We start from the raw sequence: 72,089 nt of genomic DNA on the forward strand, positions 1-72,089 counted from the left end.
CACCAAGGCTCTAATTAGCTTGTAACAAGTGGATGGCCAGATTTCTTTGCTTAATGGCTAATCAAAACACTTGTGATGATCCTATTAACTCACCACAACTATAAATAGCCACCCAAGTTCACTCATTTCTTTGCTCATTCATCATTTCTCTCCTTCTCATCTGCTTGGAAGCTCTCTAAGCTGAATTGGGACTTTGTCTTCTTTGTAGAAAAGATAGCAAGGACCCTAAGTGAGCTTCTTTCATTCTTTTTATTGCCTTTTTCCTTATGTAGTGCAGAAAGTCAAACGTTTGGCCAACAGTTTGACTTTCGGTTTTGACCATCAATTGGTCAAGTCAAAGTTCAATTGAACTTTGAAACGTGATTGTAATCACGATAGTTATAATCCTTCGTGATTATAACTGCTGATTACCACGTTAACTAGTTGTAGTGTCGAGTCAAAGTTTCGGTCAAAATGCGTTTTAGCACGCATTTTGCCTCGGAACTACTTTAGGGTATCAAAACACTTTGTTTTGATACCAAATCAGTAGGTTAAACATGTTTTGACATGTTTAACTCGACACTATTAGTTTGTGCTTGTTTAGGGTCGTAAGGTAAGCGGACTAAACAACCGCTTATACTACCGAACCCGACCCGTTTGGTCGATCTTTAGGATCCGACCAAGCTTAGTTAGTGATCATAGTTTCATAGGGAATAACCACTGAGGTTATAACCTTATGATCACGTAGGATTGGTTAGTCATTTGCTAGGTAGCTTGTATGCCCATAGGAAATGACCAAAATGCCCTTTTAAAGCTAAAATCCGTATTTTTGCCTACGTAAACATATTTTTGACATATAATCTGATTTAGTATCATGTTTAGGGATAGTTGGGCATGTAAGACTTGGCATAGCACATAGTTAACCATCCGGACATAGTGTTACGCTAATGACGCCTTATAGTGACTTATGTTACCATAATGTGTCGAAACGGGTCAAAAGCACTTAGGTAGACTTTCTAATCAGAATGTTGGGACTATTAAATCATACCATATGAGTTCAGTTACTCATTTGATTTATAGAACCTCATTCTATCCTATCTCCCGATTTAGGGCCGTTTATTAACATAGTTACCTATACTAGGTGCCGGTTGATTCCGTGATACTTGGAGCTTAAATTGGTCTTATTCTCAAGACTAATTAGCAATCCCAAGTGAGTACATAGTTCCCCTCTTTTACCGTTTCCAAATATTTTGGGGTGATACACATGTACATACATGTTACTTTCGTGCATTTCATGCTTTTATGACATAAACATGCTACTTTCACCTAGTACATATATAGTACATGCTTTCCATTGTGTTTTGCTATGTATGTCAAGCATGCTAGCACATTGATTTGTTACACATTTGTTGCATATGTTTACTTAGCATATGGAACACATTGTTTTACATGACATTTCTGCTATGTATGTTTACTGAGCATGCTAGCACATTGTTTTACATGAACATTTCTACTGGGCATGTTTACTTAGCATACCTTGTACATGGTTTTCACATGCTACATTGTTTATGACATTTGGTATGTTCAATCGGGACAATAATACATTCATTAACATTGATCACGCCGCTCGGACTTATGTAATGGTACCATAGGAATTGACAACTCCCGTTTCCGACTTCCTGGGTTTGTTTGGAAGTTGGGGATGACAGAATCCGACTACATAACTTTAGATAAACCTTTAATTCGTTTAAGGGTTTGTCGCCACAGTCGCAAGGCTTGAATGTATGCGATTAACATTACTGCATAAATGTTTGTAATCATAAAGCATTGTTTTTCTGCAAAACATAACATTTGATTTAAACTTAGGTTTATTCAAAAACATGTTTTGTACATTTTCTATGGGGTTGAGTAACTTCTAGTTATTCACCATACATGACAATTGTTTTCACATTAGACATCATTACATAGTTAAGTAGATGATTTCCTACTTGCTATGCATTTCATTGGTTATACATGATACACATGACATTGTACACGGTTTACACATACACATTTTGACATGGAACAAGACATTTTGGTTGGTTATTGATAAGTGACTTATGTAACAAGGCTATGTGTTATATGATAAAAGCATGGTGGATACGCCGCTGGTACTTCCTATATATAAGTACTTTTATCATATTATACATCGTTGCGTTATATAAACCACTTGGACAAGACATGAAACATTTTATACAAAAACATGACATTGTCTTACAAATTACACATTTTTATACAAACTCATTTTCACTTGGTTATTTATTTAACCATGCATTGTTCATTCATTATCATTTGATTTTCATATCGATTTTCACATGATTTTACAAAGAAAAACATTTTACAAGATTCATGACATCATTTTATTTAAACACTTCTTTCAAAAACAAGTCATGAATCTGCATAAACAAAACCTATGTATCTCACAGACATTTTTATGCTGACGTACCTATTTTTACATGTGTTTCAGGTGCTAATGCATAAGGGTGTTTGTGCTTCACTTAGGCGGACTCGGGCCTTAGTGACTTAAAAGACAGTTATTATGTAGTTTTAGTTGAACTCAAAGACAATGTAACTTTAATTTTAATAATACAAAACTTTGTTTATCATGGTTGTTGAAACAATAATTCTGTCGCTACTCACCTCCCCGGCGTTTCCGCCGCGGCTTTCGTTGTTTTACCGCGGCCGGGGTGTGACAAAAACCCGATTGGTTTTGTGGTCTAAAAGATGGCGTAGCATGCATAATAGTTGAATTTGGTGCAATTGTGAAGTTAGAGGATGATTGACCCGTAGTTGGGGGGAAAGAAATGGGAAAGTGGTGGGATTGTGGTAGAAGGGTTAAAGGTAATGGTGGGTTCATCTTGGGTAGTGATTGGTTGCGTGGCATTGGTTGGTGTGACTTCGGTAGTGGTATTAGGTATGGTGGTGTTTGGTGATGGTCGTGTGACAGTAGGTGTGAAAATTGAGGTCGTTTGACCTGTTGTGGGTGGTACTTGAGATTCTTGCATTATGTTTCTTGGTGTAATGGGTGAAGTAGGTGAACCAACAATTCTGTTTTCTCGTAATAGAACTCTGTTTTGCCTCAATGTCCTTTCAATTTCCGGATCGAACGATAGTGGTGACGACTTGTGAGAGCCTCTAGTATGCATACACCTGAAAGTACCTGCATACTAAACACAACCAGCGTAAACCCGAAAATAACAAAACAAAACTACTAAATTAACACACGTTGCGCACTACTCCCCGGCAACGACGCCAAAATTTGACGTGCTGTCGTAGGTACATGCAAATTTAATCCAAATAACAACTAATAGATAGTGATAAATGGGTATCGAACTCAGGGAGTATGTGGAAAGTGTATTGATTCTATAGCGTTGCGAATTAACTATAATTAAACTAATTTGCAGAAATAAAAATTCAAGAGTTTGGTTTGTTGGTTTTAAAACTAAAATTAACTAAATAACTCAAATCAAAGGTTGGTTGTAAAGCAGATTAGGAGAAAGCGACCATCCTAAACTTCCGGTTTGCTTTTGACAATTGTGTTTAAATTCACTTGAAAGAATCACATAGACATGATTCATGTATGATTGTTTGTTCGTGATAAAAGGGAACTAAGTACTCGGATTATGAAAACGCGAGGTTGTTACCCGATAACCAATTGACTAATATCCAACCCTAATCCCTCCCGTGATATCTCGATTGTCAACAACACCAAGAACGTACGGTTTAGAATATGATCATAACATCAATCAACAATTTACAAACAAACATTCACACACCATAATAAACAAACAAACATTGCAAGTCTATTATTCTAGAAATACGAATCCAAACACAAAAGTCATAGACAAACCTTCAATTCAGGATGATCACCATAAGTTTAGCCACACACAGCTTGGTGAATCATCATAACAACTAGTTTAGTGTTTATACCAATCAAAAACATAAACCGAATGTTAGAAATTGTTTGGAACCAAGTACAATCAGCCAAAATCACCCCTCACATGCCAGAGAAACGTCCAATCATGAGATAATGTGAAAAGACACCCAAAAATGGTTTTAATGAAGGCAGTTACGCAATTCCTCGCAGCCTCCACCGTAACTTACGGTGCCACCGTAAGTTACGGTGGTCTTCAATTTGTTACGGTGAGAATGGACTGAGTTACGGTGGAATTTTACAAGTATCAGGGCCACCGTAAATTACGGTGCCACTGTAAATTACGGTGGAGCCCTGACTTGTGTGTTTTGTTTCTTTATTTCTCCCACGCATGACCCGTTCGTCTCTAAACCTTCCAAAGCTGCGTTTTGTCCCTTTTTAGCTCTTGAACCGCACCTGAAACATAAGCAACCGTAGTCATCTAATTCAAGATAATTACGTGATTAAGTGAAGGATTAATTCGTCTTTTAACATGATTAAGGGTTGTCCAACGGACCACCCGTCACTCCGCCATCAATTGCACTTGGTTTTGGTCCACCCCACCCGAAAAATACAACTTTTATTCAAGTTAACCCTAAGGCACGATGATAGATAAAAACACCTCAAAATTCTATTAAGATTTTAAGCGTTTTGAACTGACCACTCCCCCATGAAACTGACATCATCCTCATAACAAAAATTAGATAAAGATAGGTCTTGAGATGATACAATGATGCCTTTGAACAAACTGATATTGCATGTAAGGCCCTAATACGTATTTGTCAAAAGTCGCAGCGGAAATTCATACCATAAAATTTCTTTCATTACAAACGTCTTGACCTACTTGAAAGTTCGTTTTAATCTGTATCTTTTACAAAAATAAAGTATAAGTCCTGTTTGCTAAAGCACATACTCAATTATTCCCGTACAATCTATCTTGTGACTCGGTCTTCGATCTCTATTGCTCGTGATAACCGCCCGTGATTCGTACAACCTGCACTCACCACATACATTCATAACATTAGTACACAATACATAAACAAGATTCAATTTCGTACACTTCCCATTTCATTATCTTTCTAACTTTAAGCATTTCATCTGCGTATCCATATCCTGGTGAGGCTTCAATAACGTACCTGCATTACTTTTCATTCTCAAGGCACACTATTAATAACGTATTACTCGACGTATCTAAATCATGCATACATACATTCTTATATGCATACATACACATCTACATACGTACATACCTTCCTATATCTCTACATACCTGCATACACTCATACGTACCTTCATATATACCAAATACACATCTACATATGCACATACATTACTACGTCTCTACATACATACATATACACATACGTATCTTCACATATACATAAATACACATCTACATACATACATGCATTACTACGTCTCTACTTACTTGCATACACTCATACGTACCTTCATTTATACTTAAATACACATCTACATATGTACATACACTCTTACGTACACGTCCAAGATCTTACATACATGTTATATATCCATACATTAATTACATGGTACTTAGACTTAGATTTATAGCCCTTAAACGTCAAAGGAATGATCAAAATCATGTTTGGGAGGCCCGCCGTGGTCCACGGACGACAAACCGAAGCCTACTATACCCAAATCAACTTAGATAACAAATTTCAGGTTTTTGAACATGGGGAGGCCGTCGGCGACGGCCCTAGGGGCGTCGGCGACGACCCTTGCAATTGCCCGTAGCCCAAAACCTCCATAGACAGTCAAATAACCTGTCAGCCAAAAACTGAGTTTGTAGAGCCCGTCGGCGACGCCCTCTAGATATTGCATTTTTCTGCAGCTCCGTTTCGTCGTCCGTACGCACTAAAACGCGCATAACTTTTGAACCGTTTACCCGTTTAACCTCCCGTTTCTTCCTACATGCTTGTAAATTCACATTCTATCATATGAACTTGAAATTCAACATCCGGTTTAAGGAAAATATTCACTTAAAGCTCTCGTCTTTATATACCCGCTTTCACTTATTCGACCCGTTCATGTTTTCGTCAAACTATTCATTTGTTTTAACCCAAACTTACATAAACGTTATAACTATAATACTTTTACATTATCCGGGGTTCGTACTTGGGATTTATGCACCTGATACCCGGTATGCGTTAAACCTATTCATGTCATTCATTTATACGAAAGCAAACTTTATTAATACAATTTCAAATGCGAAATTGTTTGTCTATTAACCACGACTCACAACCGAGTCTTTAGACTATTAATCCGCGTCTCCGATTCTTGGTTAGCGTACTTATGTACAATTCTACCCATACCCGGTTATAGTACCGTAATCAATTACTTATACAACCCTTCCGGTATAGTAATAAAACCACATTTTTGACCCATTCGGCCTACTTAACGTAAATCATCAATTTCGTACAACCCTTCTTATTTGACTTCAATTATCATGCCTAATTAACTAGAACATAACCTTACTTAACAAACTAAGAAGTGATTCGGAAATCACTTACCTTGTGCATCCGTGTCCATATCCACTTCCTTGCCTCCTCTTGAACCGTTATCCTTTCTTGCTTGAGTCCATCTTGATATGATTCCTCTACTTTCATGCCACCAATTCACATTTTCGTTAGCATACACAATTGTACATGTTAAAGATCATATCAATTGCATATTTCACATTTGGCTTTCATTAGTCAATTATAACAAGCATAAGACATATACCCAATTTCACATCCTTTCCAACTCATACAATTTACCATGTCATTTCATATAACGCGTATGGATGTAACATGTACCATACGACTTTCTAATATCCTACATTTGCAACAACAAGTCAAATTATGCTTCCTATGCATAGTTGACTTTCAGAAGTCAACGGTTTATCATATGAACTTCCGACTTATTCACCTATATCCGTAGCATCATTTATGCTATATCAAAGACACAATATACATTCTTACTCACGATGCAAATGTGCTTACAATCACATGATCACCTAGTGATATTAAACACAACGTACAAGTCCTTTATGCATAGTCTTGACCAAGACACACATTCAACCCAAATTCTTGTATGAGTTCCATCTAAGGCACATTCTTCAAGTTAGTATACTACTAATTACATCATTACCTCATCTCATTCATATATATCAAGCCATTTCATACAATCTCACATCTTAACTTCACTTAGACATTTCATCATACACTTGGTATGTTTACACCATTTAGTGCACATTGTACAACTAATTAAAGCACATTCTTCCTAGTTCATCCATGGATTAACATAATCATTCATAAGTCGTTATCATAACCAAGCATCATATGTTTTATATCAAATTATCCATCTAACTACTTTCTATAACACTACTTTAACATCAACATTACATAATTCATCATGAATCTTCACTAAACTTCATCTTCCTACAAATTCTAAGTGGGTTTTATCCCAACTCATCAATATAATCAAAATGAAGCATATTACAACTTCCACACATTGATATTAACTAACATTCATTTCAATTTCATAATACATTCACAGATTACACATAACCCACTTCATCAAACAACAAGAAAACATAAAATTCAACTTACTTGGTGTCAAGAACACTTGAGTGATCATAAATCTTAGTTCATGCATCCATTTAACCTTCAATTCCCTTTTCAATTTGGCAGATTTTTGATGATAAGGGTTTGTTCTTCTTCTTTGTTCATCACGTCGCACACACACACAAATGTCTGATGTGTGTGTTTTGTATTTTAAGTTTATAAATTTATCTTTCAAGTTGCCTAAGTTTAACCCCTCAAGTTTACCATCTTCCCATACTTGTCACAAGCTTCTTTCCTTAAAATTTGACTCAAACTTTAACTAGGTTATTTAAAACCGGTTAACCCACTTCATGCCTTGAAATAAGAAAACATATTCATAAATTAAACATTTGGTTTTTGGGGCGTTACAAGTCTACCCCCCTTAAAGAAGGTTTCGTCCCCGAAACCTTTCTTATTCCTACTTTTGCCATCGTTACTTGTACTACATACACCTTTAAATCTCTCCTCAAAACAATTCATTTATCACTTTATTATTAACTCTCATCATGCACTACTTATTCTACCAAACAAGTATGTCGTGCAAGCGTACCGTACGAGCGTTTAACCAATTAGTCCAAATTTTTACTCAAGGCTTTTGAGATTTCCTTTTAATAACATAATTTCTTCTTATGTCGACCGTTAAAAGTCCAACATTCCATACCATACCATATTTATCCTACCGTTCATTTCCTTCATAAATGCTAATCAATCTATAAATTCTTACTTACCATTCAAGAACTAAACATTTTACTAAACTTGATTTCGTTGCATTAACCAATGATTCGCGGCCAGTATTGGCCCTCTCCTTCACATGTCCATACCACAACCGGATCAATTCCGTCCATCCATGCGATGAGCTTCCGCTCGTGAGCATCCTTTCATCAACTCATTCATTTTTATCTCCTCAAGCATTCTACCATTCTTATTTACAAAAATTAACAATTAACACATTTCATTCATATTTCTTCAAGCATGGCGTTTATCAAATCATAGTGACCATTTCATTCCTATTACCAATTCATTCATCTTGACCCGTTGACAAGGAGTCATATCATACACAATTGACCCGTTAGTAATGGGTCAATACACATCCTTTACTTTCTGATTTCTAACCATTAATTCAAAACTCAACTCATCGATTTTCCATGTTTCATACTACAACTTCCAACTAGAATTTATATAATGATACTAGCCATTTCAAGATTTTTCTAAAACATTAGTTCGTTTGACCCATCTTATAACGGGTTAATACACGACCATTCTTTAACATAATATCTTCCTTTATTCGACTCATCCATAACGGGTCAATACGTAACCATTCTTTAGCAGACCTTTAACTCATTCGTCAACTTTTGCAGTTAAACTTTTCAAGGTCAAACCGGTAATTCTTACTTATCATAGGCGTATCGAAGTACACGTTCGTACTTCTTTCTACTCATGCTTCCTTGCAAAAACTTCATTACATCATTTGAGTATCCCTTACCAAACTTACCCTTATCATCTGTACCCAAGTTATCGTCCGGGTCGTAGCCCGTCATTCATTATGATTACAAAGAGTTAATTACTAACACATTTAACACATATCTTATTCAAAACTTCTTTATTTCCGCTAACACTTAGGTTTGCATGCCAATTACGGTCACTCTTTTTATTATAATATCACCGTTTACTTTATATTTACTCATGTGACCCATTTGACTCAGTCACGGTCAAACTGTCGATACATTCTTATGTAGGTTACTTTCATCCTCTTTATATTTTAAACCCGTCCTGCGGACTCAAACGCATCGTACACGTCTTTCATCCCTTTAACGTTTCGAATCCGTCTCGCGGATTATAACATATCATTCATATCTTTCATTCCTTTCATGTTTCGAATCCGTCTCGCGGATTTTAACATATCATTCGTATCTTTCATTCCTTTCATGTTTCGAATCCGTCTCGTGGATTTTAACATATCATTCGTATCTTTCATTCCTTTCATGTTTCGAATCCGTTTCGCGGATTCTAACATATCATTCGTATCTTTCATTCCTTTCGTGTTTCGAATCCGTCTCACGGATTTTAACATATCATTCGTATCTTTCATTCCTTTCATGTTTCGAATCCGTCTCGCGGATTCTAACATATCATTCGTATCTTTCATTCCTTTCGTGTTTCGAATCCGTCTCGCGGATTCTAACATATCATTCGTATCTTCTCATGTGTATTTAGTACTTTCAAATCCCCGAAAGTACTACATTTTCCTTCATCCTCACGTACACCTAACACCTAATTCTAACGGACATACCTGTAACAATCATCACACGAACGTCATACGTTTCTTGTGTACTGGCCAGGTACGCATTCCACATACCAGTTTCGTGTCTTTGTGTAATCGTCACCTTATGTCCGAAGAATTAGGTTTCAGCACGTGTATCATTTTCATAACTTCGTTTCTATTCTATTATTATATTTCATTAAAATTTTCCTTCGCTCAATAAATTTTAGCATTACATGCACCCATATGCTAAATTTACGTACCTGGGTCATTATGTCTTATTACATGCCTTGGTGTTGGTCCTAGACCAAATCCACAGATCATCCTTTCCAAGCAATTGTGCTTACCCTTCACATAACATACTATTAGTTTCCTTTAAATACATAAATTAATACATACTTACATTCGCTTTTAACTTTAGGCCTTGATCGAGTCTTGGATTGTACGGGTTCCTTGTCACAAGAGCACACAGGTTTGAGTTCAAGTATATACCTCCTTCTACTTGATTTCTCTCAAACCAGGGCTCTGATACCAACTTGTAAGGCCCTAATGCGTATTTGACAAAAGTCGTAGCGGAAATTCATGCCATAAAATTTCTTTCATTACAAACGTCATGACCTACTTGAAAGTTCATTTAAATTTGTATCTTTTACAAAAATAAAGTATAAGTCCTGTTTGCTAAAGCACATACTCCATTATTCCCGTACAATCTATCTTGTGACTCGGTCTTCGATCTCTATTCCTCGTGATAACCGCCCTTGATTCGTACAACCTGCACTCACCACATACATTCATAACATTAGTACACAATACATAAACAAGATTTAATTTCGTACACTTCCCATTTCGTTATCTTTCTAACTTTAAGCATTTCATCTGCATATCCATATCCTGGTGAGGCTTCAATAATGTACCTACATTACTTTTCATTCTCAAGGCACACTATTAATAACGTATTACTCGACGTATCTAAATCATGCATACATACATTCTTACATGCATACATACACATCTACATACGTACATACCTTCCTATATCTCTACATACCTACATACACTCATACGTACCTTCATATATACCAAATACACATCTACATACGCACATACATTACTACGTCTCTACATACGTACATATACACATACGTATCTTCACATATACATAAATACACATCTACATACATACATGCATTACTACGTCTCTACTTACTTGCATACACTCATGCGTACCTTCATATATACTTAAATACACGTCTACATATGTACATACACTCTTACGTACACGTCCAAGATCTTACATACCTCTTATATATCCATACATTAATTACATGGTACTTAGACTTAGATTTATAGCCCTTAAACGTCAAAGGAACGATCAAAATCATGTTTAGGAGGCCCGCCGTGGTCCACGGATGACAAACCGAAGCCTACTATACCCAAATCAACTTAGATAACAAATTTCAGGTTTTTGAACATGGGGAGGCCGTCGGCGACGACCCTTGCAATTGCCCGTAGCCCAAAACCTCCGTAGACAGTCAAATAACCTGTCAGCCAAAAACTGAGTTTGTAGAGCCCGTCGGCGACGCCCTCTAGATATTGCATTTTTCTGCAGCTCCGTTTCGTCGTCCGTACGCACTAAAATGCGCATAACTTTTGAATCGTTTACCCGTTTAACCTCCCGTTTCTTCCTACATGCTTGTAAAATCACATATCATATGAACTTGAAGTCCAACATCCGGTTAAGGAAAATATTCACTTAAAGCTCTCGGCTTTATATACCCGCTTTCACTTATTCGACCCGTTCATGTTTTCGTCAAACTACTCATTTGTTTTAACCCAAACTTACATAAACGTTATAACTATAATACTTTTACATTATCCGGGGTTCGTACTTGGGATTTATGCACCTGATACCCGGTATGCGTTAAACCTATTCATGTCATTCATTTATACGAAAGCAAACTTTATTAATACAATTTCAAATGCGAAATTGTTTGTCTATTAACCATGACTCACAACCGAGTCTTTAGACTATTAATCCGCGTCTCCGATTCTTGGTTAGCGTACTTATGTACAATTCTACCCATACCCGGTTATAGTACCGTAATCAATTACTTATACAACCCTTCCGGTATAGTAATAAAACCACATTTTTGACCCATTCGGCCTACTTAACGTAAATCATCAATTTCGTACAACCCTTCTTATTTGACTTCAATTATCATGCCTAATTAACTAGAACATAACCTTACTTAACAAGCTAAGAAGTGATTCGGAAATCACTTACCTTGTGCATCCGTGTCTATATCCACTTCCTTACCTCCTCTTGACCCGTTAGCCTTTCTTGCTTGAGTCCATCTTGATATGATTCCTCTACTTTCATGCCACCAATTCACATTCTCGTTAGCATACACAATTGTACATGTTAAAGATCATATCAATTTCATATTTCACATTTGACTTTCATTAGTCAATTATAACAAGCATAAGACATATACCCAATTTCACATCCTTTCCAACTCATACAATTTACCATGTCATTTCATATAACGCGTATAGATGTAACATGTAACATGTACCATACAACTTTCTAATATCCTACCTTTGCAACAACAAGTCAAATTATGCTTCCTATGCGTAGTTGACTTTCAGAAGTCAACGGTTTATCATATGAACTTCCGACTTATTCACCTATATCTGTAACATCATTTATGTTATATCAAAGACACTATATACATTTCTTACTCACGATGCAAATGTGCTTACAATCATATGATCACCTAGTGATATTAAACACAACGTACAAGTCCTTAATGCATAGTCTTGACCAAGACACACATTCAACCCGAATTCTTGTATGAGTTCCATCTAGAGCACATTCTTCAAGTTAGTATACTACTAATTACATCATTACCTCATCTCATTCATATACATCAAGCCATTTCATACAATCTCACATCTTAACTTCTCTTAGACATTTCATCATACACTTGGTGCGCGTACCCCATTTAGTGCACATTGTACAACTAACTAAAGCACATTCTTCCTAGTTCATCCATGGATTAACATAATCATTCACAAATCGTTATCATAACCAAGCATCATATATTTTATATCAAATTATCCATCTAACTACTTTCTATAACACTACTTTAACATCAACATCACATAATTCATCATGAATCTTCACTAAACTTCATCTTCTTACAAATTCTAAGTGGGTTTTATCCCAACTCATCAATATAATCAAAATTAAGCATATTACAACTTCCCCACATTGATATTAACTACATTCATGTTCAATTTCATAATACATTCACGGATTACACATAACCCACTTCATCAAACAACACCAAAACATAAAATTCAACTTACTTGGTGTCAATAACACTTGAGTGATCATAAATCTTAGTTCATGCATCCATTTAACCTTCAATTCCCTTTTCAATTTGGCAGATTTCTGATGTATGTGTTTTGTATTTTAAGTTTATAAATTTATCTTTCAAGTTGCCTAAGTTTGACCCCTCAAGTTTACCATCTTCCCATACTTGTCACAAGATTCTTTCCTTAAAATTTGACTCAAACTTTAACTAGGTTATTTAGAACCGGTTAACCCACTTCATGCCTTGAAATAAGAAAACATATTCGTAAATTAAACATTTGGTTTTTGGGGCGTTACATTGCACATCTTTTTTATGACTCCAGTTAGTGTTTCCATTGCTAGAATAAATAAAAACAAAGATAACAGGTCCCTTGCCTCAAACTCCTATAGCATGGGAATTCTTGGGTCGGGGAACCGTTGACAAGAACCAACGCTCTCGCGGTCGAGATGATAGCCATAATCGATGTTCTCCATTTTAATGGAAAATTCAATTGCACCAAAACCACGTTTAAAACCCCCAATTTAATGATCATAAGATTTTTCAATGTCAACCTTGAAAATAAGCCCTTTTTTCCTACTCTGCCACATCCAAGGAATAATCTGGTTTAGGATTAACGACCCATCTAATATACTCCTATTAGATAAGAACCCGGTTTGTTCCTACGAGATAAGCCCATGAATGACCCTCTTCAATCTATTCACTAAGACTTTAGAAATCACCTTCTTAATACATCTAATCAAACTAATGGGCCTATAAACCCCAAGACCAGCGGGATCGCTACGCTTAGGAATCAAAGCAATGAATGACGACATGCACCCATTGCTAAAAGACCCCTTCCAATAAAATTCTTCAAAAAGTTTCAAGAAATCCCCTTGCAAACTACTCCAACATCTTTTTATAAATGTCACATCAACTCATAGGTGGAAGCGCATGGTGTGAACTTGATCGGTTTTCATTGCATACGCTATAAGTAAACAAACTATATGAATAAAAAGCACGATGTTCATCTATTCAAGCATGAAATTAAGATACAAGTCATAAGTTAGACGTACACATTTGGTCCTTCAACTTTCATTCTTTATTTATTTATAGCACCAAACACCTTTCTTGCTTTCTAAAGATAACTTAAAGGTTTTAACCAAGTTATACACACGCATACCGTGTACTAAATTTTAGAATTTTGACAACACCCTATTTATTTATTTTACTCTTAAAAATTTAATGTATCAGTAAATTATTTTTCATACTACACTACTTAACAATTTTAAATACAAGAATCATCATATATACACATTTTGGGGTGTTACACGAAGAGTATTTCTCTTCGCCATTAACTCATGCTGGAAGAGAGAAAAGAGATCGGCACTAACTCACTTATAGGACCAGTTGAAAATTATTTCAAAAATCAATTAATATCACTGGCTATTCTCTTTTGTGAAACCGCGTGTTCACGCGGGTAATAACCTAGTGTTTTTGTTATTTTAAAAGTATAAAACACTATACAGACTCTAAAAATACTACGTCTTAAATCGTAATACAGTCATTGTGTTTTAATATCTGGAATGATTGTATTGCTATAGACATATTTGAGTTAAATGTCATTTTAGTCCCTGTGGTTTGGGTCATTTTGGCAGTTTAGTCCAAAGTTTCATGTTTCGTCTGTGGGTCCAAAAAGTTTTCACCGTTACCATTTTAGTCCACTGTGTTAACTTTATCCATTTTTTCTGTTAACGATAAGGACAATTCGGTCATTTTATATGTAATTATGTTAACTAGAAGGGCAATTCGGCCATATAAAATGACCGAATTGCCATTCTCGTTAACAGAAATAATGGATGAAGTTAACCTAGTGGATTAAAATGGCAATGATGAAACCTTTTTAGACCCACAATTGAAAAATGAAACCTTTGAACTAAATTGGGAAAATGGACCAAAGGAAAGGGACTAAAATAACATTTAACTCTACATATATATCCTACGAATACGGTGATAAACGTTTTTAATATCACTTTGACCAATAATATTCCTTTACAAATATGAATTTTGTTTAATATTTACTAAAAGTATTATTTTGTTCCAAGTAAATTGTCATTTTAGTCCCTGAGTTTTTGTCCAAATTGCTATTTTAGTCCAAATACTTTTTTTTTCTCCTATGGGTCTCTGACTTTTCCTTTTCTTGCCATTTTGATCACATTACCTAACTTAGTCTAAAACTAAGTTATAATCAGGGGTATTTTTGGCATTAAATTATTATATAAATTATGTTGTAAACTACCCCTGGTTATCACTACACAACAGTTATGCTAAAAATACCCCTGGTTATAACCAGATTTTTAGACTGAGTTAGGCAATGTGATCAAAATGGCATGAAAAATGGAAAAGTCAGGGACCCAGAGGCGAAAAAAAACTGTTTAGACTAAAATGACAATTTGGACCAAACATCAGGGACTAAAATGACAATTTACTCTTTTGTTCCTAACTAGTTGATGTCTCGCCCGCGTTGCGCGACGATGACCGAATAATTCTCAATCAATTAAAAAAACACTACTATATTTGTTAGAAAAAAAAAACTAAAACGATGATAAGGCCGTATTTTTCGGCTCAAGGCAAAACTGTAATTTTTCAGGACTAATGAGCGAGTGTTATGCAGCTCCTTGACACGGAAAAAACTAAATTGAGTCAACCAATTAAAAAAAAAACTTTTATACTTTTGTAAAAAAAAAAAACACTAAAACGATGGGAAAAATCGTAATTTTGAACTGAGGGCGAAATCATAATTTTTTAGGGATAAAATCGTAAATTAAATGGACCAATTGGGGGAGTGCCAGGCAGCTGCCGGCATGACTGCAATTTTACACTAGGGGCAAAATTGTAATTTAATCAGGAAAACAAACAAAAACGATGGAGAAAATGTAAATTTAATTTGAGGGCAAAATCGTAGCTTGGCTTTGAGAAAAAAAAACTAATGGAAAAACTGTAAATTTAAACGGGGCAAAATCGTAATTTTGAACCAAGGGCAAAATCGTAATTTTGAACCAAGGGCAAAATTTAAATTTTTAGCTGGGAGCAAAAGCGTAAATTTATTTTTAAGTCGGGGTAAAAGCATAACTTTGAAGTGATGGCAAAATCCTAATTATAATGGGAAAAAACTAATGGTAAAACTGTAAGTTTAAGGGGGGCAAAGACGTAATTTTGAACCCAGGGCAAAATTAAAATTTTTAGCTGGGAGCAAAAGCGTAAATATGTTTTTAAGTGGGGGTAAAAACATAATTTTGAACTGATGGCAAAATCGTAGTTTTAAAGCAGGATATAAGCGTAAATTTGTGAGCAATAGTACTCTATTCCAAATCACGTGAGCAGACATTAGCTATTACTGAGAAATTTTGATAGATTCAATGATTCGAAGTCTTTTTTATTAGTTTTATTTTAATAGTCTTTTTTAGAAACAAAAAGAACGACATGAAAAAATAGATTTTGTAAGCTATTCATGTATCAGTCCTAGAAAATAGAAATAGAACGCTTAGAAGGGATATAAAGAAATTCTCTGATTGGTTCTTCCCAGGGCAAGAACTATTCCCGCTGACACTCTTCTTTGTAGTTGTTGATGTTAATTGATAAACATGTACCAAAGAAAAGTGGCTAGTGATGTGCACAAAATGCAACATATAAATTACATCAATTGTGGCATAAAACTAACCCTTTTTTAGTACTAATGTTGGAAAAAGTGTGCTTTTGTCTTCTTTTGTATTTTCAGGATTAAATGAGCTCAAATAAACAAAAGAAGCAAAAAGACAGCTAAATCTAACATAAATACAAGAAAAGGAACAAAAGTGGCATGCCCGACCTCCCGACAGCATCTTCCCAAGCAAAACAAAGAAGACAGAAGACTGAACACGCCCCATGCTCACTGAGCACGGGGCTGTGCCCAAGTGTCAACAGAAAAGACAAAGTCATAGAAGCTTCTGTTGCCCACCACGGGGCCGTGCCCAGCGGACATGGGGGCGTGGTCAACTGTCTGCAGACGCATTTATTGAAATTGCGAATTGCAATTAATGAAGAGAGAGAGAGAGTCAGATGGACGCGGGGCCGTGCCCAGCGGACACGGGGCCGTGCCCGAGCTTCTGTTCAGCCTATAAATAGGAGTGTTTGGAGCTCTTGCAACTCATCCCTTGGCACACCACCTCTCTCACACTTCACGCACCACCCACCACCATCACAACACCATCATCCACCACCATCATCCATTGTCCATCATAGAGTGTGTGAGTTGTCTCGGGATCCAAGATTAATCGTATGAGTTCTTGACAATCAAAGGCTGTTGGTGCATCCGTCTGTCGACTGCGTCTTGTGTCGAGTCTTGCGTCGTATAGGATAGTTTAGGGCACAAAATACTAGATTTTGTCATAGGAAGTGATTTCGCCCCAAATGACTTGTGGTCATTTGGAGTGAAACCCTTTATTCCTGATTTCGCCTGAATGAGTCAAAGAACTGATTTTGCCCAAGATTGTAACTTGTGATTTCGCTCATAGTGACAGTGTATGTAGGAGCGAAATCATATCACCTATAAATAGGTGTGTCTAGGAGCGAAATTAGTAACTAGTGTGTGTGTTGTCATTCCGGTTGCCACGAAGTGCTGCCGAAGTGTTGTCAGAGCTTGTAATTGCATCAGTGATCAATAAAACAACAGTTTAAAGTGAATACGGCTGAAATTGCACCAAGACATTAGTTTCCGCCTCTTGTTTTGGACATGAATTCTTCTGATCGACTCATTCAGGGCCGAGAACGATCCTACAAGTGGTATCAGAGCTCATGAGGAAGAGTTCTTGCCATTTTAGCTGCATATTCTGTTTTTCTATACCTTCTTTCTAAATTTTGAAAATTTTTCTTGGTAAAATCAGCTCAATTTCACACACAGCACTCGTAATCATGCATTAATAAACCCTTGAAAGTTTCAAAGCTAAAATCAATCTAAAAACTTGTATTTTTGAGATTTCCCTCATAGTTGTTCGATAAAATGATGACATCAGCAGCTTTGTGGACTTGATTTCGCTCGAAATCATATTAATGTTTTGATTTCGCTCCAGTAATCTCGGCTGATTTCGCTCCTGTTAGCAATTTGTGTTTAATTTCGCTCCAAGCTGACATTATATCTGATTTCGCTTAAAAGGGGATTTCACTCCAAAATTCAAAAGTGTGATTTCGCTCTAACTGAACTTAGTTGATTTCGCTCCAGCAACAATTTGGGATTTTGCTCGAACTGAACTTGGTTGATTTCGTTCCAAACCCAAATTTTGCCTAAACTTGGAAATTTGTGAATTCTTGGACAATAGAACAATGGACAACGAATTCTATAATGCCTTTGCTAGCCCGATTACAATCACACAGAATGCTTTACTTGAAAATGAAACCGGGACATCTCAGAAACCGCCTAAGCTCATGGATATTGATGATTACAATGCATGGTCTGAATGGTTTGGAAATTGGGTTGAGGCATATCATTTGGATGCGTGGGAACACACTGAGGAACCATATGTTAGACCCACAACAAATGGTGTGCAGCAAACAATTAGAGAAATGAGTACTGAAGAGAAAAAGAAATATAGAGATGAGAAATTGATGGTGAGTCTGCTTCAGCAAGCAATCAAGGAGGACATTTTGATATTGCTTCAACATGACGGAATTGCTTATTCGATCTGGACAGAATTGGAAGCAAAGTTTGTAGGAAGTGATGATATGCTTAAAAACAAAATGTCGCTCATGAAGAAAGAATTTGATTTATTCCGTGGTTTAAAATCTGAAAACACTAAGCAAATAATTGAAAGATATTGTAACTTGGTGAGAAATATGTCAAAACTTGGAATTAAAAAGGATACTGATGAATTAATTGAAAAACTTGCAGATGCGCTACCACATGAAGTCTGGGGAACTTTTCTGATGATGCTGAGATCTAACAGAAAAGATTATAAAATGATGACACTGGGAGATTTCATCAAACATCTGGAAGCTCAAGAGATGGAGCAGAGGAAGATCGCCAGAATGAAGAATTATGATGGAGAACAGGACATCAGCTTGTATTACAAGAGTGGTGTTACTGGAACGACAAATCTTTCTCCAAAAGTTGAAACTGCTTTCAGTGCGAAAGACTCTTCTGAAAAGAAATCCCAGGGATCAAGCAGCACAAGATTTTCATTATTCGATCCAAACATTTCTACAACAAAGAACGGAAGAAAACTTCAATGCAATATTGTATTAAATCTTGAGAGTGATCAAGATTATTCTGAGGAAGTTGCTAAAAATCAAATGTCTTTGTTGGGAATGGTGTTGGAATCTTATAGTAGTTTTGTGGCCGGAAAGATCAGAAATCCAATGCTCACGAAAGAAGATTACGATCAAATCGATGCCGAAGAAATGGAACTTATGGATATTAAATGGTGCATGGCCAGTGTGTTGAGACGGGCTGAAAAGTTCAAACAAATTACAGGCAGAGATGATTTTCGTGAGGCTCATGTGTCAACTTTAGGTTTTGATAAGTCTAAAGTTACGTGTTTTCGTTGCAGGGAAAAGGGGCATTTCAAGAGGGAGTGCACAAATCGAGAAGCGAGTGGAGCTCAGAACCCTTTTGGAAACAACGATTATCACAAAAAGGCGATTTATCATCAAATCACACCACAAGCATCGCATCAGGCAGAAACTGCACACGGGAGAGGTGTGATTGAAGATTCAAAAAGAGCGTGTCTAGTTAATCAGGGAAAATATGATAAGTTTAGCTGGGATAAATATCTTCCAACAAACAGCAAAGTGTGTTTGGCAGAACAAGATGATGAAAAATTGGCTGAAGGTTTCTGTTGGGATAATTTTTGTCCAGATCAAGAATATATGGTCAAAGAGATGTCCAAAGACACTTCAAATGTTAAAGCTTTCATTGCAAATGCCTACGATCTGAAATGGGCAGAAAAGTGCAGAAAAGTCATGGAAGCTGCAGAGGAAAAACGGAGAAAGTTTGAAGAAGAGGAAGAAGAAGAGGAAAGGTTAAAAGCTGAAGCTGAAGCCGAAAGAAAGAGAAGAAATGAGTTTTTCAATCAAACAGAACAGTCAAAGTTGTTTCTGAATTTGAAGTCAAAGTTGATGCAGAACCTGTCAAAGTGTCTGAAAAGTGCATGAACTGTGATTCTTTAATCAAGCAGAACAATGAGTTGTTGCACAACATAAACAGATTGAAAGAATCATATGATACAATGAACAGAGAGATCAACAAGTACACTGATTCAAAGTGTGAACAAGCTGTAGCTATGAATACACTCAAAGGAGCATATATCAGACAGCTTGATAATGTCAACTTTCACATAAAGAAGTGTGCTGAGCTGGAATTAATGCTAGAAACACAAAGAATTGAAACCGAAAGAGTTAACAAGTTATTAGAAAGTTACTCATGCTCTACTTTTGTTGTTGACAAGATCTATCCAATTGTTGAGGAATTAAAGACTTTTGAAGAAGTAAAGACTTCAGAAGAAAAGAAATATGTGACAAAAGACGAAGATGAAGTGAAAATTTCTGGTAAGAAACCAAGTGTGGTCTACAATAAATGCCCGCCTCCGGTCGAAAATGGATATTCACCTCGAAATCCAAATTCCGAAAGAGTCAAAAAGGCAATAAACTTACAATGGGAGTCTGGGCCGTCGGATAATTTGCCAGAAAATATTGATGTCACGTACACGTCATTCGACACTGATCATGAGTCAAAGTTGATAAAAAGTGTGGTCGATCAGGTGTTAGATAAAGATGAATGTGAAGAGTCAAAACCGGAGTCCAAATCCCAGTCAAAGTCTGAGTCCAATGCGTCAAAGTCAACAATCAAAAAGGACAAACGGGTTTATGATAAAGAGTTTTTGCTATCAAAATCTAATTTGAATGATGAATCATTCAAAGTGGCATATACTTTGAAAGATTCTAACAAATTATATTCTGATGAAGCTTTTCCAATAAGAAGTATCAGATTTGAAATGATTCAAAAGGTTTTCAAAATTACAGAAATTAATATTTCTGAAATAAAAGATTTAAATCTTATCGGAAAACCTAAACAATACACTTCAAGAGAACAACAAAGAATTAACAAGAAAATGGGTTACAATTGTGGTTATAATTTCCAAAAGAAACCAAACCATAATCGTAATTTCAAAAAGAAAGGTCTTGGTTTTAATCAAACAAAAAATTATAAAAATGAAAAAGTTTATAAACCAAAAACTGTGTTTGTTTCAGGAAAAACATCAGAGGCTGAGAAAGAACAAGCATTCAGAAAGCAGACAAATCAAGAATTCCTTGCCAAGAAGCAAGAAGAGTTGAAGAAAAATGTTGTTCAGAAGAAGATTGATAAGAGAACCTGTTTTCAGTGTAAAATTGTTGGTCATGTTGCTAGGAATTGTCCGAAGACATTCAAACCAAAACAGGAAGTCTCTGGTAAACTGAAAGAGAAAGTTGTCGAGAAAACTGAACTTTCAACTCGAAAATTTACAGGCTTTGAAAATTCAACCTTTGAGGTGGGAGAATGTTCAAAGAATGTTTTAAAGAGAAAAGAAAATTTGAAAAATCAAAAATGGGTTGTGAAAGGTTCAGGTAACATTTCTGGTGATGATTCTGATTCCACAAAATCAGAGGAGCCACGTGTTGAGAAAAAGGTTGAAAGATCAGTTCCAACTATAAATGATGAAAATTTTCCACTGCTGCGTGCTGAAAATTTTATGAAGAAAGTTGGAAAAGTAGAAATTTCAAATCAATTTTATTCTGACAAGAAGAAATTTGATGTTGAAAAGACTTTCAATGGAAATGTGAAACACATTTTTGGACAAATGGTCAATGGTAAGGCCAAAAGTGTCAAAGATTTTTATGCTTCTAAACGACGTGTTCACAAGTCTGTTGAAAGAAAAGATGATGAGATTGTTACACCCAAGGAAGGTCAGGCTTGGGTGGATATATTTTTCAAAGAATAGAAACCTGACTTGCCGGAGCTCCCAAGTTGGTAATCGCGGAGCATGAATCGACATCATTCTTTATAATGTTGGTAAAATTTTGTTTTGAAAAGCAGGAATTGCCAGAACTCCCAGGTTTGTAAGCGTGGAGTAGGAATCGGCACCTTGAAAATTCAACCAACAGATGGTAATTTGGTTGAAAAACAGGTTTGAAATGCTTAGTTGTTAATCCTACAAGTGGTCCAATCATTGTTTTTACATGTGGTTAATCAAGGTCATTAAATTGAACTTGATTTAACTATTATTCATAAGATTGGTAAGCAATGTGATGAAATGACCCCAAAACCTACTAATGGTTAATAAACGAACTTATTTCCGGAAAAACCATTCTGATTAAAACAAACATAAGTGTTTTGAAATCTTAATGGGAAAATAGTTTGTTGAAAGGGGGAGTTCTGATTGTTTACGCCAAGCGAATGGAGAAATGAGGCAATTCGATATCAGTTGTCATGTTCTGTACAATTTGTTTTCAATTTTCTTTAGATGTTTTTGAATTTTAGGGGGAGTAAGAAACTTTTCATAAAATCCAAAAACATTAGATAATTCGAAAAAATCAAAAACATGATAAAACTGAAAAATGAGTTTTGTTGCATAATAGAGGAAATGATAGTACATCAGTGGACTATCACAACACGCTAAAGAAACGTAAAGTTAAAATGTGATAAACAATCTCGTTGTGGATGTGTCAGTAGGTTTTTACACATTTAGTAAACTGTAACGAGATATAAACCTAAATTCAAACTAGCTTATTCTGTGGGTAACAACTTCTTGGATATATAGGTAACCCCTGAAATCTTGTTTGAAAGGTCCCTTATTCTGAGATACTAGGTCTTTATGCTCAGTGATATCTAGGGTATTATACCGCGACTTCTGCTATATGGAAGTACTGACCTAGTCCCTGTATAATACTTTCTGCAAATGCTTGAAACATAGCATCGCCCTCAGCAAGTTGATAAAACGATAAAATCGATAGTCACTGCTGTTGTAATAAAAAGATCCTCTAAAGGGGACACACCGAAAGTCGAAGCCGTAATCTCTTTGCGTATACGGAAGTATCGACCTGAGCTCTCACGGCCCTCGCAGTTTAACCCCTTTACAGATATCATCTGTGGTATACTCACCTGTAAGACTGAATATTTGGATCTGGATACGGGAGTATATTCAAGTGGTGGGACACACGAATAAGTTTAAGTAATTAATACACTAATTGCATATCTCGAAACAGTTGAACTTTGTGTGAAAATTTAAGTGGACAAACATACTGACAATCTAGGTGAATTGTTTAGAACTTAAAATGAAATCTAGCTTAATGGTGTTGGTGATATGTTTCAAAAACTGATATGATCCTCTTGCACGAACTCACCAAAATATTGTTTGTAAATATTTCGTTTCTGCATTTACTTTCTTTCAGAAAATCCAAAAAGATTTTAGTGTGTTTTAGCATAAATTTTATAAAAATCAAAAAGATTTTCGACAGCTGGTGTTGAAAAGCTGATTTTCGAAATTTCAAGCGCTAAACATGAAGAACAGGTTTGGGAGATAGTGAATGAAAGTGTTGTATTTACAAGTGGTGTGTAAAGAACAAATCATTATTCTCTGACACAATTTCTAAATTTTAAAAGTTTTAATTTTTAAGAAACTTATGTGTTGGGTAGAGATTGTGCAGGTGTAAATTTGAGTCAGGCGACGATCCTGAACCAGATGAGAGCCTGGTAATGATCTTGCAAGGAATCTTGAAGTTGTGAATTCCAGACTACGATCCCAGCAGATTGAGAGGGGGAGTCTGAAGACAATGTTGATAAAGAAGTAAGAGCCAGTATTGATCCTGGAACTGCATTAGAGAGAGAGAGAGAGAGAGAGAGAAAATGAGGATTCTTGCAATGACAAATACTTCAGAGGAAGATCAAAGACTGATAAAGACTGAAGGTTGACAACCGAAGACTCGACACTGAAGACTCCGTCAACGTCCGAGGGGGAGTTTGTTGGTGCATCCGTCTGTCGACTGCTTCTTATATCGAGTCTTGCGTTGTATAGGATAGTTTAGGGCACAAAATACTAGATTTTGTCATAGGAAGTGATTTCGCCCCAAATGACTTGCGGTCATTTGGAGCGAAACCCTTTATTCCTGATTTCGCCCGAATGAGTCAAAGAACTGATTTCGCCCAAGATTGTAACTTGTGATTTCGCTCATAGTGACAGTGTATGTAGGAGCGAAATCATATCACCTATAAATAGGTGTGTCTAGGAGCGAAATTAGTAACTAGTGTGTGTGTTGTCATTCCGGTTGCCACGAAGTGCTGCCGAAGTGTTGTCAGAACTTGTAATTGCATCAGTGATCAATAAAACAACAGTTTAAAGTGAATACGGCTGAAATTGCACCAAGACATTAGTTTCCGCCTCTTGTTTTGGACACGAATTCTTCTGATCGACTCATTCAGGGCCGAGAACGATCCTACAAAGGCCATGTTTGCCTAAGTCTCTTACATCACTTGGTGAAGACAAGTGTTTAGTGTAATACTTTTTATTTTTAATCTTTTGCACTTTTTAATTGGTTTTGTATTAATGATTTTAATTACTAGTTTCTTATGTTGAAGGTGATTCTTCCTTATCGTTTGTCCGTGGTGTCTTGGCATTATTTTACTGTCTATATAAAATAAAAGATTTTCACCATTCATATCTCCACGGTCTATATGGAGGTATGTTGGCTACCTGGTCGGGGGTTAAGGGAACGGTTTGGTAAGAGTCTTGCCATTGTTCAGTGTATAGATCCTGCAAAGGACCTGGGTCAAATTTAGTAGGACCTCCTTCAATACCCAAAGGTATTGCATGGCGGGTGTCCAAACTCTTTGTTCCCCTCATAAGTTAAACTACTATTAAAACTTTAACCCGACTACTTAGGACTGTATCCCTGCTGACTCAGACTACTTAGTCGAGTGTAACGTCGCCTTCAAAAGAGGGGCCTACCACATTATGCATTAATAACTTAATTAATTATCTTTCAATAATCCGACCCTTTAGGATTGTATCCTTGCTGACTCAAACTACTGGGTTGAGGGTAACGTCACCTTCAAAAGAGGGGCCCTACTACAATAACTAAAATAATATCTTAAACAAGTGCAGAAGTGCAAAATAATCAAAGGTTACACTACACACGAGTCGGATCCAAGTGATTCATCTTGTCTATCTGTTTTTATTTTTATTTTATTTTTCAGCATTTTAGTTAGTTTTATTTTCTTAGTTTAAAAACCTTTTTTCTAACATTTTGATTTGATTAGACGTTGAGGATAAACCGGTACTAAAAGCTCTTGTGTCCTTGGACGACCTCGGTATCTTACCAACACTATACTACGTCCACGATGGGTGCACTTGCCCATATGTGTGTTTAGTGTTAGTAAATATCGTGTTTTATAAATTTAAAACTTGGCTAAAAAGTGTAAAAAGGGTTTAAAATATATACCTAATAAATATAACACTTCACACGCATCACTAGGGTTTTATTATAATGAAAGGTGCATACATAAACAAAGAAAAGTAACACTATAAATAGAGAAACAATCTAGGGTTACTTGCAAAATGGGCTAGACAATAAACCTAATATAATACAAGCCCACTAACTTTATTATGCTAACATCCCCCCTCAAACGCACAATGCAATAGCAATAAGCATTGAGAGTTTGTCACACAAGAAACGAAACCGCGACACCGATAGAGCCTTCGTAAAAATATCAGCAATCTGCAAGGTTAATGGAACATATGGAAGCGAGATGGTCCCGAGCTGAAGATGATGATGCGTGAAGTGGCAATCAATCTCAATATGTTTTTTTCGATCATGAAAAACAGAGTTCTTAGCAATCTGCATAGCACTTTTGTTGTCACAATGTAATGGAGTAGGCTGAGAGATGGTAACCCCCATATCGGCAAGAATCCATCGTAACCAAACAATCTCACATGTAGTCACAGCTATAGTACGATACTCAGCCTCAGTAGAAGATCTTGAAACAACATCTTGTTTCTTACTTCTCCAAGAGATTAATGAATCTCCAAGAAAAACACAAAAACCAGTTGTGGACTTGCGATCATTACGATCACTATCCCAATCAGCATCACTGTAGGCACGTAACTCCAAAGAAGATGTAGAGGGAAACAGAAGATTCTGAAACGGAGTGCCACGAAGATATCTTAATATACGAATAACAGCTCCCCAATTAATAGACGTAGGGGCAGTAATAAACTGGCTAACCACATGAACTGCATGAGCAATATCCGGGCGAGTAACTGTAAGATAAACCAAGCTGCCTACAATAGTACGATACAAACTTGGATCAGCCAAGGGAACACCATCACTGGGAGAATATCGCACATTGGTTTCAAGAGGAGTATCAACAGTTCTATTATCAGAAAGTCTTGCCCGCTGAAACAGATTAGATATATATTTTGTTTGAGAAAGAAGATGTCCTTTGTGAGACTGAGCCACCTCAATACCCAAAAAATACCGGAGCAAACCCAAATCCTTCATAGCAAAACGATGAGCCAAATCACGATGAGCCAAATCACGCTTCAAGAACTTCTCAAACCAAGCACGAGGGGCCTATTTGAGACCACATAGAGCTTTCCGAAGTCGACAGACTTCACCAGGCTGATGAGCAATTCCTGGGGGAGGAATCATGTAAACCTCCTCATGGAGATCACCATTCAGAAATGCATTCTTGACATCCATTTGACAAACCTTCCACTTACGAACATATACGACAGCTATTAGAGTACGAACTGTAGTCATTTTTGCCACCGGGTGTAAATGTCTCCTCATAATCCATTCCATACTTTTGTGAATAACCCTTTTGCTACAAGTCTAGCCTTATATCGCTCAACAGACCCATCAGACTTTGTTTTAATCTTATATACCCAACGACAACCAATTGTATGTTTACCAGATGGTAATGGAACCAAATCCCATGTCCGTGTCTGATGAAGAGCAGTGAGCTCTTCAGCCATAGCATTCTGCCAAAGAGGATTAGAGACAACCTCTCTATATGATTCAGGTTCAGACAGATGATGTATTTTTGAGATGGAGGAGGCAAACGAAGTCGAGTAAGTATAGTAGGCAAAATCTGGTAATTTAGTGGACTTACATTCACGAGAAGACCTCCGCAGAGGTGGAACTGTCTCAACAGGTGAATGAGTTGTCTCGGGCATAGCCGAACCTGAAGTTGTGTCTTGCGATGTATGGGTATCTTGAACTGACCCCCCAGATGCTATCGGCCCATCAGATTCTACTGGCCCATCAGAATCAGTAGATGTAGCAGGAACATTGGACGATGTTGATGCATCAATGTCATAATTGAAGGGGTCAATGTTTAGGAGATCTGACTTTGTTACATTGTGTGATCCGAATGGAATCGAATAGAAAGGAATATGCTCGAGGAAGATAACATGCCTTGACACATACAACTTCTTACTAACAGGATCATAACAACAATATCCTTTCTTTGAAGTGCCATAACCTTTCGGACCACTGGCATAACCCAAAAACACACATAATGATGACTTATTTGACAATTTGTCTCGTTCAACATGAGGACGAAGAACAAAGCATGTACAACCAAAAACCCTTAATTCATCGTAATCTGGGAGTTCGCCATACAGTTTCACAAAAGGAGACATCCTAGAGTTATGAGAAGTAGGGATCCGATTAATTACATGTTGGGCAGTTAGGAGTGCTTCTCCCCATAAAATACTCGGGACATCGGCGGATAAAAGAAACGAGCGAGCAGTTTCCATAAGATGACGATGTTTCCTTTCAGCTACACCATTCTGCTAAGGTGTATCGGTACAAGATATCTGGTTTATTGTACCATCTGATGTAAGTAACTGGGTAAAGTCATTGGAGGTATATTCACCCCCTTGGTCACAACGAAAGCACTTTATCACAGCCGAAAATTGGGTCTTAACATAGGCTTTAAAGTCTTTGTAAATACCAAAGAACTCAGATCTACGTTTCATAAGATACACCCAAGTATAACGAGTATAGTCATCTATAAAAGATACATAATAAATCGACTCACCCTTAGTGGATACAGGTGACGGACCCCACACATCAGAATGCACAATATCAAAAGGAGCCAAAGAACGAGAGGTACTTTGTGCAAAAGGCAGGGCGGAAAACTTTGCAAGTTTGCAACCACTACAATCAGAATATCACAAGTGTTCAACTTACCCAAATCACTTGTAGAAACCAAAAACCTTAAATGAGACGCGGACACATGTCCCAATCGAGAATGCCACCGATAAAAGTCAGGAGATGAATGACTCAAGCGAAAGGACGACAAGTGTGACATCTGTGTAATTTTAACCCTTGTACTGTTCCGAACAACTTAGTATTTAATAAAATATGGTGTTTTAATTTCAATATTTGTTTAATTATTTGTGACATTAGTACGTTTTCAATCATTGTTCAATTCTGAACTCTCAAACCTGTTCTAGAAGTGAAATCATAAACCGTTGCGTAAACATAAATTAGTTTAACGCGACGTACACTCCGGAACTATGACATAAGCCAAACATGCCCTAAATACCCTTTACATAACTTAGAAATAAGTTTCGAAGGATTCAGTATGGCAAAAACATGTTTATTCAAACTAAAGAACTATTTACGACAAAACTGCAAAACGAACGTTGGTGACCGCCCGGATAATATTTAAATCCCAAAAATATTCTGTTATGATTAAAATTTTATTTTTAATCAGGTTCGTGTTGAAAATAAATCAAAACGCTTAAAAACATTATTTTTCAAGTTTAAACGCGTACCGCATGTTTCTGCGCAACACAGTGCTTATACTGCAAAACGCAGACAACGCAGCCAGTCTCGGCAACTGAAATTTATTTCAGTAATATTTTGGCGAATTTATTTTTATAGAATAATAAAAATAATTTAGAATGCCATAAACCGGGATTTAAACGCTAGATAAAATACCCGGTATCCAGTTAAACACCTGTTTTAACTAATTTACCATCAAAATTACACACGGACCCCCTCCCCCTTCTAATTTTTGGTCATATATTGGGTGGCCCCACCAAAATATTTTCCTAGGTATTGCAAATATTCCATTTTATCTTGATTGGCCAAGTGATGATGCATGCATCTTTCCATATCTCTACATATATCTTTCAAGATCACACTCCACTCATCAAGACCACTCAACATCTCTCTCTCTCCTCTCTCCATAACCGTCCACTCTCTCTCTCTCTCTCTCTCTCTCTCTCTCTCTCCATCTTCAAACCTTCAATCTTGTTCTAGTGAATCAAGCTCCATTTCTAGCACTTCAAGTTGGTGTGAAGATCCTAAGGTGTTTCCAAGGTGCATTCAAGTGATTTCAAGCTTCCTATCATCAAAATCCCATCCAACAACTTACTTGGATCTTGGAATTTTCACAAACTTGAAATCTAAAATAAAATGGGTCTTGATACAAATAAAAATGGTATTGATATACATGTGTATATAACCGTACATATATACATGTGTGTATGAGTTTTTGAAGTTTGATTTCTTGATAAACACTTGTTTAGGATATTTGCTTGCATGTTTTAGTAACATTTAAGCTATAAAAAAACATGCTGAGTAACATTTTCAGCCAACTTCAACTGGCTGTAAACGGATCGTTATAAATCGAAAAACTGATTTTCTGAAGTCTAAATTATGTACCTTCAAAAAACGAATCAAATGACACTGGAATCATATTTTTTCGAGGTCGTTTACTATTTTTAAAGGTCCATTTTTGTACAACAGCGCAAGCTGCGTTTTTACTGCTGAAAAGGTGTGTTATGTTTTTCGTCATAACTTGAAATCTGTGTAGAATTAGCTCATGAAATTTATACTGTAGATGACCACTGATGTCGTTGTGATCCTCCAACTGGAATTTCATCAATCGGACTTACGATGAATATTAAATGAATTATTCTGTAGACTAAAGTCAGAAAGTAATGAATCTGATTGCAGTCCGGTAAATGATTTTTTATAAAATATTGTTAATAAATTGGACCCTGATATTTTTACACAATAATATTTAGTTTGCACAAAACATTCTGTAAAAATTTGGGAATTTTTAGAGTAAGTTAACTATTTTATTAAAATTCCCAAAAACAGCCCAATTTTGATATGATAGTGTGCTTTAGCCACTTGTACATAAGAATACATGTTGATTTAAAACTCAAGAAACGATAAAAAGTGATTGTATGACAAAAATGTTTTAGATCAGATTATAAACACTAGAAATAACATTATTTTGTATATTATAATGGCATGAAACTTTGTCATAGGTTTGATGGCTTTGCATGTTGTACATATAGCTTAGAAAGTGGTAAAATATGTGAAATTTGCATAATTTATATACTTTATGTGAGACCTGCACTATCATGAGTATAACCACTATTTTATTCAGTAAATAACATGGGTTATGTTAAAATATAAAGTCGTTCCGATTTGGGATGGTTAGGGTAATGTTTGATGCAAAACTATGCGGTAAAACGGTTAAAAATCGGCTTTTCGGATGATTTTTATAAAACTGTTTTAGATCAGTAACCAACCTGATATTTTTGATACAAAAATAAGTATTTTAACTTATATTAAGTTTACTTGGCATTTGGTTAGTCATACGTGACTTCCGACGCCCGAAAATGTTACCGAATCGCTAAAATAAGTATTTTCGACATACACTAGAATGGGTTGTTCATGGGTAAATTTTATGTGTCACAATGTGCTATGTGTTTTACAATATGTGTATGTTGACATGATAATACTTGACAAGATTATGTGTATTACGCTTTGGTACATGTATACAAATACACCAAAATAATCAAGAATAATAACTTCTCGAGAAATCTCAAAGTTATGTGGAAATTCTAAGTATCGGAGAAACTTATGTATTTTGTGGGTTTTTGATTATTAAATCATTCTTATTTAATTTAGGACAAATAAACAATTTGAGGGATTGTGTTAACATATAAAAACGCACCCAAAGGTGAGTACATAGTTCCCATATTTTACGTTTTCAAATGCTTTGGGGTGAAGCATAGTGCATAAACTTTACTTTCCGTTTTCATGACATTATACATTTTTGTTACATATTACATATAATACATTATTTCCAAGACATTTTATGGTATATTGACTTAGTATACCTAACATTTGGTTTCAAAGACATTTTATTGGCATATTGACTTAGTATGCCTATTACATGGTTTTACAAAGACATTTTCATGACATGCTTACATTAAAAGACATTTGGTATGACAAAGTAGTACATTCATTAACATTGATCACGCCGCTCGGTAGTACGTAATAGCGCTATAGGACTTGACAACTCCCGTTCCCGCTTTCTAGGTATTTCGTTAGGGGAATGACAGAATCCGAATACATTTTTGATAAATTCCTGATCCTGATAAGGGTTTATCCGACAGTCTCAAGGCTTGAGTGTATACGATAGACAAACCATATAAATGTTTATATCAATAAAAGCAATGGTTTTCAAAAGATAACTTTTGTTTTAAACTTTGGTTTATTCAAAGACTTTGTTTTGTACATGACATTTGATTACATAAGACATTTGTTTATACACGACATTGTGCATTTGGCTTGGGTAAATACTATTTATTCGCCATACAAGACATGGTTTATGCTGGACATTTGACATTTAACATTTGACATTGACATTTATACAAGACATTATTTTCATTTGGTTATTTACTTAACCATACATCATTCTTTTATATCATTTGATTTTCATATGATTTTATAAAAGAAAATATTTCATAAGGCTGACTATTTTTCGTTAAACATTTCTTTTAACTTTCAAAGTCATGAATCTTTAACACTAAACCTATGTTACTCACAGGCATTTTTATGCTGACGTATTTACTTTCACATATGTTTCAGGAGCGATTGTTTGATGTGAGCAAGCTTCACTTAGTGCGACTTGGAATCTAAAATCAAGAAAGTTATCATCTTTTATGTTATGTGTTTCGTTTGAACTAAGACAATGTAATAATTTAAGCTTGTAAAACTTAATTTTAATTATCATGTGTTTTGAAACAATAATTCTGCCACAGCACTCCACGAAGTTTCCGCCGCAGTTTCGTTGTTTTACGCGGTCGGGGTGTGACAGAAGAGTTGGTATCAGAGCTCATGGTTATAGGGAATTAGGTTATTAGTAAAAATTCTGACCTAGACTATAACCTTTCTAGGACCCTAACACAAGTTACCTTGTGTTTAGATCTTAAAACAATATTATCACCTATCCTTAGGTGATTATCAAAAACAAGTACACAAATCTCAGTTTCATTTGAAAATCGATCATCTATCCTTAGATGATTAGTTTTTAGGCTTTACGCCTTTAAAGTTTTCAAATCTCGTCAAAGTTTGGGTCTTAATAATGTGAACACGTGTAATCTAGAAGAGTGGGTGCCTGTACCTTGAGTTTTCTGTCTAAGGCTAGAATGTTCGTACAAATCCGCATAATCGGACCAGTCACTCTTACCTGGGAACTCTTGGGGTGAGTGTCCACTTATAGGCTAAAGCATGTCTTCATTATGCATTATATAGACCCATTTACTTTGATTAGTCACTGTGTTGTTTGTTTGTTTTAAGTAACGAACAAATGACCACCTTCCTTTGTTTTGTCGATGTTTTCAATACTGCTTGTGATTGTCCTATGTCAATCTCACACATTCCCCTGTGTTCCTTTTCTTTTAGATGCCTCCTCGACATGATCAAACTCAAGACGCCGCTATGGCAGCCTTGATCGATCAGCAAATCGCTGCTGTACTCCCGAACCTAGTAACTAAGTTAAACCAAGCGAACAACAACAACGCACCTGTTCCGTGCAACTTTAAGACTTTCAATTCGGCTAAACCGCTTCAGCTTACTGGGTCAGAAGGAGCAACTGGGCTCCTACACTGGTTCGAGAGTCTCGAAAGTACGTTTCGTCATGTTCAATGCCCGAATGAGCGAAAGGTTGAGTTCGCATCAAGTGTGTTTCAGAAAAGGGCGCTTACTTGGTGGAATGGTGTGATGAGGGACAGAGGTGCCAACGTGGCATTGGCTCAAACTTGGGAAGAGCTTCGCGCACTTATGATGACGGAGTTTTGTCCTCGTCAGACCGATACGAAGAACTGAGCCTGCTGTGTCCTACCATGGTCATGCCTTTGGACAAGGCGATTGAGAAGTACACAGATGGTCTTCCTAATCTTGTTCAGGATATTCACCGGCAGCAACCCTACCACGGTGAGACAAGCCATTGAGCTAGCTGTAACTTTGACTGAGTCTCAAGTCAAAAAGGGTAAACTCCACCGCAAGGGTGATAAGAAACCATCTGACATGACAGAGAAGAAGAAGGGAAAGAAAGCTGAAACCTCGAAGAAATCTAAGAAGTGTAAGGCTTCCCAAAACTTTGTAGTTACTACACAACCCAACCAGAACACTCAGAACCAGCCACCACAACCACCTGCCAAGAAACAGTATGTTGGTACTACACCTCTTTGTAATAAGTGCAATTGTCATCATCAACCACATCTTCAGTGTCGTCTTTGCAAAAACTGTGGAAGATATGGCCATTTGGCTATCACATGTCGCTCTCCTCCTGCTCCGAATCAAGCGGCACAAAACCTTGCCCAACAGCCAACAAATCCTGCACGACCTCCTTTTCCACCTGGGTCTTGCTACAATTGTGGAGATCTGACTCACTACAGGAACAAATGCCCAAAGTTGGCTAATGCGAACCCGGCTCGTGGACAAGTATACAACATCAATGCCAATGAAGCGCGTGCCGACAATGAGGTGGTCAACGGTACGTTCTATGTTAACAACCAACTTGCTTCTATTCTTTTGATTCGGGTGCCGACAAGAGTTGTGTATCCCTAGCTTTTGAACCTTTGCTTGCAAAGCCTAGAACAAAACTAGGAAAACCCTTGACATTAGAGTTAGCCAGTGGTGAATCCTTTGTACTTGATTCCGTCATTCGAAATTGCCAGTTAAACCTTAACGATCATCTTTTTTCCCATTGACCTCACGCCAATGCAACATGGGAGTTTCGACGTTATAGTAGGGATGGATTGGTTGGCCAAATACCATGCAGAAGTGGTTTGTTTTGACAAGATTGTTCGTGTACCTCTTTCGTCTGGTGAAGTCCTAGAAGTTCGTGGAGAAAAACCCACTAGTAGCCTTAAACTAATGTCTAGCACCCAAGCTCAGAGATACCTACGAAAGAATTATGTGGCTTTCTTGGCGCATGTCGTAGAGGAGAAAGACAAGGGTAAAACTGTTCAAGACATCCCTGTCATTCGGGATTATCCTGAGGTTTTTCCTGAAGACTTACCTGGTTTACCCCCAGCATGTTAAATCGAGTTCCGTATTGACCTTGTACCTGGTGCTAACCCGGTTGCTAAATCTCCATACCGTCTTGCACCATCTGAGATGCAAGAGTTATCGAAGCAGCTGCAGGAGTTATCGGACAAAGGATTTATTCATCCAAGCTTTTCCCCTTGGGGCGCGCCTGTTCTTTTTGTGACGAAGAAGGATGGATCTTTCCGAATGTGTATCGATTACTGTGAGCTTAACAAACTCACCATCAAAAATCGATATCCCCTACCTCGCATTGATGATCTCTTTGATCAGCTTCAGGGTGCTACCTGCTTTTCGAAGATTGATCTACGTTCTGGATATCATCAGCTTCGCGTATCCGAAGAAGACATCCCCAAGACTGCTTTGGTCACACGATACGGCCACTATGAGTTTACTGTTATGCCTTTCGGTTTAACGAATGCTCCTGCCGTCTTCATGGATTTGATGAATAGGGTTTGTAAGCCTTATTTAGATAAGTTCATCATCGTCTTCATTGATGACATTTTGATTTATTCCAAGACATGAGCTGACCACGAACAACATCTCCGTCTAACAATGGAACTCCTAAAGAAGGAACAACTTTTCGCTAAATTCTCCAAGTGTGAATTTTGGCTTAGGGAAGTTCAATTTTTGGGATATATTGTTAACGAACAAGGTATACATGTAATCCCGCCAAAATCAGTGCGATTAAAGATTGGGATACACCTACTACTCCTACCAAAGTTCGTTCATTTCTGGGTCTCGCGGGTTATTACCGCCGCTTTATTGCAAACTTCTCCAAGATTGCGGTTCCTCTCACCGCCTTAACTCAAAAGAATAAACCTTTTGAGTGGGGACCCAAACAAGAAGAAGCTTTTCAGACTTTGAAACATAAACTCTGCGACGCTCCTGTGTTGTCTTTACCTGAGGGAAACGACGACTTTGTCGTATATTGTGACGCATCGAATCTAGGCCTTGGTTGCGTTCTCATGCAAAGGAACAAAGTCATAGCCATTGCGTCAAGACAATTGAAAATCCATGAGAAAAACTACACGACTCATGATCTTGAGTTAGGCGTTGTGGTTTTTGCTCTCAAAAATTGGAGACACTACCTTTACGGAACAAAATGTGTGGTTTTCACAGACCACAAAAGTCTCCAACACGTCTTCAACTAGAAAGAACTAAACATGAGGCAACGACGTTGGGTAGAACTTCTAAACGACTACGACTGCGAGATTCGCTACCATCCTGGTAAGGCGAATGTCGTAGCCGATGCGTTAAGTCGAAAAGAAAGAGTCAAGCTTCATTGTGTTCGAGTTCGATTTGATGTTCAAACCCGCATCATTCAAGCTCAACATACTTGTGTTACACAAGGCATGATGGGTAAAGAACTACCGTGTCACATTAAACCTGAGCTTGAATTGAGAAACTTTGGGATATTCTATTTCATGAGTCGTTTGTGGGTCCCAAGTATAGACAATCTTTGCACCTTGCTTATGGATGAAGCTCATAAGTCTCGTTATTCAATTCATCCTGGTGCAGACAAAATGTATAAGGATCTTCGAACCCAGTATTGGTGGCTGGGAATGAAGAAAGACATTGCCTTATATGTATCCAAATGCCTTACTTGTCTGAAGGTTAAAGCAGAACATCAACATCCCTCTGGATTATTGGAACAACCAGAGATTCTGGTTTGGAAATGGGAAAACATTTCTATGGATCTCATTACCAAACTACCGCGCTCTAAGAAAGGTCATGATGCCATTTGGGTCGTAGTTGATCGTTTGACAAAATTTGCTCACTTCTTGCCAATCCGTGAGGATTTCTCTGCTGAAAAGCTTGCTAAGATCTATGTGGATGAAATTGTATCCCGACATGGTGTTCCTTTGAACATCATATCAGACCGAGACGCTCGATTCTCATCTCACTTTTGGAGAACCATGCAATCTGCTATGGGAACCCAACTCAATTTGAGCACAGCTTATCATCCTCAAACGGATGGACAATCTAAAAGAACAATCCAGACATTGGAGGATATGCTTAGAGCTTGTGTGATCGATTTTGGTGGCAGTTAGGATTCGCATCTTCCATTGATCGAATTCTCCTACAATAATAGTTATCACTCCAGCATCAACATGGCTCCTTTCGAAGCTTTATACGGTCGAAAATGTCGTTCGCCGGTCTGCTGGAATGAGATTGGTGAAGCTCAGCTCACTGGACCTGAACTCATTCTAGAGACTACAGACAAAGTCAAGAAAATTCGCGACAACCTCTTAACAGCTAGAAGCCGTCAAAGAAGTTACGCGGATAGACGACGCAAGCCTTTGGAATTCCAAGTCGGTGATCTCGTCCTACTCAAGGTATCTCCTTGGAAAGGGGTAATCAGATTTGGGAAGAAAGGAAAACTTGCACCAAGATATGTTGGACCATTCAAGATCGTTGAAAGAATCGGAAAAGTAGCCTACAGACTTGAGCTGCCTCCTGAACTTGGAAATGTTCATCCAACTTTCCACGTGTCCAATCTGAGAAAGTGTTTGGCTGATGATGTTGGGATCTAAGGGCTGTCTGTGATTGTGTTTGTTTGCATAAAACGAATAAGTGCAGCGGAAATGAGTAGCAAACTTTGTAAACACAACCAAAGGGAAAATAGTTTTTCATAAACAATTGATTCTCATTAGTCGAAGGATTCAAATCAAAAGATTACATACATGTTTACATACTAAACTCCCCCTCAGCCTGATACTCCCCGGTTGATCGTACAAGATGAAAGGAGATGAGCAAAAGCTCTAAGCTCAAATAGAATAGTACAGATACTGCTCTATTTATAGTGCAGATCAAACACTGAGAATCAAAGCTGACGTCACCATGAAAGTGACATCTAACCTCCTAACAAACTCTAACCTCTGGTCTATACAGACACTGCTTGTGTTAACTACTGCTAATACATTCTATTACAAACAGACTTTAGAACAACTGCTGCAACCTTCTACTGCTGTGAACCCAACAGCACTTGTCCGGATCAGCAGTGCTTGACTCAAGGCAGTAGATTGAATTAGCATACCTTTAGTCTTCATCAGATCTTTAGTTGAGCAGTAGTTATTGGTCAGCAGTTAGTAAGATCAGCAGATAGGAGGTCATCAGTTGTTGTAATCACTTTCAAGGGGAGAGATATGTATATCAGCATCTGCTTATTCTGGATCCACTGTGCTGATCCAGTTTTGGCTTTACATTATCTGTTCCTCTGATAGGGTTCAATCCCAACAGATGAAAACCTCCACATCCCCCTTGAGGAAATTCGTGTCAATAACACGATCACTTCGTCGAGAAACCTGTGGAAATATTGGACCGTCAGGTCAAGAAACTCAAGCGCAAGCGCATTCGGATAGTCAAAGTTCGCTGGGAGTCTAAACGTGGCCCAGAGTTTGCTTGGGAACGAGAGGATCAAATGAAGGCGAAATATCCACACCTTTTCCCACAAGTTTCCTCTAATTAAATTTCGGGACGAAATTTCCAAAAGTAGGGGAGACTGTGACATCTGTGTAATTTTAACCCTTGTACTGTTCCGAACAACTTAGTATTTAATAAAATATGGTGTTTTAATTTCAATATTTGTTTAATTATTTGTGACATTAGTACGTTTTCAATCATTGTTCAATTCTGAACTCTCAAACCTGTTCTGGAAGTGAAATCATAAACCGTTGCGTAAACATAATCAGTTTAACGCGAAGTACACTCCGGAACTATGACATAAGCCAAACATGCCCTAAATACCCTTTACATAACTTAGAAATAAGTTTCGAAGGATTCGGTATGGCAAAAACATGTTTATTCGAACTAAAGAACTATTTATGACAAAACTGCGAAACGAACGTTGGTGACCGCCCGGATAATATTTAAATCCCAAAAATATTCTGTTATGATTAAAATTTTATTTTTAATCAGGTTCGTGTTGAAAATAAATCAAAACGCTTAAAAACGTTATTTTTCAAACTTAAACGCGTACCGCGTGTTTCTGCGCAACACAGTGCTTATAGTGCGCAACACAGCGCTTAAAAACGTTATTTTTCAAACTTAAACGCAGCCAGTCTCGGCAACTGAAATGTATTTCAGTAATATTTTGGCGAATTTATTTTTATAGAATAATAAAAATAATTTAGAACGCCATAAACCGGGATTTAAACGCTAGATAAAATACCCGGTATCCAGTTAAACACCTGTTTTAACTAATTTACCATCAAAATTACACACGGACCCCCTCCCCCTTCTAATTTTCGGTCATATATTGGGTGGCCCCTGTAGGATCGTGTTCTGACCCAAATGAGTCGTTCAGAGGTGTTCAACTTCGTTTCAGGTGCGGAATAACAAGAAACAGAGGTAGAAACAGCTGATTCTTCACTAAAATTGCTAATTGTATTGATTAACACTTGATTACACGCAGTTCTTCACACCGGCAGCACTTCGGTATGGAGTACAAGACAATCCTTATGATTTCGCTCATGGAACCCCTATATATAGGGCTGATAGTTTCGCTCCAATGAACATGACACAAGAGCGGAACCCCTTCAAGACCACATAAGCGAAACCTGACCATGACACATAAGCGAAATCACTCCCTATGACCATAAGAGCGAAATCAGCTCACTAAACACACTACTCTTCCTATTTTCTCGTAAAACATGCCCTAATCTATACAATATAATGCAAGACTCGATACAAGACGAAGTCGACAGATGTAGTACACCAACAGACTCCCCCTCAGATGTTGATGAGTCGACTATCGAGTCACGACAATGCTGTGTCTTCACTTCTTCAGTCTTGATCAGTCTCTGGGCTTTTCTCCCTCTCTTTCTTCATCAACAGACTCCTCTTTAACAATATCTGCTTGAATATCTTCAGACTCCCCCTCTCGATTTGCTGGCATTTCTTTGTTCTTCAGCAACATCAGATACAGGATCGTTGTCTGGCTTTTCATGTTCCAAGATTGAAACCTGGCTCTAACTACAAAGTCTTCAATTTCCAGGATCGAAACTTGGCTAAACCTGCATATTCTTAACCCATAAGTAAGATTTTAACAATTTAAGTATAAATGAATGCACCAACTCTCTGAAATAATCAGACGACTCCCTCTCTAAACATACACCAACAATCACTCTTCCTCAGATCACACACACATGATGAACCACTTGTTGAGTTAGAAAACATATTTTGACAGTCAAAACACACTCCCCCTCACAACAATGTCATCATGTTTAGCACTCAGAATTTTGAAAATCAGCTTTCCAACATCAGTTGTCGAAAATCCTTTTGACTTTTTCAAAAGTTTATGCTAAAACACAACCAAAATCTTTTTGGATTTTCTGAAAGAAAATAAATGACACCACTTGTAAAGACAAAGACTGACACCAATTGTAGAAACAATAGAATGCAGAATTGAAATGTTTATAAACAATATTTTTGTGAGTTTGTGCAAGAGGATCATATCAGTTTATGAGACATGTCACTAACACCGTTAAGCTGCATTACATTTTAAGTTCTAAACAATTCACCTAGATTGTCAGTATATTTGTCCACTTAAATTTTCACACAAATTCCAACTGCTTCGAGATACGAATTAATGTTTTAAGCACTTAAACTTATTCGTGTGTCCTACTTCTTGAATATACTCCCGTATCCAGATCCCAATATTCAGTCTTACAGGTGAGTATACCACAGATGATATCTGTCAGGGTTAGATTGCGAGGGCCGTGAGAGCTCAGGTCGATACTTCCGTATACGCAAAGAGATGACGGCTTCGACTTTTGGTGTGTCCCCTTTAGAGGATCTTTTTGTTTTCAACAGCAGCGACTATCAATTTTATTGTTTCATCAGCTTGCTGAGGGCGAAGCTATGTTTCAAGCTTTTACGGAAAGCATTATCCGGGGACTAGGTCAGTACTTCCATATAGCAGAAGTCCCGGGATAATACCCCAGATATCATTGAGCATAAAGACCTAGTATCTCAGAATAAGGGACCTTCAAACAAGATTTCAGGGGTTACCTATATATCCAAGAAGTTGTTAACCCACAGAACAAGCAAGTTTGAAATTTAATGTTTATATCTCGTCACAATCTACTAAATATGTAAAAATCTACTGGCACATCCCCAGTGAGATTGTTTATCACATTTTAACTTTTCAAATCTTTAGCATGTTGTGACAGTCCACTGATGTACTATCATTTCCTCTTTTACACAACAAAACTCGCTTTTGATTTTTCAATGTTTTTGTATGTTTTCAAATTTTCTAATGTTTTTGGATTTTCTGAAATTTTCTACTCCCCCTAAAATGCAAACACATTAAAGAAAAAATTGAAAACAACTAAACTCTAGACCTGTTTGAACACAAAATTCAAAACAAACTGTACAAAAACTTGACAACTGACATCGAATTGCATCAATTCGCCATCCACTAGCGCATAAACAATCAGAACTCCCCCTTTCACAAACCATTTTCTCATTTAGATTTCAAAACACTTAAGTTTATTTTAATCAAAATGATTTTTCCGGATAATGAATTTGTATTAACCATTTGAAGGTTTACCACTTGTAAAATACGGGGATATGGGTCATCATTTTGTCAGTTATTATGTTATTAGTAAATCAAGTACAACTTAATGTCCCTGATTTACCGTTTTGCAATTAAGCAATCTCCGTACCACTTGTAAAGAATAACCACTTGTAAAATCACAAATAATACCACTTGGAGGTATATCTGAACAATTACCAACTGTAGGAATGTTACGTCTACATTTTACCAATCAGGATGCTGATTCCTGCTTCACACTTACCAACCTGGAAGCTCCGGCGTAATCCTTTCACCTGTAAAATTCAAATATTATCAAAAACATTCAACTTCATCAAACATGAATGATGCTGATTCCTGATCCATGATATAAACTTGGGATCTCCGGCAAAGTCCTAAGACTTTAAGGGAAACAAACTTCCATCCAAGTCTTCTCAGACTTGATGGCTTTAAATTCTTGCGCAGTAGGTTGTATGTTGCCTTTTTAGTAGCATAAAAATCTTTAACCCCCTTTGCTTTCCCATTTAGCATTTTCCCGAATATTTTCTTTACACTTCCATTAAATGTTTTCTCGACATCAAACTTAGTTTCCTCGTTATAAAATTGATTCGAGATGTCAACCTTTCCAATCTTCTTTTTAACCTCTTCAAATTTCAGTGATGGAAACTCTTCATCATTCACTGAAATTTTCACCTCACCTTGTGGCTCTTCTGGCTTTGTGGAACCAGATTCATCGCCGACATTCACATCAACTTTCTTAACAACCCACATTTGGTTGTCATTCTCTTTCTTTTTATAAAAATTCTTTTTAGAACACTCACCAACCTCATACGTTGAATTTTCAAAAATTTTAAGTCTGTCGGTTGGTGGTTCAACATCAACAACCTTTTCTTTCAATTTCTGAGAAACTCCCTGTTTTGTTTTGACATTTTTCTGACAGTTCCATGCAATATGACCAACTTCATTGCATCTGTAACAGGTTCGAGTTTCCTTTAGATATGACACTTCAGATCTATTCTTCTTATTTTCAGCAAGAAACTCCTGGTTTGACTATCTCCAGAACGGTTTCTTCTGTTCCTCTTCTGAACTTCCACCTGACACAAATTCTGTTTTTGTTTTAGAATTTTTCACATTTTTATGATTTTCTGGAGGAATAAAACCAAGTCCTTTCTTTTTGTAGCTACGATTTTGGTTTGGTTTCTTTTGAGAACCCGAACCAGAAGTGTAACCCTTTTTCTTGTTTAGACGTTGTTGAACTCTTGAAGTGTACTTTTTAGGTTTTCCAGTAAGATTTAAATCTTTTATTTCAGAAATATTAATTTCTGTCATTTTGAAAACCTTTTTGATCATGTCAAAACGAACACTTCTTATTGGAAACTCTTTATCAGAGTATAATTTGTCCGAATCATTTAAAGTGTATGCTACTTCAAATGTTTCATCATCCAAATTTGCTTTCGATAACAAAAATTCTTTACTGTAAGACCATTTGACCGACGATTTTGGACTGTTGACTGACGAATTTGACCCTTCAGACTCAGACTTTGACTCGGACTCCTCATCAGTATCCAACACCTGATCGACCACCTTTTTGATTAACTCAGACTCATGATCAGTGTCAGACGAGGTAAACGTGACGTCAATGTTTTCTGGTAATTCATCATTTGTGTCGGTTTTTAGCTTTATATTAACTGCTTTTTCAAGTTGCTCCTCGTTTGGTTTTCTATGTGAATATCCTTCCCAAATCGGAGGCGGACACTTGTTATAGCTAACAGTCGGTTTCTTACCACTATCTTTCTTTTTCTTCGGCTTCTCGTCTTGAAAAGCTTCTATACCTGCAACAGTTGGGTAAATATGATCAATGAGATAATCAAAATTAGAATAACTTTGTAACAAGCGTCTAATTCTCTCATTCTCAATCTTCTCTGTCTCCAAGTCTTGCTTCCACTTAGCACTCTCTTCGATGTAAAAATTGATTGCTTTTTTGCTTTGTCATCATCACAGCATTCATCATCGTCAGTGCTTGTTCTCTTTCTGAATTTGTCTTTTGTAGACCAGTTACTGTTTTGTTCAAGACATCGTAAGATTCTTTCACGTAATTGAGGTTGAACAGTAACTGCTCCTTCTTTTTCTCATATTCAGCAATTATCTCGTCTTTTGCTGCACATCCCTTGCATGCTTCCAAACACTTCATGCAAAGCTTGACAACTTCAACAATCTTCTCAACTTCGATTGTTTTCACCACTTCTACCACTTTTTCTATCTCAACCACCTTTTCATCTTCAGCAATCTTCTCAGCAACACTTTCAACTTTTACATTCTGAACAACATCTTCAGTATTCATTTGTTGTTGTTCTTTAGCAGCTCGTTTCTCCTTCAATTTCTCCATGCGATCTGCAAAATATAAATGAAAACTTTCAAGAGAAAGATGAGATTTAGCAATATTGATATGTTTCTCTTCCTCATCATCACTACTGCTATCAACTGGTGATTAATTCAGAATCAGCATCTGATACACCAGAATCAGACGGTGTTTGATCAAATACAACTTCTTTTTCTAAAGTAATATCATTTTGCACACTCTCATCTGCACTCTGTGAACTTTTATCAAATCTTTCTGAACTTTCATCAGAAACAACAGACTCTTCATCCACACTCTTCACAGTCACTCCGATAGACTTCATCCACGTGGCAAACATGTATGGTTCTCTCACAATCTTAGCAATAAAAGCTTTGAAATCACCCTTTTCATCAACAAACATATCCCAGCTGAAACCTTCAAGTAGTTGTTCATCATCTTGATCAACTAAACAAACTTTGCTATCAGGAGATATGTAGTTGCTCCAGTTGAAGTCTACTAAACATGCTCTCTTGGAATCCTCAATCTTTCTACCATGAGCCGTCTGTGAGTCTTGTGATTGACCAACCTGCTGATAAATGGCTTTCCGGTAGTAATCGTCTTTTCCGAACGGATTCTGAGCACCACTAGCTTCCCTGTTCTTGCACTCTTGTTTGAAATGGTCTTTCTCCCTACATCGAAAACAAGTAACTTTAGATTTATCAAAACCTAAAGTAGATACATGAGCATCGAGAAAGTCATTTCTCTCGGTAATTGTCTTGAACTTTTCAGCACGCCTAAGAACACTCGCTAGACACCATTTGATATCCATCAATTCCATCTCTTCAGCGTCTATTTGATCGTAATCCTCCTTTGTTAGCATATGATTTCCGATCCGACCAGCAACAATACCTTCATATGATAACAACACAGAACCGAGTAGAGCCATGTGGTCTTTTGCAGTTTCCTCAGAAAAACTTTGACCTTCAGGAAGATTTAGAGCGATGTTGCACTGAATCACGTAACCATTTCCTGTCTTTGTGCCTTGAGACTGAAAGCTTGTATTTGACTCTTTAGGATTGACACTTGGAAATGATGAGAATCCACTGCTGCTTTTGTTAGAACTCTGATCAACTTTTTCTGTTGAATCCCCAGCACTGAATGCAGTTTGGATTTTCGGACTTCTCTCGGCTTCTGGAACCGGAATACTACCTTTATAGTACATCTTCACATCCTGTTGACCACTTGGACTATTCATCCTAGCAATCTTCTGTTGTTCCAGATCCTGACTCTTGATCTTTTCAATAAACTGAGATATAGTCAACCCATCATAAACACCAGTATTCTTCAGAATCATCAAATATGTTCCCCATTCTTTATGCGGTAACGCATCAGCAAGTTTGTCTACCCACTCTTCACGATCTTTGGTAATACTCAACATCGACATTGATCGCACTAAGTGGCAGTAACGTTCTATCAGCTTCTTCGTATCTTCTCCCGGTAAGCTACTGAACAGATCAAACTCTTTCTTTAGCAACGTCTTCTTGCTTTTAATCATATTCTCGCTACCCTCAAATTTGACTTTAAGTGCATCCCAGATTGATTTTGCAGTTTTGTCATGCTGAAGTAATATGAATATATCTTCTTTGATTGCTTGTTGTAACAAACTGATCATCATCTTTTCGGCTTTATACATGACCCGTTCCTGATCCGTAAACTCTGATAACTCTTTAAGAACCTGTAAATCTGTTCGAGGCAATACATATTTCTTCAATATACATTCCCAAGACCTAAGATGATTTGCCTGAACCCAGTTCTCGAATCTGTCTTTCCACCCGTAGTATTCTTCAATACTCATCAATTTCGGGGGCTTTTGGGTGGTTCCCGTCTCATTTTCCAAACTCATAGCTTGAGCAATAGCAGCTGGACCAGACGGTGTTGCAAACGCGTTATAGAACTCGGTATCCATGATGACTTAGCACGTTTTTCAAGATCAGTGACAAATAAGTGAAATCAGGTGTTCAGATGTTCACAAGAGCGAAATCTGATGTACAAAAGAGCGAAACCCTCTCCTAATGTCCATAAAAGCAAAACCCAGTACGAAGGTAATTTGGTCCATTTTTGTGACACCCCGTTGAAACGCTTTCACTTACGCTAGCTTGACAGTGGCTGCCTTAACTTTCGGGACGAAAGTTCCTAAAACTTGGGGATAATGTGACACTTCGGGTTTTCCCGGACAACCATTTCTGTAATTGATCAACTTGTATTTATATTTATATATTATTATTAAATGAAAATCGGTGATTTATCGTTACGTGTTCATTGTTGAGAAGGTGTACGTATATATGTATTTATATATATATATATATATATATATGTATAAGTGTGTATGTGAGACGAGCCGAGACCCGACTCGAGACCGCTTGGTCTCGAGTGAACAGCAAGTGTTGGGCCGGTTAGGGCCTTGCGACCGAGAACCCAACCCGGAAACCCCTAAGCCCACTCGTGACATTATATAAACCGACCCTCCCCTCCCTTAATCATTTTTACAACACACCTCTCACACTCACCCTCCTACTCTCTCCTCATTTCTCCTTCACTAAAACCCTAGCACAACCCCACAACCGGCTGCAAGAACACTTTCGGATCGGCTCAAATTCATCACCCGGGACTCCACCTCATTGTTTTCTTGCACACCCTTTGAGTACACTATAACCGGTTAGTGGTTTTAGCTCTTTTCTAGATGTTCATGTGTTAATAATGTCACTAGGATGAATATATATTATGTGTTACTATGATTCTTGTGTATGGATGATGATTGTTTGCCATGTTTTGTGTGAATCAAAATGTGTGAAATGGATAACCGGTTAGCATGTTTATGTTTCAGAATGTTTAGATAGAATGGATATTCATGATTGTGGTGGATTAAATATAATATGTCTCGGATTAAATTGTTTACATGTTATATGATGATGGTTATTGATGCTTGTTGTCTGGATGATGTTACGAGTAGGATTGGAGGGTTTTTATGCATGATCTCGGGGTTGGTTTGCTGATAAATGGGGTTGATTGTTCATAAGAAATTTCTTGAATATGTTTGAATATGGTAAGAACATGTATGAATGTCCTTGAAATATTTTGAATATGCCTTGTTTGATCTGTTTTAGACATAATTTAGACAAGAAAACATGTTTAGTGGGGATAGTACACTGTTACATGAAAATGCAATTCTATTGGCCAGTACATTGTAGGTTCTAGAAGGTTTGCTGCACGTAATCACGGTTGCGAGTCGTAACCTTTGGTTGCGACTCGAGACCACATCAAGTCTTGTCGAGATCTCCCGGTTGTGAGTCGCAATCAACGCGTATCGAATCCGGTTGCGAGTCGTAACCACTGCTGCTAAGTCGAAACCGCCGGTTGCGAGTCGGAACCCCTGGTTGCGAGTCGTAACCAAAACGTGATAAACCGAGACCTCGGTTGCGAGTCGTAACCTCGGTTGCGAGTCGCAACCACCCTTGTCTCGACTGGGCTATTTTGGTGTTATTGGGCTTTGACTGTTGGGCTTTCTGTTGACTAGGCTACGTGTTGTTGCTGCTGATTGTATGTTTAGGGCTGGCCCAATAACCCAACTGTTTGTGTATTCGCATGATATATGTGTTTGCTATATGTGTTTGCCATACGTGTTCGCTATGTGTTTACTTGTACCCAACTTGACCCATACTTGGTAACCATGCTAGGACGTGGTGACCAACATACTTGACCGGGTAAAATAATCTACCGAGCAACCCAAGGTGAGTTCACAACTTAAAAGCATGCGTCCCGGTGGTTTGGGACACGAGACTAAAACAACCCTATCCCCTTGAAAAGGGGATACCAATTACATTCCTTCCCTAGTTACTGGGAACAAACTTACTTTTCCTTCCCTTGTCATTGGGAAACCTTTTAGTTAATTACTGTTTATACGGAATGCAACCAAACGGCACTAAACGCAACTCTATCACTCAAGTCCCTACTACATAATACCGATTAGTCGCCGGGGCCAGGCGAACGGGTTATTAGTTGATAGCGCTATTTAGGTTTTACCAACCTCACACCGTGCCATGGTATGGGATCGGTCGTGAACTAATGTACTCAGGCACCCGTCAATGATGATAGAACATTGACATCGGGGCATCCTGCGGAAACGCAAACGGTTACCTAGTGTTCGGTATTGGAAAAACAGTTTAGTCGCTTACTTTTGGGGTAGCTCCCCATGGCATGTATAAACGGATAAATTAACTGGTGAAACAAGTTTTTGGTAATTAAAACTGGACAACTAGTGAACTCACTCAGCATTATTGTTGACTCCCTTACTGCGTGCTTTGCAGGTGGCCAGTGACTGGAGCAGCTGCTTGGGATGTGTAGTGGTCGTCTGCCCGTGTGTTGGGCATTTATCATGCTTACCTTATGAACATTGTTTAAAACTGTTTATTTATGCTTCCGCTACTTATTACCGTTTGAACTTGAAACCTTAAACTCTGAACTTGATATTTGCTAATCTTATGGTTAGTAAGTATTACTTATTGTTATCAATTTAATTAGTCAGTATAATTGGTGGCTGGATCCTGGTCAGTCACGCCCTCGAAGCGGGTGTTATCCGCAGGTGAAATTTGGGGGTGTGACAGATTGGTATCAGAGCCATTGGTTATAGTGAACTTGGTTTTAAAAAGGGGAAAATCTTTTTGAGGAAAAACCAGACTATAACCCGTGACTCATGACGACACTACACTCCAAGTGCAAGGCTCGACTTATCTGACCTCATAGCTCGGACCCATATTTACTTGCTTAATTGTCTTATGCTTTCTGCTTTACTATACGTACTAGTTTGCCTGATTAGATAGATACGTCTCCTCTCTTCTATCTCATTCTCGCTATGTTACGACACCACACTCATACTATGTTTTCTGGTTATGAAGACAATGAGTGGACGCGGACGAGGAAACGTCAACATGACCCAGGCTCAGTTCACTAACCTGCTCAACACAGTGGCTGCAGCTTTCGCAGCTCACCCTATAGGTAAGCTCGTTGTTTTGGGATGTTTAGATCCTACCGCCACATCGTCTTTTCGCCTCTAAACCTATTCCGCTTCACTCCTCACAACAGGTCAGCCTGCGCCTGTGCAACCACGTGTTTGTACCTTCAAGACCTTCATGGATTGCAAGCCTCTCCCATTCAGTGGCACTGAGGGTGCCATAGGTCTCCTGCACTGGATCGAGAAGGTCGAAGCTGTCTTCGCTGTCTGCGAGTGTCCCCCTGCTAATTGGGTGAAGTTTGCTACTGGTACCCTTGAGGGTAGTGCGCTTTCGTTGTGGAAGGCGCAAATTCAAATGCTTGGTTTGGAGACTGCAAACGCTACTGCATGGGAAGATTTCAAGGATATGATCAAGGAAGAGTACTGTCACAGGGATGACATCCACAAACTCGAGGACGAGTACTATGAACTCAAGATGGTTGGGTCAGAGATTGAGACCTACACCAAGCTATCCAACGACTATGCTGCTCTTTGTCCAAACATGTCCCGACCCATGTACCGAAGGATCGAATTGTACATCAAGGGCTTAGTCCCAGAAATCAGGAGCCACGTAACCTCGGCCAACCTCACTGCCATACAGCCCGTGGTTCGTCTTGCCCACAAACTCACCAACCAGGCTGTGGAGGAGGGCAGGTTGCCCAAAAGGATCAGTGCTGCGGAAGGAACTTCTAGTGATGGTAAACGAAAGTGGGATGGAAATCAGGGCAAGGATGCTAACTCTACTCAGGCCCCAGCTCAGCAAAGGAAAACTGACAACAACAAGGGCACTCAGCAACAGGGTGGCTACCGGGGAAGCTACCCTAAGTGCAACAAGTGTAACAGGCACCACAATGGGGCATGCAACAAGGGTCAGTGTCAGAGATGCCACAAGATGGGGCACGAAGCCAAGGATTGTAGGAGTCAGTTCCCAGCAAGGCAGAATCAGCAACAACCCCAACAGCAACAGCAGCAGGGAAATAACCGAGCATGTTTTAAATGTGGGGCAACAGGGCACATGCGAAAGGATTGCCCTGAACTGAATCAGAATCGCAACAACAATCAGGGAGCTGGGAACAATGAGCAAAACAACAATGCTGGGAATGCAAGGGGAAGAGCTTTCGTGATTGGAGCTGGAGAAGCAAGGAACGACCCCAACGTCGTGGCGGGTAAGTTCCTACTTGATGATCGTTATGTTTCTGTGTTATTTGATTCCGGTGCCGATGCCAGTTACGTATCCCTTCGCATTAGTAAGAAACTTAAGCACCCGCCTGCATTATTAAGTTCTAAGCACGTCGTCGAGATAGCTAATGGTAAGAACATCGAGGCCACGCACGTGATCCATGACTGCACGCTAGAATTGTCTGGCCACACGTTTAGTATCGATCTTTTCCCCGTCAAACTTGGAAGCTTCGACGTCGTCATCGGTATGGATTGGTTATCCAAACATCGCGCTGAGATCCTCTGTCAAGAGAAAGCGGTTCGTATACCTCGTCGTTCTGGCCAACCCCTCATCGTTCAAGGCAACAAAGGTGGAGAAGTCACAGGCATTATCTCGCTCCTGAAAGCCCAGAAGTGTTTACAAAAAGGGCACACCGCAATCCTAGCACTTGTCACCAATACTCACGAAAAGGAAAAGAGGATTGAAGATTTTCCTGTAGTACGTGACTACCCCGAGGTATTTCCTGAGGAACTACCTGGACTCCCTCCCCACCGCCAGGTCGAATTCCAAATCGAGCTAGCTCCCGGGGCAGCACCCATAGCTCGTGCACCGTACCGTGTAGCCCCTGCAGAACTAAAGGAACTCTCTACGCAACTACAGGAACTATTGGATAAAGGATTTATCCGTCCTAGCTCATCACCCTGGGGAGCCCCAGTACTCTTTGTCAAGAAGAAGGATGGCACGTTCCGAATGTGCATCGACTATCGTGAGTTGAACAAGGTTACCATCAAGAATCGTTACCCTCTCCCGCGCATCGACGACCTATTCGATCAGCTGCAAGGATCGAGCTACTATTCTAAGATTGACCTGCGATCAGGTTATCACCAGTTGAGAGTACGTGGCGAAGATATTTCCAAGACTGCGTTTAGGACCCGTTATGGTCACTATGAATTTCTCGTTATGCCTTTCGGAATGACCAACGCGCCGGCAGTGTTCATGGATCTTATGAACCGCGTATGTAAGCCTTACCTCGACAAATTCGTGATCGTGTTTATCGATGACATCCTGATTTATTCGAAGAGTCAGGAGGAGCATGAACAACACCTACGCCTTATTCTGGAACTCCTTCGCAACGAACAGCTGTACGCCAAATTCTCTAAATGTGACTTCTGGCTTCGAGAAGTCCATTTCCTCGGCCATGTAGTTAATAAGAACGGAATTCACGTCGACCCCGCTAAGATCGAATCGATAAAGAACTGGCCTACACCTAAGACTCCCACTGAAGTTCGCCAATTCTTGGGATTGGCAGGATATTACCGCAGATTCATTCAGGGATTCTCAAAGGTTGCACAACCCCTCACGACTCTTACTCAGAAAGGCATTGTTTACAAGTGGAATGAAGCTCAGGAGTCGGCCTTTCAGAAGCTAAAGGATAACCTCTGTAGTGCTCCTATTCTCTCGTTGCCTGAAGGCACTGACGACTTTGTGGTTTACTGCGATGCGTCTATCCATGGGCTCGGTTGCGTGTTAATGCAACGCGAGAAAGTTATTGCCTACGTCTCTCGCCAACTTAAGACGCATGAAAGAAACTACACTACGCATGATTTGGAACTGGGAGCAGTGATCTTTGCTCTTAAGATATGGAGACATTACCTGTACGGTGCCAAGTGCACTATTTACACCGATCACAGGAGTCTCGAGCATATCTTTAGGCAAAAGGAATTGAACATGCGACAACGTCGATGGGTCGAACTCTTGAATGATTACGAATGCGCCATCAAGTATCATCCGGGCAAGGCCAATGTCGTGGCAGACGCAGTCGAAAGGACACTATACCAAAGCGCGTGCGAGCATTGCAACTTACCATCCAGTCTAACCTCCCTACTCAGATCCGAAATGCCCAAGTTGAAGCATTGAAACCGGAAAACATCAGGGCTGAGTCTCTGCGAGGGTCGAGGCAGCAACTAGAACAGAAAGAAGATGGCGCTTACTATGTAACAGGGCGCATTTGGGTCCCTCTCTATGGAGATTTACGTGAACTCGTGATGGATGAAGCCCACAAGTCCCGCTACTCCGTACACCCTGGTTCGGACAAGATGTACCACGACTTGAAGACTACCTATTGGTGGCCTGGCATGAAGGCCCACATAGCAACATACGTCAGCAAATGTTTGACTTGCGCAAGAGTCAAGACTGAATACCAGAAGCCAGCAGGTCTACTCCAACAACCAGAAATCCCGAAATGGAAATGGGAGCAAATTTCCATGGATTTCGTTACAGGGCTACCTAGGTCTCAACGCGGAAATGACACTATTTGGGTAATAGTAGACCGATTGACCAAGTCCGCGCACTTTCTGGCTATTAAGGAAACGGACAAGTTTTCTACCTTGGCGGAGATTTACTTAAAGGAAGTAGTTTCGAGGCACGGAGTGCCAACCTCAATTATTTCCGACCGAGACGCTCGTTTTACTTCGGAATTGTGGCAAGCTATGCACAAATCCTTTGGCTCACGTTTGGACATGAGCACTGCTTATCACCCGCAAACGGATGGGCAGTCTGAACGCACCATCCAAACCCTAGAAGACATGCTTAGAGCGTGTGTGATCGATTTTGGCAAGAACTGGGAGAAGCATCTACCGCTAGTGGAATTCTCCTACAACAACAGCTACCACACTAGTATTCAGGCAGCACCTTTCGAGGCATTGTACGGTCGTAAATGCCGATCACCTCTCTGCTGGGCGGAAGTTGGTGATAGTCAAATCACGGGCCCAGAGATGGTGGTGGACACAACGGAAAAGATTGCCCAGATCAGACAACGCATGGCGGCAGCTCGTGACCGTCAGAAGAGCTACGCTGATAAGCGTAGGAAACCATTGGAATTCCAGGTCGGAGACCGGGTTCTACTTAAAGTCTCACCCTGGAAGGGTGTGGTCCGCTTTGGTAAACGGGGCAAGCTTAATCCGCGATATATCGGACCATTCGAAATTACCGAGAAAGTCGGTAAGGTTGCTTATAAATTGAACCTGCCTGAAGAACTGAGTGCGGTACACAACGTATTTCACGTATCTAATCTGAAGAAGTGTCTATCAGATGAAACGCTCGTGATTCCTTTCAAGGAACTAACTATTGATGAACAGCTACACTTTACTGAGGAACCGATTGAGATCACGGATCGAGAGATCAAAATCCTCAAACGTAGCCAGATACCTCTTGTACGAGTCCGTTGGAACTCGCGACGCGGCCCAGAGTTTACCTGGGAGCGGGAAGACCAGATGAAGCACAAGTATCCCCGGCTATTCCCTAACGAAAACCCCAGCACTGAAGCTACAACCGAATTTCGGGACGAAATTCCCAACTAACGGGGGGATGATGTGACACCCCGTTGAAACGCTTTCACTTACGCTAGCTTGACAGTGGCTGCCTTAACTTTCGGGACGAAAGTTCCTAAAACTTGGGGATAATGTGACACTTCGGGTTTTCCCGGACAACCATTTCTGTAATTGATCAACTTGTATTTATATTTATATATTATTATTAAATGAAAATCGGTGATTTATCGTTACGTGTTCATTGTTGAGAAGGTGTACGTATATATGTATTTATATATATATATATATGTATAAGTGTGTATGTGAGACGAGCCGAGACCCGACTCGAGACCGCTTGGTCTCGAGTGAACAGCAAGTGTTGGGCCGGTTAGGGCCTTGCGACCGAGAACCCAACCCGGAAACCCCTAAGCCCACTCGTGACATTATATAAACCGACCCTCCCCTCCCTTAATCATTTTTACAACACACCTCTCACACTCACCCTCCTACTCTCTCCTCATTTCTCCTTCACTAAAACCCTAGCACAACCCCACAACCGGCTGCAAGAACACTTTCGGATCGGCTCAAATTCATCACCCGGGACTCCACCTCATTGTTTTCTTGCACACCCTTTGAGTACACTATAACCGGTTAGTGGTTTTAGCTCTTTTCTAGATGTTCATGTGTTAATAATGTCACTAGGATGAATATATATTATGTGTTACTATGATTCTTGTGTATGGATGATGATTGTTTGCCATGTTTTGTGTGAATCAAAATGTGTGAAATGGATAACCGGTTAGCATGTTTATGTTTCGGAATGTTTAGATAGAATGGATATTCATGATTGTGGTGGATTAAATATAATATGTCTCGGATTAAATTGTTTACATGTTATATGATGATGGTTATTGATGCTTGTTGTCTGGATGATGTTACGAGTAGGATTGGAGGGTTTTTATGCATGATCTCGGGGTTGGTTTGTTGATAAATGGGGTTGATTGTTCATAAGAAATTTCTTGAATATGTTTGAATATGGTAAGAACATGTATGAATGTCCTTGAAATATTTTGAATATGCCTTGTTTGATCTGTTTTAGACATAATTTAGACAAGAAAACATGTTTAGTGGGGATAGTACACTGTTACATGAAAATGCAATTCTATTGGCCAGTACATTGCAGGTTCTAGAAGGTTTGCTGCACGTAATCACGGTTGCGAGTCGTAACCTTTGGTTGCGACTCGAGACCACATCAAGTCTTGTCGAGATCTCCCGGTTGCGAGTCGCAATCAACGCGTATCGAATCCGGTTGCGAGTCGTAACCACTGCTGCTAAGTCGAAACCGCCGGTTGCGAGTCGGAACCCCTGGTTGCGAGTCGTAACCAAAACGTGATAAACCGAGACCTCGGTTGCGAGTCGTAACCTCGGTTGCGAGTCGCAACCACCCTTGTCTTGACTGGGCTATTTTGGTGTTATTGGGCTTTGACTGTTGGGCTTTCTGTTGACTAGGCTACGTGTTGTTGCTGCTGATTGTATGTTTAGGGCTGGCCCAATAACCCAACTGTTTGTGTATTCGCATGTTATATGTGTTTGCTATATGTGTTTGCCATACGTGTTCGCTATGTGTTTACTTGTACCCAACTTGACCCATACTTGGTAACCATGCTAGGACGTGGTGACCAACATACTTGACCGGGTAAAATAATCTACCGAGCAACCCAAGGTGAGTTCACAACTTAAAAGCATGCGTCCCGGTGGTTTGGGACACGAGACTAAAACAACCCTATCCCCTTGAAAAGGGGATACCAATTACATTCCTTCCCTAGTTACTGGGAACAAACTTACTTTTCCTTCTCTTGTCATTGGGAAACCTTTTAGTTAATTACTGTTTATACGGAATGCAACCAAACGGCACTAAACGCAACTCTATCACTCAAGTCCCTACTACATAATACCGATTAGTCGCCGGGGCCAGGCGAACGGGTTATTAGTTGATAGCGCTATTTAGGTTTTACCAACCTCACACCGTGCCATGGTATGGGATCGGTCGTGAACTAATGTACTCAGGCATCCGTCAATGATGATAGAACATTGACATCGGGGCATCCTGCGGAAACGCAAACGGTTACCTAGTGTTCGGTATTGGAAAAACAGTTTAGTCGCTTACTTTTGGGGTAGCTCCCCATGGCATGTATAAACGGATAAATTAACTGGTGAAACAAGTTTTTGGTAATTAAAACTGGACAACTAGTGAACTCACTCAGCATTATTATTGACTCCCTTACTGCGTGCTTTGCAGGTGGCCAGTGACTGGAGCAGCTGCTTGGGATGTGTAGTGGTCGTCTGCCCGTGTGTTGGGCATTTATCATGCTTACCTTATGAACATTGTTTAAAACTGTTTATTTATGCTTCCGCTACTTATCACCGTTTGAACTTGAAACCTTAAACTCTGAACTTGATATTTGCTAATCTTATGGTTAGTAAGTATTACTTATTGTTATCAATTTAATTAGTCAGTATAATTGGTGGCTGGATCCTGGTCAGTCACGCCCTCGAAGCGGGTGTTATCCGCAGGTGAAATTTGGGGGTGTGACAATTTTTAGTCCGTATTTAGGTCCGAAACTTTCCAGGGTTTGTCTATGTCCAATTATACACAATCTATGAAATTTTGATCCAATTTTGACCGTTAAAACTTTCTGAATTGAAGAAAGAAGGTGTAGAAGTAAGAAAACTTGTTAAATTCCAGCTAATTTCTGCAGAACTCCTCCTCCTGAGCTCTGATACCACTTGTAGGATCGTGTTCTGACCCAAATGAGTCGTTCAGAGGTGTTCAACTTCGTTTCAGGTGTGGAATAACAAGAAACGGAGGTAGAAACAACTGATTCTTCACTAAAACTGCTAATTGTATTGATTAACACTCGATTACACGCAGTTCTTCACACCGGCAGCACTTCGGTATGGAATACAAGACAATCCTTATGATTTCGCTCATGGAACCCCTATATATAGGGCTGATGGTTTCGCTCCAATGAACATGACACAAGAGCGAAACCCCTTCAAGATCACATAAGCGAAACCTGACCATGACACATAAGAGAAATCACTCCCTATGACCATAAGAGCGAAATCAGCTCACTAAACACACTAATCTTCCTATTTTCTCGTAAAACGCGCCCTAATCTATACAATATAATGCAAAACTCGATACAAGACGAAGTCGACAGATGTAGTGCACCAACAGCCCCATCAAAATATTTTCCTAGATATTGCAAATATTCCATTTTATCTTGAGTGGCCAAGTGATGATGCATGCATCTTTCCATATCTCTACATATATCTTTCAAGATCACACTCCACTCACCAAGACCACTCAACATCTCTCTCTCTCCTCTCTCCATAACCATCCACTCTCTCTCTCTTTCTCCATCTTCAAACCTTCAATCTTGTTCTAGTGAATCAAGCTCCATTTCTAGCAAACTTCAAGTTGGTGTGAAGATCATAAGGTGTTTCCAAGGTGCATTCAAGTGATTTCATGCTTCCTATCATCAAAATCTCATCCAACAACTTACTTGAATCTTGAAGGTATAACATTTATGTTTAAATCATACTCTTGATTCTTGGTTGTTCTTGATGATTTGAAGTTTCTCTTGGATCTTGGAATTTTCACAAACTTGAAATCTAAAATAAAATGGGTCTTGATACAAATAAAAATGGTAGTGATATATATGTGTATATAACCGTACATATATACATGTGTGTATGAGTTTTTGAAGTTTGATTTCTTGATAAACACTTGTTTAGGATATTTGCTTGTATGTTTTAGTAACATTTAAGCTATAAAAAAAAGCATGTTGAGTAACATTTTCAGCCAACTTCAACTGGCTGTAAACGGATCGTTATAAATCGAAAAACTGATTTTCTGAAGTCTAAATTATGTATTTTCGAAAAACAAATCAAATGGCACTAGAATCATATTTTTTCGAGGTCGTTTACTATTTTAAAGGTCTGTTTTTGTACAGCAGCACAAGCTGCGTTTTTACTGCACAAAACGTGTGTTATGTTTTTCGTCATAACGTGAAATCTGTGTAGAATTAGCTCATGAAATTTATACTGTAGATGACCACTGATGTCGTTGTGATTCTCCAACTGAAATTTCGTCAATCGGACTTACGATGAATTTTAAATGAATTATTCCGTACACTGCAGTCAGAAAGTGACGAATCTGATTGCTGTCCGGTAAATGATTTTTTTATAAAATATTGGTAATGAATTGGACCCTGATATTTTTACACAATAATACTTGGATCGTATAAAACATTCTGTAAAATTTGGGAATTTTTGGATTAAGTTAACTATTTTATTAAAATTCCCGAAAACAGCCCAATTTTGTTATGATAGTGTGCTTTAGGCACTTGTACATAAGAATACATGTTGATTTAAAACTCAAGAAATGATAAAAAGTGATTGTATGACAAAAATGTTTTAGATCAGATTATAAACACTAGAAATAACATTATTTGGTATATTATAATGGCATGAAACTTTGTCATAGGTTTGATGGCTTTGCATGTTGTACATATAGCTTAGAAAATGGTAAAATATGTGAAATTTGCATAATTTATATACTTTATGTGTGACCTGCACTATCATGAATATAACCACTATTTTATTCAGTAAATAACATGGGTTATGTTAAAATATCAAGTCGTTTCAATTTGGGATGGTTAGGGTAACGTTTGATGCAAAACTATGCGGTAAAACGGATAATAATCGGCTTTTTGGATGATTTTTATAAAACTGTTTTAGATCAGTAACCAACCTAATATTTTTTATATAAAAATAAGTATTTTAACTTATATTAACTTTACTTGGCATTTGGTTAGTCATACGTGACTTCCGACGCCCGAAAATGTTACCGAATCGCTAAAATAAGTATTTTCGACATACACTAGAATGGGTTGTTCATGGGTAAATTTTATGTGTCACAATGTGCTTTGTGTTTTACAATATGTATATGTTGACATGATAATACTTGACAAGATTATGTGTATTACGCTTGGGTACATGTATACAAATACACCAAAATAATCAAGAATAATAACTTTTTGAGAAATCTCAAAGTTATGTGGAAATTCTAAGTATCGGAGAAACTTATGTATTTTGTGGGTTTTTGATTATTAAATCATTCTTATTTAATTTAGGACAAATAAACAATTTGAGGGATTATGTTAACATATAAAAACGCACCCAAAGGTGAGTACATAGTTCCCCTATTTTACGTTTTCAAATGTTTTGGGGTGAAGCATATGTGCATAAACTTTACTTTCCATTTCATGACATTATACATTTTTGTTACAGATTACATATAATACATTATTTCCAAGACATTTTTATGGTATATTGACTTAGTATACTTAACATTTGGTTTCAAAGACATTTTATTGGCATATTGACTTAGTATGCCTATTACATGGTTTTACAAAGACATTTTCATGACATGCTTACATTGAAAAAGACATTTGGTATGACAAAGTAGTACATTCATTAACATTGATCACGCCACTCGGTAGTACGTAATAGCGCTATAGGACTTGACAAATCCCGTTCCCGCTTTCTAGGTATTTCGTTAGGGGAATTGTGACACATGTGCCTCTGCGACCATCAAACAAAAACCAAACCAATGAAATATTGTGTTTCATACTTGGGATTTGTGTAAACATGTGTATCGTTTGCACATGTCAATTCTTGTTCGATTTCGGGCCTTAAATCGCTTTCTGGAAGGTTATCCGCGATCTGATGCGTAAATATAACCAGTTTAATGCAACAAACACTCAGGAATAGTGACATAGGCTTAACATACCTTAAATAACCTTTACATAACTTAGAAATAAGTTTTGGATGGTTTGGTATGCCGAAATCGAGTTTGTTCGCTTACAGGGACTAAAATCGACAAACTGCGAAAGTATGCCAATTTGAACTGTAACGAACAATCCGGAACTTGATCATAAGTTAAATATGCCCTAAATATCCTTTACATAGCTTAGAAATAGGCTTTGAGGTGTTTTGTGTGCAAAAATAAACTTTATGTTCATTCTGGGACTAAAAGCGTTAATAAGTGCATAAGTTTGCATTTTCGCGCATATCTTACGTTCTGAATACATCCGGACACCCAAAAATTTATGTAAGCATTAAAATATTTTATTTTAGTGTTTAGCATAAGCAAATTCCATTCGCCGCTTGATTTGGATCATTTTTGCGTTCGTTACGACTTCCGTTGTAATTAACTGAACAACGCAACCGTACGACCAAACGAACCGACATATGACATATTTTTGAGCATATTTTAAGTTCCCTATACTTTAAGTTCATTTTAGAGCCTTGAAATGAGGTTAACGGGGCTTAAACGTGTCAAAAATGAGCCGAAATGCAAGATTCTGAAGTTCAGGGACCAAAATTGACATTCTGCCATAGTTATCTTAGGAAGGGACCAAAATGAAAAATCTAAATTCCAGCTTGTTCCAGCTGTTCCCCTCATTTGCACATGGTTTTAATGAAACTATGGGCTCCCATGGTTTCACAAAACCATGGGCACATGTGTACGGATGAGATCGAAGCTCGTTTTACGATGAAAGATCCTAACGGTTCTAGATTTCCTATATATACCCACCTCCTTTCACTTGCAAAACCCACAATGATCTGATTTTGGCTCTCTAAGTTGAAGTTTATGCTTCATACATGAGAGTAAATCGGATCATAGCTTGCGGGGACCTTTTGTAAGTATTCTTTCGTTCTTTTCATTCGTTTTTATCGTTAAAGTCAAACTGCGTTTGACTTTCTGCATTAACCAGTTTATGGTCAATGCGAAGCTGGTATGAACTTCATAACGTGAGCGTAATCACGATGGTTATAGTCCTTAGTGACTATACCTACTGATTACCACGTTATCTAGGTGTAATGACGAGTCGTAGTTTCGGCCAAAATGCGTATTCTTTCATATTTTGTAACCAAACTACTTTTAGGTATCAAAACCATTTGTTTTGATACCAAACCTATTTTCTAACTTAGTTAAACATGTTTCGACATGTTTAGCTCGTCACTTTAGGTTTAGTGCTTATGTAGAATCGTAAGTCAAGCGGACTAAACACCCGCTTAGACTTACGAACTAGACCCGTTTGGTTGATCTTTAGGATCCGACCAAACACATTAGGTGACCATAGTTGTATAGGGAATAACCTTCCGAGGTTATACCTTATGGTCACTTCGTTTAAGTAGTTGTATGATAGGTAGTTTATATGCCTTAGGAAAATTACCAAAATACCCTTTTTATGCATAATTGATATTTAAGCATATGTAACCCAAACTTTTCTCACTTAACTGATTATGCAACATAATAAAACATGTTTAGGCATATAATACTTGTCATAGGACTAGTTAGGCGTTCCGAACGCGTTTTACGCGAACGACGCGTTAAAGTAGCATAAGCTACCTTAACGGATTTTTAATCATATTCGTGAGGAAAAATAAATTAAAACGCTAAGAAACTCTATTTTTCTAGTTTAAGCGCGTACCGCGAAATGCAGTGCGTATACCGACAAAATATTGGCAACATAGCCTGTCAAGGCAACTGATAATCATTTTAATAAGAATTTTATAATTTTATTACTATAGAATGATAAAAATAAATAAAAACGCTTAAATCCCTATTTTTGCGATTATAAGCGCATACCGCGCAGCACAGCGCGCATACTGCCAAATACTGGCAACGTAGCAAGTCCAGGCAAACAAAATATTGTTCAGTAATATTTTGGCGTGTTTATTTTTATAGAATAATAAAAATAATTTATAACGCACTAAAAAGGGATTAAAACGCTAGATAAAATACCCGGTATCCAGTAAAATACCAGTTTTTAGCCTAAATTACATATATATGTATATGTATATATATATATAAAAATCGGATATTATATATATGTGAGTATGGGGACATGTGTTTGTAGGAGCCTTCACTCTCTCTCTCCTCTTTCATACATCTATTGGGCAATTTGGGAGGTGCATGCATGAGTGTGTTCTTTATGTTTCCCATAACTTCACAATTCAAGAATCAAAAATAATTTCAAAACTTCTTCTCTCTCTCTCTCTCTCATGCAAATCAGCCGAATATCTCCCCTAACTCATCAATTTCGAAAATTCTTAACTTGTTCATGGAGATTCAAGCTCATTCCAAGGTGATTTCAAGGCCATTTGATGGTCTGAAGGTGATTCCAAGGAGTTTCAAGCAAGAACCAAACTTCATATCATCTTTTTAATCAAAAACCAACTTGAATCTTGAGGGTATAAAACTATTCTTTTTAAAAGTGTTCTTGTTCTTAGTGTTGAAAAAAATAGTGAAAGGTTTCTCTTGAATCTTAGAATATTTCACAAACTTGAAGGTAACAATAAATGGGTTTTCAAAGTTAGGAACCGTTTGATTCCGTGCTCCCTCTAGCTTGCTTGGTAGTTGTTTAAGACTCCTAAGCTCTCTCAAGTGAGTACATAGTCCCCTCTTTTACTGTTTTTCAAACGTTTTGGGGTGAAACACATGTGCCTACTTGTTACTTTCATGTTTTCATGTTTTTATATCATATACTTGCTATGTTCATTAGTACACTATTAGTACACTATTAGTACATGATTTCATTATGTTTTTATGCTATGTATGTCCATTGTGTGCATACTTAGTACATTGTTTTACATTACATTTTGCTGCATATGCTCATCCAGCACTTGAATTACATTTTGAACCGTTGTAACTATTTGACTATGTGAACCGTTTGTAACCATTTGATTATGTGAACCGTTTGTAACCATTGAATTATGTGAACTGTTTGTAACTGTTGAACCGTGTGAACAATTTGTATCTGTTGATTGACATGAACCGTTTGAAATCTGTTTGAACCGTTGGGTTAGGGAAGTGATTAGGTAACGGGGCGGGTGTAATGTGCTAAAAGCATGGTGGATATGTCGATGGGATAAAACCCATGTTTTACAAAGGTAGCTTTAATAAGGGATAAACCCGAATATATGAAACCATGTTTTCTTAATTTAATTCAATTGATAAAATAAGCCACTTCTTTAAGCCTTTTGGTGTCGTATCATCACTCTTATTCCAATCTACTGTCATTTACCTGAAACGCGTTTTAAAAAGGTTTGGTCAGCAGGAAATACTGGTGAGTTCATTCATTTTTGTACAAAACGACACATTGTTATAAGTTACAGCATAAGAGCGATTACAATGGCTACTATCTTATTTTTATCTGGCGCCGTGTCACACCCTGGCTTTGCGGAAGCGTGGGTTTATTTGGTGTGACTTCTTAATACCATAGCTTAATCACAACAAAGCTATATGAAAGTAAAACCATGATGTTCATCCATTAATTCAAGTTTTAAAAGTAAAATACGACAACATTGTTTTCAAAAGTCGACACATGCAACGGATTACAACAAGACATAATAAAAATATTGTTCATACGACACAACCATAAGACATGAAATAAACACAGTTTAAGACTTGTGACTCGTCCAGGCAAAAGTCACAATCCCTAAACTCAGATGACATCATTCTTCTTACGCAGCTTGACGACATAGCATACCTTGCCAGATCCCTAATTTCCTGAAATACATGTAATTTGAAAAATCAACAAAAGTTGAGCGAGTTCATGTAAAAGTGAGTATGTTTATAAATCGTTAAAGTACGTCCCATTGTAAAAATGTTCCTGGTATGTAGCAATTAAGGAAAAAGAGATCACCATTGGGTTGCAAAGCCACTGGTATGTGTGAAGTGATGCAGGAAAACTCAAACCTAGCAAATTTGTACCGGGCCTCGGCTGTAAGACACAGTAACCACTATGGGCCTCCCCGGCCTCACGGGTGTGGGCTCGCTACACCCAAATAAATCTATCACTCTTGTGTCCCTCGGTCCTAACTACGAGGATTAATGGCTTTAAGCGTTGTACCCACCACTCACATGATCTGTACGTCCTAACCCTCCTTAAGCTAACCATACCATGTATAAAAATGTTCTAAATATTTGTAACATGTATTTCACCCCCGAAGTTATAAAACTGAAAACAGTTAAGAGAAAAGGGGGACATGAACTCACAGAAGTGCATCTCGAAATAGTCAATCCCAAATCAACCTGCTGCGTGACGACTTACACGTACTAACTTCTATTAGACGGACGGCCGTGCCTTGGCTTAAGGTTTAACGTTTTTGGGAAATAGTTAGACAACTATTTCGTATTTACACTTCTTAATTATTAAATAAGTATATTCCTTCCCAAGGATGGGGGTATTAATACATGTGTGTTTCATAATTCCGAAAATATTTTTTTAAGTCTCACTTGAAAAATATATTTTAATTACTTTGTTTAAAATGTTTTAATTTCCAAAATATATATATTTTCCCCGAAAATATTACATTTTATTCCTTAAGTTTTTCCCAAAATGATATTCTACCAAAAATATACTAATAAGAGTATTTTTCCGAAAAATACATACGTTACATTTTTAAAGTTCGCGTTGTATTACGATACTTGTATAACTTAAATATTTATTTTGTGAGAGCGTTGATATTATTTTGGAAGTCGTATTTTCATGATATTTCAAGTTATATTATTTTTACCCTAAAAATAATATATATCTAGTTCACATAATAATTACATAATCACACAAGCGTTTTACTATAAAATATATATTCTAAAGATATATTTAACAAGTTTTATTTACGAAAATCCACCTCCGGTACTTGGTTATTTTTGTAATAAAAATCATCGCGAAGTTTACTTTGAAAACCAAGTTAAAAATAGATTTGTAAATATTTGTTAGAAAAATATTTCTAAGTGTTATATTTCTGGAAAATTTTCGCCAGAGTTTCCTCTGTAACTAGAGGTGTCCATGCTTTTAGCATATCATTTTCTTTTTGTAAAATCAATCAACCAATTTACCAACCAACAATATACAATATTTATTCATCAATCAAGACAAAAATAAGACTAAACCATAACTCATGAACTTGGAGTTTTATAAAAATATGTAGTAAATCACTAACACATTTAGTAGGTTTTGCTATCTCTAAAAATAAGTTTAAATTCTTGAAAACTTTATTTTTAAAGGACTTGAAGTTTCACAACTTCTAGTCAAGATTTACAAAAATATTTCTTTATGAAATTTCATTGTTACACAAGTGTTTACACACTTGTTTAGTTACTATAAATGCTTCTTGTTCATAAAATATCCGGGTTTTAACAAAACTAGTATTTTCCGCTTGGTTCTTCCGAAAACCACTTGTAGATCTTTAGATCCACAAGTTTACAACTTCATTTTACAAGAAAAATTATGTTTATTCAAGTTTCAAGTTCATGGTGGATGGTTTCATCATCTTTCACATTTCTAACACTAACATACTACTAGTTCATGTTCTTGAACATGATCTAGTATATCTAGATGATGATCCATCCTACTTTTAGTAACAAACAACCTCAAATAATCACAACTATACAAGATTTACATGATTTACACACCTAGCTTCTCTTTATCCACCTTGTTCATCTTATGTTCAAGACTTTAAGTTATGTTCTTTAGTGTTTGTTATTTTTTACCCATTAAATCAACTATTAACCACCATAAACAAGATCAAGATGATGATTAGAGACACTTACTACTAGCACAAGGCTAGGGAAGAAACAAGATGTAAATGTGGTGGATAAAAGGAATCTAGAGCGGTTCTTGAACTTTCGAGAGCACCGGGCTTGTTTGTGGGACTCCTTGCTTCTATGGATGTATGAAAAATGGCTAGAATCAAACTTGATGGTGGAGCTATGGTGGTGGAGGTGTTCGGCCGCAAGCAAGGGGAGAGAAAGAGAAAAAAGCTTGATGTTGGTGTTTGGGATGAAAGACAATGGATAACTAGCATGTATATTTATAAACCAAATTTCTTGATTAACCATTATGTAAAATGTTTCTTATCTTCCAACATGAGGGATTAAAATAATCAAGGAAAGACAAGGGGTGGGTCACCCCTTGTGACCGTCAACATTGGGGGGGGGGTAAGGGTTGGGTGATGATGGTTAAGTTATAAACTAGTTGGATTGTAAAGGTACTAGTTAGTATGTTAAGTATGTTATTAATATAAGGGGTGTTATGGTGTTCGGGGACCCTAACTGGCTCAGAAAAGTAGAAACAATGTCTTTGGCAATATTTTTATGTTCCGGGTAAAGTCCGGTTGTTCGGTTGGATATTGATCCGTTAAAGTACTAAGTAAAGCTATAAAGTGTCGTTTATATTATTTTTAGTGACCCATTAAATTCCCGACACTTTGGAAACTGTCTAGTATTATTTTGCCAAGTTTTGCACTTTACTAGTTATGTTAAAAGCTGAATTTTTGTATGTAGTGAAGAATTTTGTAATTAAAGTATGTTTTAGGCACTTCCGATCACTATAACTATCACCTAGTGATGCAGTTTTATGATCCTCACCTCCCTACACTCCCTACTAGTGTAGTAATCTATTCCCGGCTCATACTGGCCTCAGAAACAATGTATGTCTAGTGCTGGCAATGTCAGCATGTTTACTGGGTTATCCGCTCACTGTGCTAACTGTGCTTTTGTGCATCAAGTTTGTCACTAATGTTTTGTGTGTAATAAATGAAGTGACAGTAATAAAGTATGATGCATGAGTATGTATGTCTCAGGAAACAGAAAGTAGTTTTGTCATAATTGTAATCAAGCACAGTAATTCAGCACTAATTAAATATTAATTAATTTGTACGGATACCTGGATTTGTGAGGGTTGTCACAGTGACGATGGTCATACCACTATTGGGTCCTTTCACCCAAGTAGTGATGATTATCACTATTAGGTTGGTGAACCTAACCGTGAGAGATTAGTAATGTGCACAATACCCCACTTGGCAGTGATTCAAGATAACCAATACTTAATCCCTGTAATTATAACTTTTGAAAATAATTTGAGTACTATAAAACATTATTGATAAAAAGAGAATGACTCACCTTGTTAGCATATAGTCTTGATTAAACAAGCATCTTGATCCTAAGTATCTACTTTATAGTTCTGAATCTTCTGATGATTGAGCATCTATTTTGATTGTAAGTGTATAGTGCAGAGTTTTCGGGTAGTTAAACATTTAGTTTAACAGAGTGGAATACGTATTAGTGTTATACCAAATCAAACCTAACGATGGTCACGAGATCAGAACCTTAACGAAATTCACAAAGTATAGTCTTGTTTAGACAACACTTTGGCATTCGTTTAACGAAATTCACAAAGTACAGCACTTTGGCATTCGTTAGTTGGTTCCTGAATCGATCGGACAGAATATCGCATCGGTGATTGTTGGTTAGAACACCAACGTATAGAGAGAAGAAGAAAAGAAATGAGCAAAGAAAAATGAATCCTAAGCTTCCTATTTATAGGTACGAAATATGAAATTTCTAGATAGTTTCCTATATACTTTTCTAGAAAGTTTCCTATTTATAGGTAGGAAATATGAAATTTCTAGAAAAATGAATCCTAAGCTTCCTGTCACACCCCAACCGATGGCGGAATCATCGGGGCATGGCACTGAGCGAAACAGATTGTCCAGAAGTTTCCACAACAACTATTAATACTATTCAGTTAAATGATACGTCCCATACCGTATCCCAAATAATACAATACATTATTACAGATAACATCTAGCCAAGTATTCTGTTCCGACAACTCAGATTTAAATAAAAACGAATAAATATTGTTCAAATGCGCCTAAAGACCCAGTCGGACAAGATCTATAGACAACTATGCTTTAGACGCTTGTTCCTGACAGACAACTATTTGTTGGAGGCCTCTAGAGCTTTATTCTAGCCTCGCTTTCCTAGCAAGCAAACATCTTAAACACCTGTCACATACGTTAAAATAAAGTCAATACATATAATGTAAAGGTGAGCATACAAGTTTGATATCGCATATAGAGTTTGAATAGTTTACGCATAACCAGCACGTACACAGAGGAAAACGAAGCATGTTAATTATCGACATGGATATATCGATACCAATGACTGCGGGTTGACTGTCCGAGATAGTTCGCAATACATGATTACCACCATAATCCATGCAAGTAATTGTCCATAACAACCCCCGTGTGAACGGGTGCTGAGTCCAAACTATAGTACTACGTCGTTAAGGCAGGTAGACAACATTCCACGTGTAAACATAACAACAAGCATTCATTTAGTCAGGTAATACATGCGAATCGGTTAGCGTTCAAATAGTTTGAGTAGTGTGATCGATTGTGTTTTGATATAAGTAACGTATGTAACACCCAAAAGTGCTAAAAGCAAAAAGGGATCGAGTATACTCACAGCGATTGATTGATGGATTGAAGTGTGACAACTCGAATTTCCAAGATTTCTATTTCGCATTTATTGCACGTTCTTGTATTGTTTAGTTGATTATTTGCACAATTAATTGCTATGGAATTATATACGTTTTGATGCAATGAATCGTATTGTGTGATTGTGCATGGTTGTTTGTTAATTGTGAAAGACTTGGTAAATATATGAACTTGATGGTGAAACTATGAAATGGTTATGAGATGGTGTACATGTGTAAAATATGATACTTAGGGAGGTAGAGGGTAATTAGTGAAATTCTAGAGATACTTAACCCTAATCCCTTTTCACTAATCATTTGTGCACAAAACAAAACACGTACTTGCAATTCTCTAATCCTCTAGCAATCATCATCACCACCATCATTGGCACAAGACATTCATCACTCTTGATTCCTCTTCTTCTCTAGAATCATTCAAGGTAAACGGTTATTGATTGTTTGATTATCCTTAATTCATGATTCTTGTAATTCTTGAAACTCTAGTTTATAATATGACGGTTCTGTGTTTTCAATTGACGTTGAATATTGTGATGATGATGATTAGTTGTATGTTTGATGGATTGTTTCCTGTAATGATTGTTGTTAGTGATCATAGGTTGATTGATTTGATTTCTGCCGTAATTATGAATGAAATTAGGGTTAGAAACACTGTTGAAGGTATGAATGTAACTGATACAATCGTAATGAAATGTTCGTATGTTTGATTTTCAGTCCGAGTTTTATAAGTTAGCATGGGTCCGAATTTTGAAGTGTAAGGATCCGACTTTTTTTAGTGATTCATGATGTCCGAATATATTGTAACATACTTGAAGGGTCCGAATTTTTAAGCAACCTTTAGTCCGAGTTTTATGGCCTGTGTATTGGTCCGAGTTTTACAAAGTTGTTAAGTGTCCGAGTTTGGTCAAGGACAAACATGTCCGACTTTTATTAAAACACAAGGGGTCTGAGTTTCACATAAGATCAAGGAGTCCGAGCTTTGTTTAATGCACCTATTGTCCGAGTTTTGAGAGCCTTCCATGTCCGAATTTTGTGAAGGTTATGGTCCGAGTTTCTTGAGCCCACCCTTAGTCCGACTTTTATGATAGACAAGGAGGGGATCTGACTTTTAAAAGCTACCTTGGTCCGAGTTTATACACATAACATGAAGTCCGACTTTTGTGACCCCAAAACCCCTCCACATTTGTTCGAACTTGTGCATAGGGAAGTCTTGGTCCGATTTTTGTGAGGAAACCCCCCCCCCCTGTTCCGAATTCTTTGTTCATGAGCAATAATGTCCGAACTTTAAATTCATGTTGATCTTGTCTGAGTTTGATATGTGATGTTTTGATGTTTATATACATTCTTAGTTGAAGGTGATAAATGATCCAAGCTTCCTGTTAATACTAAGTCAAAACCCTTGATGAAGAACATACTGCCTGTTACCTGCTAATTGTTACTGCATGTTAAGATACAGCATGTCACTGAATAATACTGCTTGGTACTGTATGATACTATAACTACTACTGTGGAATATGATTCTGTGAGTTACTGGTTGAGCATCAAGAACCTGTAAACCCCAATTGAACACCAACACTTATCTTGAATTTATGTGCATCATATCCTAGGCCGTGTGTAACGAACGTAAACAATTTGATAAACCCTAGAGCATAGAATACCGAGCAAACCAAGGTGAGTTCACACTCTTACTAAGGCATGGGATTCCCAAGGGCTTGGGAATGGGATTTAAGGAATGAGATTGACTAGATTCGTACATACACTGTTACTAGACTACCATACCATCGTCCTCGGTTGTGCAGGACACATACGTAAAACCTACGTATACTTATGCTACTCGCTATCCTCGGTTGTGAAGGATACTCACGTAAAACCTACGTGAACTTATACTCACTACTGCCTCGGTTGTGTCAGGCACTTACGTAAAACCTACGTAAACCCCCGCGTACCCCTATCCTCGGTTGTGAAGGATTACTTACGTAAAACCTACGTAAACTTGTACGTGTTACTGTTCTCGGGATATGTAGAACATTTATGGTTACGAATAGTCTAGTGGATATACAACATGGGAAGCCCCCACTAATAGAACGTATTATCGGCCCAGTAAAGCCATATGTTACAAACGAACTTACTATTACGCATTTACTTTCTGTGAACTCGCTCAACTAGTTGTTGATCCTCTGTTACATGCCTTGCAGGTCGTTAGATACATGGAGCTTGCACAGGGAGGAGCTGGTCGTTGTGGGCTTGGATTGTGATTATCTTATTAAACACTTATGATATTACGTACTTAATTATGTTGGGTTTGATTATACGCTTCCGCTAAACAATGATAACTTACTTACGTTTTGGAACACCTTTCATATAAATTTGGTTTGGTTTAATGGCAATTACTTTTACTATATGTATTGTTCTATATGATTGGTGGCTTGATCCTGGTCAGTCACGTTCCCAAGCGGTGATACTCCGCAGGTGGATTTTGGGGGTGTGACAGATTGGTATCAGAGCCATTGGTTATAGAGAACTTGGTTTTAATATGGGAAAACGTTTTTATTAAAACCAGACTATAACCAGAACAGTGCTCTCAACGATCCACAACGACGCTTCGCTCCACGTGCAAGACTCAACATCCTAGGTAATAAGGTTTATGTTTATTGCCTACATGCTAGGATTGCATAGAACTTTGCTCGTAGCATGCTTAGATTACATTGCTCACTACTTGTTATTGCTTGAACACACTTGTGTGCTTACACTCTTCTATCATCGCACTACTCGCGAACCATTCTCACTTATTTTACCTTTACTATGAAGATCATGTCCGGACGTGTGAACATGACTCAAGCCCAGTTGGCGGCTCTCATTCAAGAACAAGTTGCTGCGGCACTTGCAGCTGCAAACGCAGGAGGTATACCCTGCAGTCGTAACTCATTCTAGGATCTTTAGATCCTACGTTCCTAATCAACTCTTATGTTTAACCCCATTCTGTTCTTACACATTAGGTCAACACGTTCAGCAACCTGTGTGTACCTTCAAGAATTTCATGGATTGTCGCCCTGGCACGTTCAGTGGCACTGAAGGAGCGGTTGGACTCCTCCATTGGTTTGAAAAGCTCGAGTCTGTGTTCGAGATGTGTGAATGCCCTGAGGCTCGCAGGGTGAAATATGCCACCGGTACATTGGAAGGAATCGCGTTAACTTGGTGGAACGCACAAGTACAGATCTTAGGTTTGGCAGCTGCTAACGCCACCCCTTGGAATGATTTCAACGAATTGATTAAGCGAGAATACTGCACTCGGGAAGACATCCACAAGCTGGAGGATGAGCTTTATCATTTGAAAATGACTGGGTCAGAAATCGAGGCTTATACCAAGAGGTCGAACGAGTTGGCTGTGCTGTGTCCAACTATGGTGGACCCTCCATACAAGCGCATCGAGTTGTACCTCAAGGGATTAGCACCAGAGATTCAGAGCCATGTGACATCGGCTAATCTTGACAACATCCAGGCTATTCAACGCCTCGCGCACCGTATCACAGATCAGGCAGTGGATCAGAACAGACTGCCTAAACGTATCAGTGCTACTGCTACCACTACCACTGCTTCTACTACACTTGCTACTCCCAGTGAAAACAAGAGAAAATGGGATGGGGATTCTAGCAAGGGATCAGCTTCAGTTCAGTCTCAGGTTCAGCAGCGAAAGACTGACAGTTACCAGAGCCCCAGTCAGCATTCTTCAGGCAATCACAGGCAGGGGGGACATCGAGGAAACCTCCCAAAGTGTAACACCTGCAACAGACACCACAGTGGCCAGTGTAACAAGGGTCGCTGTCAAAGATGCCTCAAGATGGGTCATGAGGCCAAAGATTGTAGAAGCCCTCGACCTGCGAATCAGAATCAGCAGCAGCCACCAGCACAGCAGAATCAACAACAGGGCAACAAAGGGTGTTTTCATTGCGGTGCAGAGGGTCACTTCAAAAGGCACTGCCCTCAGCTGAACAGGAACCAGAACAACAACAACCATAACAACAATCAGGGTAATGGCAACAACAACAACAATGGTGGGAACAACAACGACAATGAAGCAAGGGGTCGTGCGTTTGTGTTGGGGCAGGGTGATGCCAGAAATGATCCCAACGTCGTTATGGGTAAGTTTCTTCTCAACGATATTTATGTTACTGTTTTGTTTGATTCGGGTGCGGATACGAGTTATATGTCTTTGAAAATGAGTAAATTATTAAAACGTGCACCAACACCCCTAAACACCAAACATGTCGTAGAACTAGCAAATGGTAAGAGTGTAGAAGCCACACATGTAGTCAAGGGTTGTAACATCGTTCTAGCGGGTCAGACCTTCTCGATTGATCTTATTCCTATAGTTCTGGGTAGTTTCGACATCGTCATCGGCATGGATTGGTTATCCAAGCAGCAGGCAGAGATTCTATGTAAAGAGAAGATCATTCGCATTCCTCGTGCGGGAAAGGAACCTCTCGAAGTTCAAGGTGACAAGAGTGGTGCTGTGGTTGGCATCATCTCTTTCTTGAAGGCACAGAAATGTTTACGAAAGGGTCATACGGCTATCTTGGCACTAGTTACTGATGCAGTGACGAAAGAGAAAAGAATAGAGGATATTCCAGTTGTACGAGAATTTCCTCAAGTGTTTCCTGAAGATTTACCTGGCCTACCGCCTCATCGTCA

At 38.1% G+C, this 72,089-nt stretch overlaps 2 protein-coding genes across 2 annotated transcripts; one reads left to right on the plus strand and one right to left on the minus strand.

Moving 5' to 3' along the window:
- Positions 1-25,836: 25,836 nt before the first annotated feature.
- LOC110876610 (uncharacterized mitochondrial protein AtMg00810-like) lies at positions 25,837-26,976 on the minus strand. Its single transcript, XM_022124776.1, has 2 exons — positions 26,872-26,976; positions 25,837-26,787 (listed from the first exon to the last, which is right to left on the minus strand). The coding sequence occupies exons 1-2, from the start codon at positions 26,974-26,976 to the stop codon at positions 25,837-25,839; spliced, it is 1,056 nt and encodes a 351-aa protein (XP_021980468.1).
- A 6,447-nt stretch (positions 26,977-33,423) lies between these two features.
- On the plus strand, positions 33,424-34,110 carry LOC110876611. Its single transcript, XM_022124778.1, has one exon. It carries the CDS (start codon positions 33,424-33,426, stop codon positions 34,108-34,110), a length of 687 nt encoding a protein of 228 aa, XP_021980470.1.
- The last annotated feature ends 37,979 nt before the right edge of the window (positions 34,111-72,089 follow it).

Source organism: Helianthus annuus, chromosome 6 (genome assembly GCF_002127325.2).
Source record: "Helianthus annuus cultivar XRQ/B chromosome 6, HanXRQr2.0-SUNRISE, whole genome shotgun sequence".
Lineage (NCBI taxonomy): Eukaryota > Viridiplantae > Streptophyta > Magnoliopsida > Asterales > Asteraceae > Helianthus > Helianthus annuus.

Bases quoted from the DNA above. Each gene is read 5' to 3' on its own strand.
- LOC110876610 (XM_022124776.1), bottom strand. From the start codon at position 26,976: ATGACTACAGTTCGTACTCTAATAGCTGTCGTATATGTTCGTAAGTGG. The intron at 26,788-26,871 runs GTTTACATGATT...GGTCTCAAATAG, and splicing joins ATGGTGATCTCCATGAGGAG to GCCCCTCGTGCTTGGTTTGA.
- LOC110876611 (XM_022124778.1), top strand. From the start codon at position 33,424: ATGGTCTTCCTAATCTTGTTCAGGATATTCACCGGCAGCAACCCTACC.